Genomic DNA, 71,507 nt, shown 5'->3' on the forward strand with positions numbered 1-71,507 from the left:
TGAGTTTGTATTATTCTTTGTTCAACCGTTTCCAATCCATTTGGTTGATTTCTCCCCTCTGCTCAAAAACTTTAAGAATGCAGTTTCTTGACTAAATTTCAGCTCTTTCGGCCAAATGTAAAACCTCGTTCGATTATTATTATTTGAAAAAGGAAGGGTATTTTCAATTTTTAAAGTATTTATTGCAGTTATTTATTTCCGTATTTATTTTATTTGTATATTTCTTATTGATTGAGGTGCGTGCAAGGCCCAAGGCTTTTTAATAAAGAGTGTTTTAACAAACGTTTGCGCGTGTTTTATCTACTTCGGTCGCATCATGCTTCAAGAGGGTTTTCAGTATTAATATTTTGTTACCTCTATTCAAAATCAGGAGAAGATTAAAGCAATGTTTAAAACACGAGCAGCAATGTTTTATCGCGATTTAAAACCACGAGGCGCAGCCGAGTGGTTTTAGACCCGATAAAACACGTGCTGCGATTTTTTTGAACGGTTTCAAAAACATTCCTGGAAAAGCGTGTCAAGAGAGTTCATAACAATGATGCTTTTGCGAACGTTGGAAATAAGCATACGAGAAAAACGTTTGAAAACGCATACTAGTAAAGGAGGAGGTTTTATCGGGTTTTAAAACCACTGCACGTGATGTTTTATCGACCATTTGATAGGTCAATGGGCTTATGCATTATTAATAAATTTTGAAGTTATCATGATTTCTAGACACAAATTCCCGCGCTTGACACTAGTTGCATGTTTTCCCGCGCTTTGCAAGAGGTGCAAGTTTCCCTTGTTTTGGATACATGGTTTTTACTTGAGCTCCCATTGAGTTATTTATTGCATTCGTCTGTTACAGCGTCCTGTGGAGTCGTTTTAGAGAGGGGTACTATTATCCTTCTCCTGGTTGTAAAATGCCAACCCTTCCCCCAAGGCTTTGTCGGCTTTGCTTTTTAACATAGCGCCGCAGGTCGAGAGAAAGCCCTGGGGAGGGCCAGGTCACGAGGGACAATATACCCCTAAAAATCTTGGAAATGTTTGTCACGTGACGAAATAAATGCAGACGAAAATTAAAATGACCACAAGAAAAACAGCTTTTAAAGCGCGCATACAAAACTAACCGTATCTCGTAAGGTGTATCCGTCCAATTATCGTATTTTTGACCTAGAAGAAAGTAAAACGGTCAGAAATCGGACTAGTCTCGATTTCCGCCGCTCCCTCGGGACCGGCTTTCCTGATCATGGGTTCATTTCTCGAACAGCGGCTGGTAATAGGGGCGGACCATTAGAAACAACGGGAGAGGGGTAAAAATTTTTCAGTGGATGAATTTTTTTTTAGTCCAATTTGTCTCGAGTCTGCATGTATTTTTTTTCCACGTGGAAGCTCTACACTATTTTTTTTGCGACAGAACTTCTTTTAATATTAAAGACATGCAAAGCTCCGTACAGTTTAATTACAGTACCGGTCAAGGTGACAGTCTCTTTGGAGTCTCGATTTTCGAGAAATTCGAGTATCGTGATTATCGAGAAAGAAATGGGCTACTAAAGGTATCGCACCTCATGACTCGAGGGACGTTTTTTCACATGTCAAGGAAACCCGGCTTCGTCGAATTGGTCGATACCATTCTTTACAGTTGAACGCAAAAGCGAAAAGCATGAGAAGTTCGAAGGCAATCTAGTACGTATATTCAGCGTTCTTTTCTCGGTCGGAGATAAAAACGTCTTGTCCAATCGACAAATGGATCGTGCTTCAAAGAGTTCAAAAAGCATACGATAATTTTCACAACAGCAACCCTCCCATTCCCACCCCATACCTGAGAGAAATGCTAACATTCATTCTCAAAGAAAATTCTTTTCAATAGACCGTATTCGTATTCTCGGTATTGAACTGGAACTAGGGTTGCACACGAGGCTTATGCGGGGAAATCTTTTCACATGCAAATAGTTTCTAATATATTCCCCCGCATGAGCCTCCATTGCAAGCTCGATCCAATTCAATACCGAGAATACGAATATGATCTATTCAATAGAAGGAACTACCTCCAAATCCATGATACTGCCATGGGCACAAAAATGGCCGTTGCTTTTGCAAACATTTTTATGACCGACGTTGAAACACAAATTGCTAGCCAAAGCGTCGTAAACCTACTGTTTGGAAACGTTACATTGACAATATCGTTTCTCTGTGGGACACTAGTAAACACGATATAGAACGGTTCATCCGGTAAGCAAATTCATATCATCTAACAATCAAATTTACGGCTGAAATCTCAAATGCCGAGGCTAACTTTCTGGATACAGTTGTATACAAAGGCAATCGATTGCATTATCATTTCAAGCCGACCCTCTTCATACTACATCATCATTTCAACATATGATCAACGTTAATTTTCTCATCGGTTTCCAAGCAACAGCTATTATTACCATGGCAACGGAAGCGCATAGCCTCTCACTTTAAACATTACCGATTATCTCGAAATCTAGTCAGACACTTTATGACGAAACTTTACAGATTTAAACTATTCAATCTAGACAACTTGTAGCGAAATTAGAAAAAAAATCTGTAAGAGCGTTTTCAAGTAAATAATGTTTCAATTTTTACGGGGTGATTTTGTTTATTCCCGCATTTTTCACCAATATCTCTGGCAAAATAAAACTTGAAACTTTGTCTTTTCTGTTAAAAGGTCATTCCTCATAGCAAAACATTCTAAATGTATATTGAGCTTCATGGGTGTCTCCGATTTTAAAATATTTATGTTTCAAAACAGTTAAAATAAAGCGCAGATGAATGAAAATGTTCCTACTTTGCATAAATCGAGATATCTTTAAAATACCCCGACAGATTTTTCTGTTAAATAACATGCGGTTAAAGTAAGAATTCACATCCACGAAGACATCCACGCAAGTTTTAGGCTCAGGAACCGAAATTGGTGTTAGATAAATTTCTTTGTTACCGACTGTGTTTTGATGCACTGCTCTTCACATCTTCACACACCTAACACATTTCACTTCCAAAAAAAAAAAAAATTTTCTTTTCCAGCCTGAGCTACATATTGAAATCTCCAAGCTGTTATAAAGTTCATCCACGGTGCTACATGAGTATGACTTACATTAGGAGTAACAGACAGTCATACATTTATACCCAACTACCTTTTTACCATTTTTATAAACACAACATATAAATTTATTTGACAATGCTGATGATGCTCAGTATTGAGTTATGTCATACTTTTCTTTCAAAACTGAAGCCACCGATTTCGATTGGCAGAAATCTGACAAGGCAGCTATCAACATATAACCGGTGCATTACAATCGCCGATGCACTCATTGTAAGCTATTATAAGCTTGCTTTGGACTCAGCTACCATTTTGTTAGGAATTTAAAAACATTTCTACTCAGCCCAGGGGTCGGGTTCTCATCGGGGACAACGTTTCGTCACTACAGTATTTTGTTTCAATAGGCGTTTCCAGTTATAAACATAATTATACAACAAGGTTTGAGTTTTTTAATCTGACTGAAATGTTATATTAGACAAAGATGTTATAGATTGCACTCCCATTAAATAATAAGCTCTCGAAGCCTGTTTGCACGAGATTCTTAAAAACACCATAAAGAGTTCCTACAAGTCAGTTAAAGATCGTTATTTGCTTCGTTACTATTATGAAAATTACTGTTTTAGTAGCTTTCTGACAGCTTTTCTAAACTCCCTTTTTCGAATAGAGTAAATGATGGGATTCCAAATTATTGTTGTAACATAAAAACAGTGCGTTGATAGAATTGCCTCTGCAGATAGCTCTCCTCCGAAGGCACGGTAACAGGCTAAGGTCCACAATGGAAGGTAACACAACAGAAATACCCCAGTAATGAACATAACATCTACTGCAGCCTTGCCCTCTTTAAGTAACTTGAAAAGTCTCCTTTGAGTTTTTCCAAGCGGTCTTTGTTTTTTTCTTGTATTCACTGGAGGTTCTATTTCACCTTGGGGCTGGCGTTCAGGCTTCTCCGATTTGTGAACAGAACACTTTGAAGGCAATTTTTTGCAGATGGACATGGAGTCGGTTTTCTGTGTTTGTGTTCCTGGCCATGATTGTGTAACCACTTGCTTCAGTATTTGAGTTTCAAGAGATTGGGTAACATTCCGTTTACCTTTGTCTGGGTTCAGTAATTTGTTCTTCACTGGAAATCGCTTTATAGCTTCGACGTTTCCACACGCTTTCTCTCTGTCATCACTGTTAGTTTTCACTTCTGGTTTCTCATTCTGCTCGTTGAAATTGAGTGGTCCACGGTTATTTTCGATGGCGTCGTTTCTCTCTGTGGTCATTTGTTGATGGTCTCTTTGAATGTTTACGTCCATCCGTGTTTTCATTTCAGCTATATACTTCTCGTGGGCATGCTCGACAACTTGCTTTCTCTTCCGATGAAGAAACTGCCTCGAAGAGATATTTTCATCTCTCCTTTTCCTGATCTTCTCTGCACCATCGATATCCAATGAACATTGCTTGTTACATGCCTTTCCCGTGCATCTGCTTCGGCGTTCGGGTGAAACACCATTTCTGCTTTGACGAACGGTCTCTTCCTGGTGCATGGTTGTATTGCTATCTTCAGGCTCTTCATAGAATGCTGCATTTATGTTTCCTTCCATCCCACGAACTTTTTCTCCAAAGGTTCTACGCTCAATCAAATTCTGCAGTTTAGGCTGGTTGGTTGTTCCACGATTTTGGCTGCTTCCTTGGTCATTCGGTTCCTGCTGTACATATTTATCCTCCTGTTGATCACAATCATCGTGCATTTTCTTCTTTGAGACTGGATGAGCTTCAGGTGGGACTGAAATTATTTTCATGCCTCTCTGAAGCCGACGGACAACTTTAAGAACTCTATAGTTTAAGAAAATGATCCCTCCCAGGGGCAAGAGAAATGTGACACCCAAATAAGGTAGCGTCAAGGGTCCATCCCATTTCTGCTCGCACACAAATATCTCAGGGTCGTAAATAGAGCCATTCCATCTGATTAAAGGACCGAGAGACGCAGAAGCTGGTACCAACCACAGCAGCGTTACGCTCACAATCGCTCTTTTCTTTGTGATGTGGCCATCATAGTTTAAAGGATTTTTGAAGATAGCGTTATATCGTTCGTAGGAAACAGCACACAGATGGAACACAGTGCTGATATGAAGCACTCTGATGAGGTAGGCTGAGCCATGACACCACGTATCACCAAAGATCCACCGCTCCAGAGCAAAGACCACGGTGCGATTGCTTGTTACTAACGTCGTGAAGAGGAAATCTGAAAGCGCCAAGCTGGCCAGCAGAAAATATCTTATGTAGTGAAAACTTCGATTAAGACATACCACGAGTAAAACCAAGAGATTTCCAATGAAGCCCATGATAAAGAACAGGCCGTATATCACGGCAATCAGAATCATTATGTAGTTAATTTTTTTTCTACCGAAAACGCGTGAATACTTTATAGGTAACATCTACCGAGTTTTGCTAACGAACGCAACTTAATTTACATTTTGTTTTTATCTTCCCATTCAAAATTCTACTTGGACGGAAATTCATTTCTTGGATTTACTACTGGAGAAGAATGTTTAGAAATTAATTGTTTTTTCTCTTTTTTTCAGTCTACTGATCCGACGGTTCTTTAGCACAATGGATGAGAAATAAAGAGCACCAAATAAAAGGATTGAATCAACGCTTTCGTTAAAAGGTGACAATTTTAAGATAGAGATTTCATCCACAAAAAACAGGAATTGGAACAGGACCCACCTAAGATGTTTCACTTCCGTTTCCCTTTTTTTTCTTTTTTTCCAAAAAAATAACAAACAGTTTCTGCCAGATTTCATTGCCTACTTACCTTATTCAGGTGTTCTGTTGAAATAATCAGTATTACCATGAGTCCGCAAGATAAAAGCCCGGTATTCTTGCCTCCTGGATTTTTGATAGCTTATACAAAACATGTTACATAATTCATCCCACTAAATTTTTCCTCAACCAGCGAAATACGGGACCACTAGAACAACAATTTTTAAAGCGCGCATACGAAAGTAACCGTATTTCGTTAGGTTTATCCCTACAATTATCGTATTTTTGCCCTCAAAGAGAGAAAAATGATCAGAAATTGCTCTGGGCCCGATTTCCGCCGCTCCCTCGGGTCTGAATTAAATGAGCGTGGGCTCATTTCCCAAACAGCGACTGGTAATCGCATCAGACTTCGGAATAACTTCTCACCTTCCGTGTCACTGACGCCTTTTGCGCCAGCTATGGACGTCAACCGGATTAAATGCCACAATTGTTTCATAGCGCCAACGAAAATAAAAGATGTTTTCTATGTAAAAATCAGTGCGCTGTACTGAGTTTGTATTATTCTTTGTTAAACCGCTTATAATCAGTGTGGTTGATTTCTCCTCTCTGCTCAAAACCTTTAAGAATGCAGTTTCTTGACTAAATAGCCCTTTTCACGGTTAACTCTGCTCATCTGAATTACAATGAAATCTAGCATGTATGTGAGGCAATTTCGGGCTATTTTGTAGTTTTAACCCGAAATTGCCTCGCATCCACGCTGGATAACATTGCAATGCAAATGAAAAAATCAACCGTGAAAAGGACTATTTCAGCTCTTTCGGCCAAATGTGAAAACTCGCTCGAGTGTTAAAAGAACTTCAGTTAGCGAATAAACACCCTTCTATGAAAGAAATAAAAACAGTTCTTTGTGGAAACTACAAACGGATGTTTTGTCTGTAAATCTTGTTTCCAGCTGTGTTTTGATTCACTGCTCTTGACATCTTCACACACCTAATATTTCACTGACTTCCAAAAACTGTATTTTCTTTTCCAACTTGTACTACAAATTGAATTCTCCAAGCTGTTATAAAGTTCATCCACGGTGCAACATGAGTATGACTTACGTAAGGAGTAACAGGCAGTCATACAATTATTCTCAACTACCTTTTTGCCATTTTTAAAAGCAGAACATAAATTTATTTGACAATGCCGATGATGATCAGTATTGAGTTAATGTCATACTTGTCTTTCAAAACTGAAGGCACTAATTTCGTTCGCAGAAAGCTGACAAGGCAGCTATCAAAACTGGGTGCATTACCACCGCTGATGCATTCATTGTAGGACCTTAAAAGCTTGATTTGGATTCAGCTATCTTTTCTTTAGGAATTTAAAAGAATTTGTACTCGCCACAGGGGTCGGTTTCCCACGGACAGCAAAGTTTGACCATTCGATAATTTTGTCAACCGGATTAAATGCTACAATTGTTTCATATTTTTCCGTCAACAAAAATAAAAGATGTTTTCTCACGTAAAAATCAGTGCGTTGTACTGAGTTTGTATTATTCTTTGTTAAACCGTTTTTAATCCATGTGGTTGATTTCTCCTCTCTGCTCAAAAACTTTATGAATGCAGTTTCTTGACTAAATTTCAGCTCTTTCGGCCAAATTTGAAAACTGGCTCGGGTGTTAAAAGAACGTGATTAGCGAATAAACATCCTTTTACGAAAGAAATAAAAACAGTTCTTTGTGGAAACTACAAACGGATGTTTTGTCCGTAAATCTTGTTTCCAGCTGTGTTTTGATTCACTGCTCTTCACTTCTTCACACACCCAATATTTCATTTCCAAAAACTGTATATATTTTCTTTTCCAACCTGAGCTACAAATTGAATTCTCAAGGCTGTTATAAAGTTCATCCACGGTGCTACACAAGTATACTTACATAAGGACTAACAGACAGCCATACAATTATGCTGAACTACCTTTTAACTATTTTTATAAGCAGAACATAAATTTATTTGGCAATGACGATGATTCTCAGTATTGAGTTAATGTCATACTTTTCTTTCAAAACTGGAGGCACTGATTTCGGTTGGCAGAAAGCTGGCAACGCAGCTATCAACATAAAACCGGTGCATCACAGCCGCAGATGCACTTATTGTAGGATCCTATAAGCCTGCTTTGGATTCAGCTACCATTTTGTTAGGAATTTAAAAAAAAACCATTTCTACTCAGCGCCTGGGTCGCTTTCCCACGGGAGAAAAAGTTTCTCCAATTAGAATATCTTGTTTCAAGAGGCGTTCCTAGTTATACACAGAATTATATAACAAGGTTTGCGCTTTTTAATCTGACTGAAATGTTATGTTAGACAAAGATGTTATACCATTGCACTCCCAGTAAATAATAAGCCCTTAAAGACAGTTTCTACAAGAATCTTAAACACACCATTAGAGTTCCTAAAAGTCAGTTAAATACCGTTATTTGCTTGATTACTATTATGAAAATTACAGTTTTAGTAGCTTTCTGACAGCTTTTCTAAACTCCTTTTTTCGAATAGAGTAAATGATGGGATTCCAAATCATTGTTGTAACATAAAAACAGTGTGTTGATAGAATGGCCTCTGCAGATGGCTCTCCTCCAAAAGTACGATAACATGCTAAGGTCCACATTGGAAGGTAACACAGCAGAAATACCCCAGTAATGAACATAACATCTACAGCAGCCTTACCCTCTTTAAGTAACTTGGCAAGTCTCCTTTGAGTTTTTCCAAGCGGTCTTTGTTTTTTTCTTGTATTCACTGGAGGTTCTATTTCACCTTGGGGCTGGCGTTCAGGCTTCTCCGATTTGTGAACAGAACACTTTGAAGGCAATTCTTTGCAGATGGACATGGAGTCGGTTTTCTGTGTTTGTGTCACTGGCCATGATTGTGTAACCACTTGCTTCAGTATTTGAGTTTCAAGAGGTTGGGTAACATTCCGTTTACCTTTGGCTGGGTTGAGCAATTGTTTCTTCACTGTAAATCGCTTTGTAGCTTCGACACTTTTACACGCTTTCTTGCTGTCATCATTGGTTTCCACTTCTGGTTTCTCATTCTGCTCGCTGGAATTGAGTGGTCCACGGTTGCTTTCGAAGGCGTTGTTTTTCTGTGTGGTCATTTGTTGATGGTCTCTTGGAGTGTTGACGTCCCTGATCGGTGGTGTCACTTGAGATACATACTTCTCGTGGTCATGATCGACAACTTGCTCAGTTCTCTTTCGATGAAGAAACTGCATCAAAGAGATGTCGTCTCCATTGCTTATTTTCCTGATCTTCTCTGCATCATCCAGTGAACATTGCTTTTTACACGCCTTCTCCGTGCAACTGCATCGGCGTTCGGGTGAAACACCATTTCTGCTCTGACGAACGGTCTCTTCTCGGTGGATGGTTGCATCGATGTCTTCAAGTTCTTCATAGAATGCAGTATTTATGTTTCCTTTCATTCCACCAACTTTTTCTCCAAAGGTTCTACGCTCAATCAAATTCTGCAGTTTAGGCTGGTTGGTTGTTCCACGATTTTGGCTGCTTCCTTGGTCATTCGGTTCCTGCTGTACATATTTATCCTCCTGTTGATCATAGTCATCGTGCATCTTGTTCTCTGAGACTGGATGAACTTGAGGCGGGACTGAAATTATTTTCATGCCTCTCTGAAGCCGACCGACAACTTTAAGAACTCTGAAGTTTAAGAAGACGATCACTCCTAGAGGTAAGAAAAATGTGACACCCAAAAAAGGCAGCGTCGTCTGGCCATCCCATTTCTGCTCGCACACAAACATCTCAGAGTTGTAAACAAAGCCGCCCCAACCGACTAAAGGACCGAGAGACATAGCAGCTGGTATCACCCACAGTAGCGTTACGTTCACGATGGCTCTTTTCTTTGTGATGTGGCCATCATAGTTGAGAGGATTTTTGAAGATAACGTTGTATCGTTCGTAGGAAATAGCACACAGATGGAACACAGTACTGATGTGTAGCACTCTGATGAGGTAGGCTGAGCCATGACACCACGTATCACCAAAGATCCACCGCTCCAGAGCAAAGACCACCGTGCGATTGCTTGTTACTAACGTCGTGAAGAGGAAATCTGAAAGCGCCAAGCTGGCCAGCAGAGAATATCTCATGTAGTGAAAACTTCGATTAAGACATACCACGAGTAAAACCAAGAGATTTCCAATGAAGCCCATGATAAAGAACAGGCCGTATATCACGGCAATCACAATCATCCTGTAGTTACATTTTTTTCTTCCAAAAAAGCGTCAATACTTTATAGGCAACAGCTACCGCGGAGTCTTGGCAACTAACGCATTTTAATTTACAGTTTGTTTTTATCTTTCCATTCAAAATTCAACTTTGACGGAAATTCATTTCTTGTTTTCATTGCAGACAAAGAAACAAAATCAGGGAACTGTTGTTTCGCTTTGTTTTGGCTGGCCATGGGTACCAAACAAAGCCAACAAAAAAACTTCCGATGCCATGAACCGGGAATGAAACAGTTTGCAATCACTGAGCAATTACAACGCAGTTACGATAAAAAAAAACTCACGTCGTGGTGGGTGCTAGGCCCATGATGAAATCTTTATCCAAGAATCTCATCCACAAGTAACAGGAATTGGAATTGGAATTTAAACAGGATCCACCTACGATGTATGATTTCTCATCTTCTCATTGAAAGTTTTTTGTTGTTGTTTCAAAAAAATAATAAACAGTCTTTCTTAGGTGTTTCAAGTTTAACATGCTTTGTGTACATCTGAAAAAGAATCTGACAGTTAAATCAGCTCCAGTAACGACGTTTTCGAACTCATTTTAGAGCAATACACTCTTGTTTTGCAATTTCAGGCTGAAAAGTTCTTAAGATGTTCTTAAGTTATCTGTTATAGTATTTCAATAATTCTATGCGGACGTCACCATAACACCTATTCTTTGGCTCAATTGGACAATGTATAGACTTAATTTTTACATGTATTATTTTATCCTTAGTTATACCGTTCATTTCATCAACATTTGGTCGGAATAAAAGTGTTCTTATCTAACTTACAGTCTGTGTAATGTCTTAGCATGTTCTTAAATTTTAGCTAATCTCAACTTGACTGTATGGCCGATATCGGGAAAGCCTACCAAGCGGCAGGATTCCCAGAGAGAGGGACTGATATTCTTCTGGCATCGTGGTCACAGTCGACACAGAAGCGCCATCGATGACCCTGGCGAGATTGGAGCGATTCGTGTTCTTCAAGGGGCCTTTGTCCCTTTTCAGCTCCAGTCACCGAGGTTTTTACCTTCTTAAAAAAAGATATCCACTAATCGTTCCCTGAAATATAGGACTCTTGCAGTCTACAAATCGACTATTCCACCTGGATATCTACCACTGGGTTAGACAAGGCTCGGAGACCTCGCAGCTGTGTCTCCCTTTACGAAGAGTATCTTTTGCATGAAGCCACCTACTCCCCAGCTTGGCTCAATCTGGGATGTTAAACGTCTGCGTGGTCTCACTCTGATGAAGCTGCTATCCCTTACGTTAGAAGCATTACCGGCTCTGACCTCTTCAGCTCGTTCTCATGAATTGGTGACGTTGGACTTGGGCTTTGTCTCTATTAAGGGTGACTCCTGGGAGTTCACCCTGGCAGAACACACAAAGGTATCAAGGCCTGTTCACCCACCAAGACAGATATCTCCGCCTGCTTATTCGCCAAACCCCAGGATTTGCGTCTTGCGTACATTAAAGTATAATATCGATCCAGGACTGAGACAAGACGGCATTCCACACGCCTTCTAATCTCATTTGTCAGGCCTTTTAAACCCATTACAAGTCAGACCTTATCAAGATGGTTAAGGAACACTCTACGTCTAGCAGGGATAGAGTGCCACTTTACTGGTCACTCCACACGAAGTGCTTTTACTTCCGCCGCTGCAAAAGCAGGTCTTCCATTGGAGACTTTTCTGAAGCAGGCAGATTGGTTTTCTGCAGAGACTTTAAAGCGGTTTTACCTGAGGCCAACCGATAAGGGGGAATTTGCTACAGTAATGCTTAATGCCTTATCAACGAAACAGAACAGTTTAGTTGTTTACTATAGATACCTTGTTACCATCCCTTTTTGCTGTGGTTATAGCTATTATAACGTAGCTTGGGATACTGTTCCACTGTTATTATTCTTGTTTTCTTTTTTACCTGGTGTCATAGTTACCTGAACTAGTTTTTAGGTTAATATTACTTCATGGGAGCATGTTATTTTTTGTTCAATGTTTTTAGGGTTGTCACTTGTGATGAAGCTACAGCCTCTCCTTTGGGGGGATACTACTTAGTTTTCAGGGTGCTTAAAATTTACAGTGTAGCTTTTATTGTTGTTGACGATATTGTTATTTTAAAAGTCTTAGTTTTATGTTCAGTATTGTGAGTACTCACACCTGTAACCCGTAAAGTCTGCACAGGTATTGTGAGTATCAGTCGGTGAAGGAGTGAAAATGAAATTATATTTCCCCGGAAGGATGGTACTTGCCTGACGGGGGAAGACGTAGTTCTTCGAACTCCTGACCAATGGAGACTGATACGAGACATACCGTTCCCCTGCCAGAGTCAGTGCATACTCCTCCCCTCCCTGTTACTGTCATGCGTGACCTTCGCACTACTCTCTCAGAGGAAGCTAGGAACGCCTGGACCTTTCCTAAAATGTAGTACCCAGACCAAGCGCGGCCGCGCTCTGCACAGCTATTGCTCGTATAAGTCTCCGACTGCATCTCTCCGTCAGATAAGTACCTTCTCTCCGGGGAAGTATAATTTCTCTTGGCTTATTTTCCTCGCTAAACATTCATAATCTTTTGGATACTTCTTCGTATTTCCTGCCTTTCTCGTCCTAGGCTCCCGGTTGCTTAACGACAAACAAGTTATGTTGAGGACAGCGATGTGGAACCAGTCCTTTTCGTCGGACAGACGTCGCCGTCCTCCTCTCCCGTCCTGGCGCTTAAGGTCTCACAACGGTGCTTCCGAAACGTAATTTAAAGACAGACCGGGTTTCGCATCCTCTAGTGTGAACAGGGCTATTAAAAAGCGTTCATTTTAGGGACTTCGTGTAGAGTATAGATAAGAGTTCAGTACATTTTTATGTGCGCTTCGGCCTTTTTCGCTCGCTTTACTGTCCCCAGGAAAATGTTGAGACTCAGTCGTGGTATAATTCGAGAGGGTTTAGGGACGTTTTACATTACTGCAAAAGCACTGGATTTAGCAGTCAAAGTTTCAGAGCCACTTTTTTTGTGTTAATGTTGTTGAAGCGCGGTCGAAATGTTGTCCATTTCCTCAGTAAGACAACTCATGAACATTTTAAGCTGATCATGAGCTATACCGAACCACTTCGAGCGTGCCCTCACTAAAACTAAAAGATTTTTATTGAAGTGTGGACAAAAAAAACATCGTTTTTTGTTTAGAGGAATTTAGGACCCATAAGGGCAACGTTTTCTTGCAACTTGTCGCGCAACAACTATCAGCGTTGTAGCTGGGGTTGTCTGTGAGCGTATTACAACTTCGCCGCGCAACAAGGTTTCTTGTTGCAAAACGTGAAGCGACGTTTACATTTTGTAACATGAAAGTTTATTGCGCGTGGAGGTGGCAATGCTCCGTGTAACAAGCCATCGCAACTTACAGCGAAACGTTTATTGCATGACAGTAAGTAAGTAGACGTTGCCCGCATTTCTTAGCCTTATTGGTGCCGGAGTCTTCGGTCACTTATGCCTCGATCGTTTACGTTTGAACACAAGATGTATGAAACTATGTAAACAACTCCTTTTTAGCATAAGAACTTTACTTCACTTCTCTTTAATGATATATTGGCGCAAGCGAAAGGGTTTACCTATCTGTCAGAAGTTAAATATGATGATTCGCAGCGACGATTTTCAACGAAAAAACAACCTAGTTTTGATCTTCAACGACGGCTTTTTATCGCAACAGTGTTACGTGGAAAGTCGATGCCGAGTAACATGAAGGAGCGAACGATTTTTTCAATTATTCCACTACAAGCACGTTGCAGGGTTTTTTTTTTCACAAACTTGCAACGTGCTGGCAGAGAGAAAACTGCCCCGAAATTCCCCCACGCACCCATATATTGCAAGGCATATTAGACTTTCCACATAACATTGCTTAGTTAAAATCATCGTTGCTAGCTGTCGCGTGTATTAAACGTTCACCGAAAATTGACGTAGTCTTGCGCTAAAAGTCGTCGTTTTGAATCGTTGCATGTGACATCACCCTTAGTTTTGCCTCAAGCGAAAGAAATGATACCTTTAGACAATGTCTTAGTTCCTCGAGCGAGATTTAATCAATTTAATGAAAAGATCACAGTAACAAATACAATACAATAATATGTCGATTAAACAGAGCAGCATTATATGTCCATAGTCGAGCGACGAAGTTGGGTCACTTAATAACTAGTAGGCGATCGGCCCATGGTGGTATTCAGGTATATTAGCCAAGGGGAGTTGCGAATGAGGCCAAATTGTTAGATCAATTAAAGACTTTTTAGGCTAATAATAAACCCCCCCAAAAGTCCAACGGCCTAGAAGATAGCAAAACAAAGAGGTCCATTTCCCTCCGCATAAACCCTAAATTTGACCCTTCCAGAATTGTTTCACACAAAAATGAAAGTCCTCCACAAAATTTTAACCCCCCCCCCCCCCTTCCACCCTCTCCGATCCAAAAAATAATAATAATTAATAGATAATCCCAAAGCGACAAAAGGTCTTTGAAGCTCCTCGTAACTGATATACCTGAATCCCTTCCCCTAGGGTAGGATTTATTTAATTATTTTATTTAATCTTTATTTAATCACGGACAATTCATCAGCTACAACTAACTAAATCATTACAAAGATAATTGGAGAGTGCTTCCACTGCTGATGTCTATGAATTTTTCTATTCAGTAAATGCTTTATAAACGCTAACGAAATTTTATCTATTCTCTATTCTCTTGGGATAATGTGCGCATTGCGGCTCTGGAGAGGAACCGTTAAAAGTCTTGAAAACAGAATGTGGAGGCATTTTGCGACAATTGACAAGAAGAAGACAGCTGACAGGTGAGTGCCTTTATAAAATCATGTATAGATACTCGTGAAAATATCTTTGGGACATGAAATATGTTTGGGACCTCTCGTAAGCGGCCACCGTGCGCGCGTTCATACGAGGAACAAACGCAAAAATTCGAGCTGTTTTGAAGACTAATTTTTCTTTTTGCAGTTTCTGTTGGTTTCTTTTTACGAGAAGTTAGAATGGCTTTGTTCAAAGCATCACTTCATGGGAAGGGTGACAGCGTTGGACTTTCTCTCTTTCATCGTCAAACGTACCTCCATAAGAATGTACACAATTACAAAGGTCCCTAACAGCGCAAACCAGACAGCCCATACCGCAACTGGCACCACTGCCAGAAGGAGCCCCAGGCCGATGTTGATGAGGGCCAGGATAAGACCGAGGCGACCAAGGTTTTTGTGGAATATTTCCCAGATAAAGCGACCTTTGGACTTGATACCATTCTCATCGGTAGGGTGAGGACGGCTATAACAAACGTACCATATGTAAGTAACTCACCAGAAAAGGAACCTAAAAGGAAGTAGTCAGTCGAACCACGTTATGTCGATCCCCCAAAGGGCCTCGTAAATCTAGCTCTACTCTAGTGACAGGGTGAACGAATTTAAGTAACGTGGTGTCTGTTAGAATACGACACATTGTTTTAAAAAGCGTTCAAAGGAAGCAACTGGAATAAAAAAAAGACAATAAACTAACCCATTTTAGTATCAACAGTTCGACGGAGCGGTCTGTAAGAGGCAGAACCTTTTCGGGCATCTAGATAGGAGTCGAGAAATTGCTGTATACAGGTTTGTCCTGAACACAATAATTTTTTTTCGAAAATTCACTCAAAAGTTATTAACAAAGGCCATTAGGTCACTTCAGAATTATTTCAGTTGGGGTGTACCGGCCAATTTTCCAAAGCCCCAGTATGATTTCAAACCTAAAAATTTACACTACGATAAAATTTCCTTTCCTAGCTATAGATATTGTTTCAAAATTAGGAGTCAGAAATGCGCCTGCTTCCGCAGGCTAACCTTGAATACGAGATCACGAAAACGAATCCATGTGAGCAGAGATGAAGACATGAAGCCGGGACCTGCAGCAATCTTGGATTAAACCAGGATTAAACTGTACCACTTTAATAGACCTTTCTCACTCGGCGGCCATGTTGATTCTCAGGAGAATAAAAAGCTTTGTTTTTGCACGGCTAGCCTCGCACTGAATTCGCGTGTGGGTGAGGCTAACCGGGCAAAAACAAAGCTTTTTATTCTCCTGAGACTCAACATGGCCGCCGAGTGAGAAAGGTCTATTGCCTTTCCGGGAGTACGACCCCAACTCTTATACTACCGGGCATAGCAACAGAAACTTTCTAATTGATACTTACAACAAAGCATTGAGAGGCTGAGTCAAGCCGATGATCATAATCGCTAGACCCAGTCCACCATGAGCAAACTTGAAATGATCAAATGGCACTGATACTATGGCACAAATGAGGCCTCCAAACGCAAAAATAAGACCTGATACCTGAAATAAATAGCAAAGAACCATTTGTACGTACACGTATTAATCCAGTTTTAGCTTGGTTTTGAATAAGACCAAAGACCTGCTTTTCAAACCATGGGCCCAGTTGTTCGAAAGTCGAACGTTAATCCCCGATTAAAAGTTAACCGAGGATTTTATGTTTTAAAAGCTGATTTAAAGCAAGAGGTAAAGAAAAGTCTAAGTCAAAACTGAAGAGCAAAACTCTTTTGGAAAAATGGATATTGATTACTAATTATATCGGAATCAAACTTCTCTTTAACCCAAGATTAGCTAAATCGGGCTTTGAAAAACTTTTCAGATTTTATAACCAATTGTTTTGTTTTCAGCTTTTTGTACTGCCGTAAGGATCATTCTTGCCGTCTTTAGTTTATTTTCTCAAGTATGTATTTTACTGATCCACTGAGGTCTGTAAAAGATCCAGCATCTCTCATCATTTGGTGATACACTAGCAGGTCAGTTCTTTGACAACTACGCATTTAACAAGGTTAAACTGAATTCACGTTTGCATGACAAACTTTTTTAGCTTTTTCTTCCCCTTTACTTCTTGTTCGAAAACGGTCGTCCCAGTTTTGAAAAAGTTTATGGAAAACGTTATCACTCTTCTCAAACGAAAAAATCAAAATTGTCACGGAAAATGTGCTCGAATTGAAACCAGCGTAAAACTGTTGGTAAAACATTTTCAGCCACGTCTTAATTTTTTTCGACACAAGATCTACATAATATATGTTTTAATCAAGATTTTATTGAATTCTATTTTATTTTACGTTCTTACTGTCGGTGTGATAACGTTAAGGAGTTTGTCAACTTCTGTATACATCCAGAAATAGTAAGGAGAATGTTGACTCTAGACAAACCTGAAGGCCGCGATGCATCTTAAACCACCAAGCATTTGGGACGTGCCTGAAGTAACGCGCAATAAAGGCGCCCGCTTGGAGAAGAATACCCCAGCCGATGAACATGAAGAGACCGTGGAGTCCAACAAGGTTGTAATCCGATGAGCCGCATCCACCGGCAGATGGGTTATCATCGGCATCTGACGCAGTGCCCTCCAAAAGCCAGATGTCATTAAGAAAACCCTCACCACTGTGAAAACAATACAACATGTCTCAGGAATGTACCTACAGATGGTAAGATGCGGGGTTGAAGAGGGTAGCTTGTGGTCAAATCAGTTCAAATAAATGTTCGTCTTTGACAGGGTATTTGATCCTTTCAAGACAACTTGGTCATACACTAACGGTAAATTTCTACGGGAGGAATGTAAAACCAGATTAAAATATCACTTGTCGTTTAGTGCTTGGCACTCATCATAAAGTTTAGAGTTGTAGAACCAACATTGTTGAATCAACAAATTTCCAAATTCCAATTAGATCTGAATTATTGTCAAGCACTAGTCACGAGCCTCTGGCTCGGGAGATGGCGCAAGCACTCCCTGTACGCTTGTTACTCATTTTTAAAGGGAATTTATCAACGACGGCGACGGCAACGAAAACGCTTTTTCCTACTACTTCGCGATTATAATGCCAATTCATTTAACTTGTACAAAATAAGTGGGCGAAGTATCCGGGAGTTAAATTGATAGGAACGGCGTTCAAGTAAGGAAGGAGAATGAAAAATTCACTGTCGTGTGCTCGCGTTCTCCACAAAACCTTGAATTTGATCATTTCACGTCAGTATTGTTTTGCTGATGACGGCAAAGAAATGTACAAAAATATAAAATGTACGTAGTCATTATTAAAGCTATTGTTTGGTGGCGTTCTCGTTGCCTTCGCCGTCGTCGTCGCTGAGTTCGCTAAATAATGAAGTAAATTTCTTTACTTTTAACGCTGATAAGAATCAGAACTACGAACAGTCTTTTTTTTGTAAACCAAATTAAGGCATTAGTTGGGCAACTAATATGTGTTCTCCCACGCGCAAAGAAGCAATAATTGAATCGATATGTTTCCAGTTTTCTTTTTCCTTTATTAAGCAGTTTTCAATGAGTTTTTGACTAATCAAAACGATTATAGACTATATCAGTTACATCATAAAAGAAAATCGGGTTGGCCGTTTTTCCTCAAAGGACTTGGTAGCCTGAATTTCTTACCCCGTCTATCCCCAGAAGAGTGAAATGACTCTGGGAGCGTGCCTTAACGAGGGTGAGGGGGAGGGTGAAGAGGCATTTGAAATAAAAATAAAAAATGCTTATAATGAACACTTACTCTTGACCTTCACCACCAAACACTACAATCCCTTTATCAGTTGTTGTCATCACGTGACCAGCTCGTCTTGCTGGAGATGTACCCTAAACAAATCAAAGGTTTGAAATTTGAATGGAGACACGTGTAATGCATATACAGACAAACTTATAGGAGCATCAATATTTATTGCCGACCACTGATTTAAATCTAAACTAATATTACCTCTACTGTTTTCCTCTGCCATTCATCTTTATCAGGATTAAACACAGCTATCTCATCAGCCTCATATCTTGGGGTCTATAAGAAATTAAACAGACATGCAAAGTTAGAAACCACCATTAAATGTTTAATGGCTATCCATTACGTTCACGTGAGGTAGGTACCATCAGGTGTTCTGAAAAAAAGAACACTAAAATAAGTGCAGAGATAAAAAGCGTTCCAGTAGAAACAATGATTTGGCAAAAGGTCCTTATTTAAACCAGTCTATAGTCGGGTTGCTAGGGATAAAGAAAACCAGTGAATGTCCAGCAAATGACATACTTTGTTCATGCTTAAAAAAGGGGAGGAAGGAAAAGCAAGATTGAAGCGGTGCTGTGGTGGGCAGGAGAGGGTGAGGGCATATCCGGATCAAATTTGACAACAGAACATTTTTTGCTAAAAACAAGTCAATAATTTTGCATATCGTGTTTGATAATTTAAAGAAAAATAATCAGATATTACAATCTTGCCTTTGCCCACAAATAAACTGATTAGTAACAAATGTTGTATTAATAACAATGTGTAAATTTATACCGCTAGCACAGATTTAGTCTTTTCTTGACCACCATACAGCACTGCTCTTCGCTCACTGCCATTCAGAGGAGGAAGCATGGCCATTGCAGGATAAATCCTTGGTGTTGAGCATTCCTCCAAGCGGGTCCATTCTCCTTTGGTGGCATCAAATTTCCAGTTATCCTTGGATGGACATGGTCCACCTGTTGATCCACCTCTAAAAAGCACATCCCATAATAAGAACATAATAATAGGTACAGGGACATCCATGTGCCACGACTGAGAGCCAAATTTGTTAATATGATCCAAACTCGGTCATCGTAATACAAAAGTATTTTTTCAGCTTATTAGTTTGAGGGAAAAGCTGGTCTTTACAACGCAAAGAGAACATAGGGGTAACCTAGGATTTTTTAGAGAAAATTAAGAAACAATAAATTTTAAAAAGCCTTAAAATACCTAACAAGGTATGGCATTGCTTCACCAGCATTAACTCTGAAAAATACAACGTTACCCCCAATTTTCATTTGGATTCCAATAGCCCTTGCTCCTTTTCGCAAAATCTTTAACTGCACAAAAGTACCTTTGTATTCATAGGTACCATCCTTTAAAATCCTGAGTTCCTCGGATTTTTCCGAGATGCACGGAACATATGTGCACTGAAAAAAAGGCACTGTTATGTCCTTGAAACCATTTTATGCCACTCAGTTTTCAAGTTTGATTTGGTGCAAAATTAAGGCGTTAGTGAATTTTAATTCAATCGATTATGCGGACTAGCTAGTGGAAAGAACAAGAGAAGATGATCCTCTCTTGACAGAACAATATTTGCATCAACCTGACCGGCCCTTGTAAAGGTATCATCTCACTGCATTTGTTTCTTCCCTCCCCTCCCCTCCCCCTATCACATCGGATATAGGTTGGATGTGAACCCGGACAACAATATCCGCCATTTTCTCAAATCGGGTTTTTTCGAAAGTAGAATTGAAATACTGCGACTTGTACATCTATTTCGGGCCACAATTCACCAATCAACATCTAAAAATTATTAGCGGTGTTATTCGATGAATTCATTTGTTTGTAATTTGTGGTTTTTCGAGTACAATTTGCATACAAACTCAAGATTGTATTTAAAAATCGTTTCATCGCACTGGTTCGCGTCGCAACTCAAACAACGGTGAAGCCTTCTTGTAAAGAACGGTGAAATGTTGTTTTAATCCTGTACTTAGACTATAAATTCGGTAATGCAATTTATGGCAACAGAACGAGGAGTTTTAGCATTTGTTTACTTCTCGATGTGATTGTTTATTTTGTGGTTTATGGCGATGAAACTCAAATAAATTCTCAAAAAATTCATGGCATGAAGATTTTGCTCAAAATAAGTCATCGCGAGCTCGCTTACAAAGTGAGAAGAGCGCCTTCGAAATCTTTTTCGGTGGAAAGATGCAAATCAATTGCATTTGCTAGAAAAAAAGCGAAAATTCGATTATTGAACGCTAAAATGCTGAGGAGAAAAGCACGAGAATCAGAAAGCAAATACTTTACTTTCTTGGTTATCCTGTTGACCTGTCATCGCTTGAGTTGAAGACATAATCTTTTGATATTGAATGGAGGTTAGAATCTCTGAAGCCAACCCGAGGAACTACAGTTGGTTCAGGTGAGGGTCTCGCCGTCAGTTGCCTCTCATTTAATACCCCTGACCTCGGTCATCTACTGGGTTTAGGTTTTCAAGCAACTCAAACTGTACAGTAGAAAGTAACGCCTTTCGCTTTCAATCGGCGGAAACGTAGAAATTTAAGTGTAGTCCACTGCTGGTTTACAAATAAAGCTCATATTTAATGCACTTACCCTAAACAGCCTCCATACATGACTAACTCGTCTGGTTTGATCATAGTCCCAGCATGCAGGCATCGTGCGTGTGGATAGTTAGGATTGTAGTTGTTTGATCCACTAAATTTCTGTTCCCACTCGCCCGCGTCAATGTCAAACTTGTATGTGTTTGAGTATCGTAAACCAGAGAAACCGTGTGTCACGTAAAATCCATTCTTGCCGCTGCCGTCGTCGAATATTCCTCCCGCAGACCCGTAACGCTTCTCAAATTTAACTGGGGAGTTGTCGTCCAGCCTCTTCCATCTTTGGGTCGAAAAATCGAACTGTAAAATATCATTAAAGAAGGTCCTGGGAGAGCCACTGTATTCACCTGTGGCAATGTAGAAATACTTGCCTGTGGCGCCGTAGACCATGCTGAAGCGTTTCTCTGGTATGGACTGACCTTGGGTATTTACTTTCGTCCAGTTTGCAGAGTTTGGGCGTCCCTGCAGATCGAAAATCCAAGTGTCGTTAAAGTTTTCACCATTTTTGCCCTTGCCGCCAAAAATTACCAGCTGATTTGCGGCGCGGTTGAACCCGATGGACGAATCTCGCCTCGGAGCGGGAAATTGGTTGGAATCGTCCTTCGCCGAAAGTTGTCGCCATTTGAGCTTCGAAGAGGCGACCGGCACAAGCAGCAAGAGAATCAGAGTTTTCAGCATTTTCGACGGAATTCGACAAATGTGATCAGCCGTCAATGACTGTGGGCCGATTTGTACACTTCTGTATTTATAGTGTAGCTGTCAGAGAAGCATACATTACGAGCACGCAAATTAAAGTTTGAAAATTTGCATAATTATCAGCGTCTATCGTCACAGTGACTTGGCAAAAAATATAAAAACAACAAACCCCAAAACCCAAGAATTCCTTGAATGGCTTTTTTCAAACAGTGTAATTTCTCGGTTTTTGGCTCAAGAAAGAATAAATCATGTTATATAACGTAAGGAGAATTCGATTAATGTCTTAGAATATAACCAAAATTCTCAGCATCCGAAGACACAAAGTTCAGCTGCCGGTGCGTGACAGTGCTGTCAATTTCCTGTGCCACATTGCTTTAACATTTACGTACTATTTTTATTTGACATCTAGCTACTGCTAAAACTAGATGATAAATTGCTTGCTCATTAAACATTTAATTTAAGCGCATTTATAACCTCAATGAAATTTCCAATTTCAAATATATCCTCGCCTTCGATCGTTGAGTTGTGCGTGACTTGACGACAAGAACATTGTCTTGGAAACCGGCAAACAAAGCCGTGTTATGATTGCACCGTCACTGAGGGTCAGTTCATTCGTAAATGAAATATTTCTTGTTTGTAAACAATCCACTTTCAAGGATGTTTAGAAAGGAATACGTAGTCACCGTTTAGATTACACTACTGTTCGAAAAAGTGGATTATTTTATCAGACCTTATTGGATGTTGAAGGAGAAACACTTCCAGCGACCAAAATCAGTTCATTTAATTTTAATTTCAATCATACATTGTAGAAAGCAAATGATAGTTCCCTATTGATAAATAATTTAATAACTATAACAAGTCTCGAATCTGATTGGCTGCCATGATTTCAGCGCAGAAGTTATATACTTCGAGATGAAATCAAACATAGACTCACTGAAAAGCACAATCTTGCTTAACAAATCCAGACAAGCAGGAAAATGGAAAATTTACGAAGCTATAATTCGGCAAAAAGCCGGCGCTGTAGTTATTAAATGTATTCTTGTGACAAAGTGTTTAACTAAGCAGCGATGACGGTAACAAGTACGTCAGAAAACAATAGTTTTAATTATCAAATCACTTGCTCTCCACGTGCACTATACACTTTAGAACATTTCTTTGCCGTTTCAACTATAAAAAACAATAAACCTGATGAAGACTGATATTGGCCAGTCGAAATATCGGCGTATACTCGAGCCTTTTCACTTTGTTTGATCAGTCCGTGCAGTAGTCCTTTTGACTTTTATTTCTATTTTTATCGATTTTGACTGATCACGATCCTGTGTGATTCAACGCTGATCTAGATTGATCGTTTACAGTTTTTGCAGTAGTTCTTAAACCTTAATTTACATTACAAAACAATGTTCAACGTCAAATGACCAAATTCAAGGTTTTATTGAGAACGTCACGGAACGGATAATTAATTTTACTTTCTTTTTCTGAACTTTAAAGCCGCCCTTTCGACGTTAGCTCCTGTATAGTTCGGCCACATTACACAAACTAAATGAGTAGAAATTATCGCGAATTTATTCAGAAAACGCGAATGTAATTTTCAAGTTCCGTTATTTAGGGAGTCAACGTCCGGATCGGAAGTCGCAATTGCCCAAACATGGGCTGGTCATGGCTTTCACCATATTAGCTCATATTCTTCTGGGAGGATACGGAAACAGCGGTCAGTTTTTGATCACAGCCTGGGGAGATGGGTTTATAAACAAAGCCGTATCTTTCATCAAAAGGCTTTTGAAAAGGTTTTTTCGGCAATTAAATTCGCTGGCATTCGCCAAGAGTGCCCGTTCCCGCGTTTTTCTACGCTCATCGCTGCGAGTCAACCAATAAGGTTGGGCTATTTTATCACACGACTTTTTACAATTGCGGAAAGCTGAGATACTTAAAGCCTGGGAACAAGGTTGATGCGCCATATCGCCGCGATCGGCAAAAAAGAATGTCCGCATCAATCGGTGGTGGCGAAAATCACTTGCGATCAAATTCACCGCGATCGGCGAATGAAATCGTCTAGTGGATCGTCGGTTTTACGCGACCACGAAGACAACGCCAAAGAATACATCACTCATATGCCTATGAAAGGCCGAATTGGACTTCACTTAGTCCTCTTAAATTAAATACCACTGTTAACGACATGCTGAGTGAAGATGCAATACCGTGGCCTTCAACTCGACATATTTGTCACCCATGGCTATTTCCTCAGCTGATTTCCTCGCCCGTACGGCCTCGCGTAGGTGCCTTTTCCGTCTCTCAGGTGAAACAAAAGCCACCGGCAGAGTCGTTATGAGCTCACATAACATGAACACGTGAGCGAGTCTTTGCTACAATCTTGGACGGAATAGAAAAAAATAAATTACCCCCCCCCCCCCTCCCCATAAGAATCAATGATGAATTCGCGCGCATAGCAAAACGCGCCATTTTTCCATCATTGGAATGGGGGGAGGGGGAGGGGTGCATTTTAATTTTCACCTGTCAACTGTCCAAGATTGTCGTCTTTTTTCATGACCATGCAAACTACTGGTGCAGCCTAAACCTCATCCCCAGGGTCCTCTTTCTTCCTCTTTTTGAGCGAGGGAGGAAGAGAGAGGACGCTGGGAACGAAGTTGGTGCAGCCTCTGTCTTGTTGCACAGCAGTTGCGTCTTGTCGCATGCCGTCGTGCTTCCACCGTGCTGTAGTTACTGTCGAGATACTTTTTGTTTCTTATTTTTTCCTCTTAAAACCCCCTATAAGTGTTTTGTTTCGATTGAATTCGGCTATTTCAACCGCTGAAGCTAAATCGTACTACAATTGTGCAACAGTCGAGCCAGTTTCGCACATGACTTAGTACAACGTTTGAAACAGTCCTTGGTACTCCGCCTCGCGCCAGACCTCCCACTCCGCTCAGCAAAAATCTTAGCTAAACAAGCTCAACGGTTGTCGTTTCTTTATTTATTTTGAACTATTAAGCCAGAAAAATCTTTAATAGTCAAAATATACATACGAGAACAACCTCTGAACAAATAAATGTCCGATGTTTACTGAACGGTAAGTTTATTTGTGAACATTCCCACTTACATTTGTGACTTCACACTAAATAACCAGCCCCACGCAGACATGCATTACAGGTTGAGCTAAATGATGTTGAGGTTCGTGAAAAGGGTGATGTAAAAAGTAATAAAAGCACACAAGATTGACAAGAGCAAATAGTTGACGGAGAAAACGTTTGGCCAGATTGATTTCCTTTCAGTAAATCTAGCATACAAACAAAACGTCTCCAGATTTTGTTGTGTTGATTCGTAGACCGTTGTGCAAATAAAGGAACTTTACCTTTTTTGTTTCCCGTTGGACTTAAATATACGAGCTGAATGTTAACAAACTTTATTTGAAATTTCCTTGCATAAAATATTAAACTTGAGCCGGGTTGAACACTTCATTAGCAAACTCAAAAGTAGAAAAATATTTTAAAGAGAGTTTGACTCTAAAAGAACTGATGAAAGTGAAGCCACATACATGGGGAAACTGCTTTGCGGTAAATGACACCTAGAGTATCTTTGACTATAACAAAGATGCAATAAACTCTTATACTGTTAATCAACCAAAAATGCATCAAGCAAACTTCGAAGCGCTCTTCTTACAAAAAAGTTTGTCGAAATCTAATTTATTTTCACTCTAATCAAAAGATATTTTCTGGGTGGCCAGCGTGTAAGGTAGTGCCGAAAGTGTAACGAATGACTATAACAGTCATCGAAGAAACAAGTCCAGTAAAAAGGATCAAGCCTGTGAAGAGACTCCCAAGTGGGGTACAGGGCGAAAAGAAAAATCGGTGAGCCGGGCGAGCTATGGAGCGAGGTCTTCGAGCTCGCGGATTTTTGTCTTCGCCCTATACCCCACTTGGGAGCCTGTTCACAGGTTTAAAGGATCCAGAACAAATATCAGCCCATTGTTTGTTTGAAAGAATTTCCAGTGTATAAAGAAGGAAAGTACGCGATAGGAAACATTGTATATCTGAAGTGATGATGAAAGATTAAATAGACCTTGAAATACCATCACAGGCTTAGGTGAACAACTTAACCAATTGCGAAAAGAAAGCCTGAAAAAAATCAGTCAGGCTTTTAATGGAATTCGAATTCATGACACCCTGTGATACCGGTACAGTGCTTTACCAGCTAAGAGATCAGAGTTATCAAGCAAACTTTGAGCTAATCATCGTCCCGGAGTACGTAATATCCGAGTGGAGCACAAGAAATTGAACTTGAAATATTTAAAATTAACTTTTTTATGCGCGCCGATGACTAGACTGTAGTGGCCCGTTAAGAAGAACCCAACCCCTTCCTGATATTGTCGAAGATCTTTCTTTTTGTTCACCACTTCTCTTAATGCTTGACGGAAATCCCTCATTTGGCTAGCGTGCGCAAGAGTCGGGTTCAACAGAGGTGGTATGAAATTAAGGACAGCAAGCAAACGAAAAGGAATATATTACTATAAGAATTGATCACACATTGGCATTTAAACAGCACCATTTTGAGAGCAGTTTTAATAAGCGTTGTTTCAGCTTATTTTAGTCCTGACCAAAACAATAGCTCATTTGTAGCAATCAAAGGTAACTAACGAAAAATCAATAAAAAGAGAAAAATGAAAAACGTGAGGCATTCTAAATTAGGACAACCATGTATTTAACAATTTATCTTTGTTGATATTATCCCGTATTTGCGAAATAAACCTGACGCAGCTGGCTTCGAAGTAAAATATTCAAGAGAATGCTATGAAGAACACACAATTCTTTTTAATTGGCTTCTTATTGCAGTTAAATTTTGTCTTTGTATGTCTTCTTCGGGTTGATCAAGTAATGCCCATTGACAACGATAATAGACGGACAACTATTCAGCTGTTCTCTATTTTGGCACTAAACAAATAAATAAATAAATACGTACATACTTATTTTTCATACATGCAAATAGAAATAGCAAGGGTTTAGGGGGTGAGGACTATGATTTGTGCTAATCTCCGTTACCCTTGGGGTAACTATATATGATTTTAGCGGAGCCTTTCGTTTCGTAAATTCAAATTACAAATCTGTCACAAGCATGCGATAACCTTTTTTTTTTAAATATTGTTTCATTTAGTTAAAATAAGACAAGTGAAAAGAAACCAAGAAAACATTTTGTTTTCGATGTTCTCCCAACGTCAATATCTAATGCCGAACTTGACAACGATTTCACACAGAAAAAAGAAAACAGTCGGAGTGTTTTTATAATTATACCCTCCCAGTTTCCTTTCTGCAGCTCTTATGCTCCTGAAGTCAACTGTGTAAAATAGAGAAAAACCTACTCGATAAATTCTTTCACGCCAATTCACCGCCATATTGAATTGGGGCAAACATGTAGCAAACTACAGCGTTTGCTGTAATCCGATTTTCGGACAAGTTCAATTTCATAGAGTTTAAATTAAATCACGTGGTAAGTCTAAGGTTTGGTGCAATATAGGCAATCGCATTTTCAAGTTTGTGAAGTTCGCAGCAAAAATTTGCAGAAATATAAGATTCTTATCGCATTTAAAAGCCCCAGGTTTGACTAGTGAAATCTTTCTTGGTCAAATATCTTCTTAGTTTCATATGGAAATTATCTGTCACCGGATTCCCATACAAACACTGCAATTCACGACAATTCAAAAATGGGACCAATTTGCGTGAATTAGGGTTAATCAAACCAAGTGACTTGGTAGATCTTTTGGATAATAAAAATTTTCTCCAACAGTGCTCGTCTGCCGGAAAACAAAGTTCTTTAAGATACTTCTCTTAGGTTCTCTCCACTTTCCCCTCAAATCAAAGCATTTGAGATTAAGCCAGTTCTCCGAGGGAGTTATAAAGATGACGCAAATCAGTTAACCAGTGATGACAAGATGGAGTTATCTTGCCTACATTGGATTGAACGTCTCCTGTACGTAAGTTGAAAAGAAAGTGCAATTTGCCCCGACTGTTGTTTTGTTGGCATGGGGAAAGCCCTCTTAGGCGTTTGAAATAATTTTTAGTTGTGACTAAAGTGAGGCGTGGTTCTGCACATGCTTATTTGTTAGGAAAGTCGAGGAATAAACGCTATATCTTTTAAAATTTTCATTATTTACGCCACGATGATGATGATCACCAATGTGTAAAATTTTAAATGTTTACTATTTAAAAGTATTGACTTAACTGTCGGAAAATGCAGAGACATTTTTTGTTATTATTACTCTTTTCTAGCGAGCGTTTTAGACCCTTTGTTTTCCTTTTATCGTTTCATTTTATCCGTCAATATGATGTAGTTTGTTCCGATATAATGCATCCTCATTTCAATAAAAGTGTTCGTGTTTTTTGTAAAACAAAATAGAATAGAATAAGGCAGGTGCACACTTAGTCCGAGACTTGCCCTCCAGCAACTTTCCTAGTGAGACAAAACCTTGCAATACGATCCATAATACGATTTGGGTTTGTTGGTTACGAATAATTATTTTGCGCATTAGCATAAGTGGCGACCGATAACGCCTCAATTCCTGCAACAGTTCCAAAAGTAAAAATAATAATAATAATAATTAATTAATTAAACAAATTCTAAGAATTTGTTTCAGACGGTAAGCCTCGCTTTAGTATTAAAGTACGTATCACCTACGTTACACCTTCCACTAAACAATTTACGTTTAACTAAAGGAGTGGGGGTATAGACGTCTCTATGGAATAGTGGGTTCAGCTCATGGCCTTGGGCACACACGCTTTGTATCAAAGCACTTGCCACCCTCAGAGCCCTGTTATCTAAACGTAACTTAGTTTTCCTCCTCTATAACTTTACTAAAAATCCTTCGAAATTTAAAATATTACTTCCAGCAGAGCAACAATTGCTGTAGTTTTGTTGTTATGTTGCGGACATCGTTGAGCCTTTAGTAGTCTTTTAAAAGTCCTTCTCCAAATCCGGCTAAACCTCCGTACTAAACCGTTGGTGATCCACTCTTTTCTGATATTGCCGAGGGTATTTTCTTTTGAAGATCACTTCTCTTAATGCTTGTCGGAAATCCTTCTTGGTTAATGTGCACAAGAGTGGGTTCAATAGAGATGGTATGAAGCCTAGAACTGTAAACAAACGCTGCACCCAGATAAGCTCTCGAGACATCTGTGATGATTCCGTATGATCAACCAACACGGCCAAGAAAAATGGCAGCCAACAACCAGCGAAAATCACAACCATGATCAGTAAAACACTCCGCCCTCGCCATTCATGAAAAGCAGAACGAGATTCTTGTTGTAGAGCGCCGGCCATTTGACGATCACTTTTGGTGACTTTAACTGAAATGTAAAAGATATGTCCATAAATGTAACACATGAGTACCAAAGGAACAGCAAAGAACAGCACGATGCAGGCCTTGGTGTACATAACATCGAAATCCTCTGTTTCGTCGTAATCAGACAAAGATGACTCGTCAAGGCCATACCAAGACAACTGAATAACAGAAGCTGCAAATGAAAATAGCCACACAAACGTAATGGCGCCGGTTGCTCTCCATGTTGTGACAATTGAATCTTGTCTCAAGGTATGGACTATAGCCACATAGCGATCAAAGGCGACGAGAATAACATGGCACACTGATGACATGGCAGTGAAGCGAAAGAAAATTGTCGAAGACACACAAATGTTTATAATGTTGGTCTTTAAACAAAAAAGCAGCAGGGGAAGTCCGACCAAGCTTGTAATCAGGTCTGAGATGGCCAGTGAAGTCAGGAACATGTTTGTGAGCGATCTCAAGGCTCTCTTTCTGCAGATTAAGAATATCACGAGTCCATTTGCCACGACGATAAATAAGCAAATGAAGGATAAAAGCACAATCATTGATGCAGAAAGAACTGGGTCTTCCTGCAGAGATCCAGTTCCATTGCTTGATCGATTGTATGGAGCTCGAGAACTTGAATTACTCGGCATTAGGGATTTATCTGATGGATGAGGCATAACTAGTATCCAACAATTCGTGCTGCAGTTTGGTGGAGAGTGTCGTCCTCAGTTTCAATATTTAAACGCTGAACAATGATTTTTCACCTGTTTCGAAAAAAAAAGTAAAATGGCAATAATTTAATAGTTTGTATGGAAATAAGGTCAACAATTTGGGAAATTTGTCAATAATGGTAATTTCAACAGCCGCAGTTCTTTTAAATTAAAATGGGTGTGCTTAAGATTGAATATATTACGCACTGTATTTGGGCATATCACTAACCTCGTTGTTGATATCACAAAAGCGACAGCGCTCGCATCCAAAACAACCAAACCGGAAAAAACACTAACAAGGGAAGTATTTAAATGTCGCAAATGATATTCTTTTAGCAATCACGTATTCGTAAATGGTGGATTTGAAGTGAAAAAAATATATGAAAAAAAATTTTGGAAGATGACACACTGGTAAAACTAAGTACAGCCGATTTTATTTTCACAGCAAAATATTCGCTTTGGCTTGATAATATAACTTCTTGGAAGACAAAGACCCAGAAGGAAAAGAGAATTCTCAATTCCCTTCAGTCATAGGCTCAGCTTGACTGGCGAATAATACCCAGAGAATCGTGTTTCAAGTACAAATGGATTAACGTTTGCAGTGAAATCCGCCTCGCTGGTTTCTTCCTCATTTTAGGCCAATTTCCGGCTGCGTATTGTTGGTTGTAATGTCATCTGATTTCAAATAGTATCTTAAAAATATATTTACTCTTCTCTTTTTAATGAGAACAATGTTTTTGTTTGTTTGCTTTTTACCATCATTTTAAATCTGCTGTGTATAAGTAATGGCATGGCGGCATGAGGCCGAGCAAAATTAACGATTCATTTTCACGCGCGCGTATTTTCAAAGTTTTCAGTTCCAAACGCGACGAGGGCAATTTGGGGAAACTTTGAAAATAAAACAGAAAATTGATCTTAAATTTTACTCGGCCTCATTGCGGTTACGTGCTTATAACATAGAGGCGGAAATGTTCTTAAAACAATCGAGGCACTTCGTAAAACAGTCAACCCCGGAGTAAAAACACTCAACAATCGTAGGTGAAACAAAACGAGGAAGGTTTATTGTTAAATACATATATGTTATTTACCGGGCGGGAGGTCCGTATGGGAAAAAACTGTGCCCGAGGTCTTGAGTACGGCCCGAGGCCGAAGGCCGAGGGCCGTACTCAAGACCAAGGGCACAGTTTTTTCCCATACGGACCGACCTAGACCGGTAAATAACTTATTTATTTTTTCTGTTTGTTTGCTTTTTTTTCGCTGGGACGTTTGTAAGAGTGTAAGTTTAAGGCTGGAGGAGGAAAGTGGTAACAAAATCCTATGAAACAAATGTAAATAGGGCATCAATTTAAGTGGCATGTTTATAGGAAGTTTAATTTTATTTTCACTCGCAAGTCATCATGTAAAAAAAGAAAAAACCATTTAAGAGTCATTGAAATGACAATCCTCTGTCAAACGTCAAAAGTGGATGAATGTTGACACGCTGCAAATGATGACACGCATGTCCAAAAAGTCTAAAAATATCGATCGAATGATAAAAATTATGAATGAAGACTCAAACACGGCGAAGTTTACTTTTCTTAAAGGTTCGATACATGTTTAAAACGTCCCTGGATTTGTGAAAACTAACTTTCCAAAAGCAAGTTCAAGTTAATCTGAGTCTGAGTCATCTGAGATGATAATGTGGCGTTTTCGCGGCTTTGACCGAGCCGAGCTTTCACCACTGCTGCAAGGCGCTGTATTGAAAGAGAAATTGAACGTGCAGTCTTCAATTTTACTGATGTTCGAACCAGCAAAAAAAAACAGTGAAGGGATCCTCGCCTGAAGAAGCTTGCTTGTCTTCTCTCGGCTTGAATGGGTGCTGCAAGGCTTTGACTGCTTGATTAAGCAGTGCATCGTTTGAAGAGATGGGAGATATTTCGTTTCGCTGCTCAGTAGCAAGGACATCTTGGAGTGCGCTGGTGGTCGTCGGAAGCAGTTTTGTAGGAATCTAAGCTTTTTGAATTCTTATGTCCACTCCGCTGAGCTACATAATAAACAGGAATTTCTGCATCCATCAGCCTTGAAATGCAGGTTTTTCGCACAGAATAGTTGGTTACATTTTCAGGCAGTCCTGCATTCTTCGCAGCCTTCCTCAAAAATTCTCCGATCTTGTTTTTTCCGAGAGGAGCTCGACTGTACCACACCGGATCTGCAGGCTTTCTTTTGTGGTTTATTGTAAGGAAGACAGGAAGAAAGGCGCCTCGGGTCTCTTCATTTCTTCAGGACGATGGCTGGCGAACTTTAGATACAAATGAACTAGCGCTGAATACTTCTCTGGAGCGATGCAAGTGTAGCTGGCTCGTACACTCCGCCATCTTTTTTACGGACGTCCATGAAAAATCTGCACAGCAGAATGTTGAGCTCGTTAGGAGGAATGTTTTCCAAGGTTCTTGTCTCTCCACCTGAGGAACAGTATCTTCGCCAAATGTTCAGATCGTAAGTTGTCTTTTTTTTAATGTTATCAGGGCGAAGTGAGTGAATAAAATCTTGAATTTTGCTTAATTGCCTGTCTTGTTCAACTTCTTCATATTCTAATGCCGTCGTTTCGTTGGGGGTTTCTTCTTCTGGGTAGTAAAATTCACTTTCGCTGTGTACACTCTCGTCTGAATCCATTTTCTTCAGAATTAATATTTTCCTTACATATTTCCACGAGAAGTTGTTTACGTGTAACTATGGCCTTTGCTTGTAAACTTTCGCAACTATTTCAATTTGCCGCGAATAGAGCGGATAAAAATCCGGACCGTGGTCCGTATCGTAAAAAGCTGGACCGGTTACGAGCGCGCGATTAGCCAATCAGATTGGAGGATTTGAGATTCCGGCCCGCGGAGATGCATCAGAAAAAAATAAATGTTATTAAGAGAAAAATACAATTTTAATTCATGAGCAAACCTCATAGTCTCTTGAGCAAACTGACGACGATTAAATCAAATGTTAGGCATTAATTCATTCATTCACCTGCAGCGCTGTGAACCTTGTACCGCTTGAAAATCACTCCATGCACATCGATAAAAATAGCAAACGGTGCGTCCAAAGAAGGAACTTGCATAGTAATTTTTTCCTCTGAATTTGACTTGCTCCTTTCCCCCATTGGTTTTTTAACCAAACAAAAAATTCACCTTTATGCATTTCCTTGCAAGTTGTAGCACTTGATTTCCGTGCAATTTTTTGCACAAACAACCCCGCTTGAAAGTCAAACTCAGAAAAACTCGTGTTGGGCACAAAATAAATAAACCATTTGTAATTTGCATATTGTTAGCCAATTTATTTATTTATTTATTTATTTATTTATTTATTTATTTACTTTTAATGACCCCTCATAAGAATCTTCATTTTTGAAGGAGGTGGGGTTTCTTGGAAGAAGAAGAAAGTAGAAATGGCATGCTCAAGTAATCAGGAGCGAGTATTTATCCCGCTCGACCAATCAGCATTCCGTAATTTTACCCTCTATTGTTATATATGTACAAGCAGTTTCGTTCATCCGTTGTTTTCTCACGCTTACCAACTAACATCTATGGACAATAACAAGTGACGCCCGCTAAAAATTTGCCGAGTTCAGCTGCGGTCGATCAAACCTCCTGCGCTGGTTAAACTATATAGTGGCTGCCTATTACGTTTTCAATAGATTTCATCAATCCTCGGAAAACAGACGATATTTCCCCGATTTTTACTCGACTGCCTCTCAGAACTCATGGGTATTTGTCGAATTCATATTAGAGAGACAGACAATCGTCATTAGAAGACGCGAAGTCTGTCTCCTATGAAGCCGGTGAAACACGAGTTTCCCTTCTCAATTTTCTGTCTGAAATGACAAGAATATGGGACGAAAAACCTCTCTTACACGAAGAGACCCTCTTCGATTCACGTTCGATGGGTAAATCAAGAAACGTTTTAAATTTTAGACTTTACCCTTTTTCAACAGACTTTTTTTAATTGAGATTTTGATACAAATTTCCTTATTTTAATCAACCGTCTCTCCAGTATTCAAGACAACAACGTACAGGGCGCAGAGGAGTCCAGTTTTACTGCGATTCTAGGTAAATTCCGCTGGAAAAGGTAGTAGGATTTAAAAGTATGAACGCGACTGGACAAAGCATCTTGAGACTTATTATAATTTTGCGCCCGTCGCAAATATTAGAGACCTTTAGATTCCAGTATGAGTACGAGTGCGAGTTTTTCCAGTAGACCAAGAACTCACGAGAGGGTGAACCAGTTTCATCAGTTTGGCAGAGAAACGAGATAGCCGTCGCTATTGTACTACGAGTTTTTAAGAGAACAGCATAGTGGCGAAAACAAGTCCTGGAAACACAGGTCATCTCGTTTTCTGGAATCATAAAAGGGCTTAGCTATCGCCATTCAAAACAACTACGTCAAGTGCATCGTTCAAAAAGAGTAAAATGAAGCTTTCTGGGTTAAATTTCTTCTTAGGTCTTGTTCAGATTAGGTGCGTCTGCAAGGGCCCTGTGCCTGGGCATTAAAAAGCACGTAAAAATATTGCGGGGCCGTAGCCAGGATGAAACATAGTTAAAATTTAAGAAAGCGATCTCTGGCTAAAATGATTAAAAACTACGAGCTTTCGACTGCCCCAACTGCAGCAAGAAAGCGATGAGAAAAAATTTTAAACAAAAAACGTGAATTGCCAAATAATAAAAATGTAAATAATTATGAATGTTTGTTAAAAAGAATGTTGTATTGTCCAGGTAACGGGCAAGAATTGTTATCTGCGTTGGGTGTCACTTTGGTATGCCACGCTTCTAATGTTTTTCTGGTTCCGAAGGTGCCTTTGTCAATCGTTGACGCGTTTTCAAAATCAATGACATGGTTGTTGGACCAGGCGTGATTAGCAATTCTAGAACCTTTGGCCGCAGTTTTGGTGTTTCTCAAATGTTCTTTTTCTCGGGTATTGAAAGCTCTGCCGGTTTCCCCAATATAACACCACGAACAATTTGTACAGGGAATTTTATACACGACGTTGGTCTGCGATTCCATGGAAGATCGAAATTTCCGAGCTGGGAACTGTTGTTGTAGTGTGGTAAAATGTTTGTTTACAACTGTGACATCGTGTTTTTTGAGGATGCGTGCTAAAGGTTCAGTTACTAGTACCCGTGCCCAAAACCGAGGCACGGGCAACTAGTTTGAACGTGGACTTCGTACTTTACTAAGGGCCTCTACATATGAGCCCGGTAGGCGGGATGAATTTTGTCTTCTGTTCATATGGAAAATTTAATCCCCGTTACCGAGATGAAAAATATCAAAAAAGGTCCCCAAAATACCCGTGGAACCACGTTTCGACTTGTCAGCGACCTTACAAGCCATGTGCAGTTGAAAATGTTTCGTCACGGACAGTCCCGGTATCCGGGCTGGAGTGTTCATATGGGAAAAATTTCCAGCTCAGTTACCGAGATCTCGGTAACCGGGGCAGCCGGCCTTCTCCTATGAACACGTCGAAATTTTTGTAAAGAAATGAGTGGCGAGGCGAGATCTCGGAAACCGAGCTAGCCCAATTGGCCGGGCTCATATGAAGAGGCCCTAAAAACTTCAAGTCAAATCTCGTATTCATAGTCATACTCGTACTAGAATCTAAAGGTCTGTAATATCCTCGAGACAGAAGCTGACAATGAATTAGTCGGCTATGGCGAAACGATCGTCGCCGAACGAGACAATAAGGACCACAGTCGTTGGTGCATGCGTCTTTTGCCCTACGGATAACAGGGAACGGCAACGAGAACGCCACGGAGCAAAAGGTTAATGAGCAAAACAATTGATCTACACTTGCCTTCACATTTTGGTCCATTTCTATACCGTCTCAGCAAAACAAGAACGCGAAAAGACAAAATTCAAAGTTTTGTGGAGAAGGTGAGCATACTACGTAAGGTGAATGTTTCGTTCTCTTGTTCAACTTGAACGCTGCTGTTAGCAATTTAGTTCCTGGACATGGTTAGCTCACATTTAACAAGTAAGCGAGTTAGAGCAATTGACAAGTAGCTCAAATAACATTAATTTATATTTTCAAGTGACGTTTTCGTTGGCGATGTGTCGTCGCCGGCTTAAGTTCCCTAATAATGTTTCAACTTGAAATAACAGGAATGTCTGGCAGACGCGTGACAAGATGTTATGACGCTTTGTTAGGTGACGTTTTCGATCAACAAATTCAATTTGCACCTGCATTGGCTCGGTGAATTTTGACTCCTCTGCACCCGCGCAAAAACAACACTGGGTGACCGCTCCTTCGCTTCTGTTGCTAAGCCTCAACCTCGTTCCCAAGCTAGGGAAAAGGCCCTGAGAACGAGGTTGCTAAGCCTATCCTGTGGTGATCGGTCCGAGAACTGTCAAGAAAAAAACTCAAGACTTTCATACTCAAATTATTAATTCTTCAAAATTGATACTCGGCTTAGATTACATTCTTTTAATCAGGTCGCTTTTAACTCATTACAATTTTTTGATTTCAATAATTATGAATTAGGTTTTGTTGGTTTTGTTTTGTTTTGTTTTTTTTTGTTGTTGTTGTTGTTGTTTTTGTTTTTGTTTTGTTTTTTCCCTTGGTGTTCTCGTTATTCTATTCCCATGTAATAGCTGTCATGCGTATACGATAATATCCACATAAACATACTCTACTTAATATTAAATTATTATGATCATCGTCATTATCAGAAGTGTATGATTCGTTTCTGTTATTATTGATTATTTTTCAATTTCGTTTTAGAAAACGAAGCTTCTAAAATGGTAACGTAAGACGTAGTATGAATCCAGTGAGAGATAATTTCATGCCTCAAATTTATCCTCATTTATCTTTCAAGGACATGCAAAAAACGACGAAGTCGTAATTTAAGGCAATTTTACGGTCCCCAAATCCTATTAAGATGGTACTGATATATTTTGTCAGACAGATTGATGTTGGAGACGAGTTTGTCGGGCGTTTTCTAATACGAATTAAGCAGTGCCCTGTAGATATTTAGGCCATAATTATAACACTCTAATCTATGTTATCTGATATATTATTCTTCATTTTCGGTTCCTCACCTGTTATTTATTTCAAACATTATTACGTAATATGGAGGCCAACCTAGAAAATCAGATGGTTAACTTGACCTCCATCCTCAATCAATCCCTTCTTCAAAATTATTCAAAGCGCGCACTTTACCAGATTTTGCTTCACAAGAATGTAGCAAATAATTTTTCTAATTAGCCATGAGGAAATAAAGGTTGTGGTTGTTGTTGTTGTTGTTGTTGTTGTTAAAATGCAGTGAAAAAAATTGAAGTTAAACTCATTGAGTTTTCACCGTCCTCTTTTTAGTGTAGATTATGATTATGATTATGATTATAGTAATCATCATCATTATCTCTATCGTGTTCGTTGTCGTTATTACTATATTTATTTACTGCTACTGTTACCGTTATCGTTAAGGTTTATGTTGTAAGTAAACGGTTATGAGAAGAACGTAGAAAATGAATGGAAGAATCTTGCTGACGTTATTGTTCACATTTTTCATATATGATATATGAAACCATATTCTACGAAGCAAAGGTCATCATAAACGTGAATATCAGTATGATAAGTTGAATACTCCAGAGAAATAAGCTTTTCAAAAGCTGTAAAATTTACAAAGAATGTATGACTGGGTGGCAGCTACCCAGCCATTCGTTAATGTTGCAAAATCTGGATACTTTTAAAGATTAGCATTTCTCAAAAATTGTTTAACAAAACATTACCAAATTTTCGGTAAGAAGTAAGTTTACCGACGGAGCTCTTTCAATTTGTAGACTGCATTGATTTTTTGTTCATGCTAGTATATGCTAATTAGGCTGAACATGTAAGCTAAGATCCTCCTATAGAATATGACAAATCTTTCTTACAGGGATCTTTTGTCCACTTCCAAGAGTAAAAAACACTTGGAATCTCCTTTAATAGCGTTGGTTTAGAACGTGCGCAAACATCGTAACAATGTCAAACACAAGATACCAAAACTGGGCACTTCATAGCAAAGAAATAATTTTTTTTATCGATTTATCAGGTACTAGCCTATAGAAATTATTACGTCGATTAAATATTCAGATGGAACAACAAATCCACTGTTAGTCATTTGAAATCATTATTCTATGGGTACTTTTGCTAGGTAGTTCATAACTCGTATGAAATCTTGAATGATATATATCCGATTGCATTTCTAATTTCGTCATCCTTTCAACTGAACATAAAATTTTAGAATATTAATTGCTGGCCCTATTGCATGCTATTCAATATCACAAAATTCATCACAGGTTAACAATAAAAGTGACAAAAGCCTAAGTAATGCAACACTGGCCTTCTTGTAAAATACATTCGATACTGAAATTTATTTTCAGCGTAGTTCTCTTTTGATGTTATCCTCAGCAAAGAATATTATTTTGTGTTTGGTCTGTATTTATTTTGTATCACTATTTCAGATGTCTTTGTATATTGCACTTATACCAGCGGAAGTGTACCTTTGCCGAATTGACTTACCTCGGTCAGATATTACTTCTTTTTGCTTAATGATGTCTGATGCTATCAAACTAATATAAAACGCCAACGGGTCAAATGATCTACTATCTTTTCGGAAAAAAATTATTAATGTCAAAAAAAATTAAAACGTGTTGATATGAGGTGCTAGACTCTTTCAATACACACAGCCAAATAAGGCAAACGTAATTTGAAATGAGTTTGCCCGCAAACAGTCTCCGTTTATTCCGCCTCTCAAGATTAATCTCACGTTGATTCCATATATACATATAGAAACACAATCGGAACTAATGAAATTTTTAAAATTATTCCACCACTAGCCGCTTGACCCAAAACAACACAAATGATGCAAGAAAAAAAATCAGCCATAAGAAAAATATTAATTCAAAACATTGTTACGAATACAGAAACTATGAATCACGTATTTCAGGTATTTCCAGACAGGCATTGCATTAAGACTCCTTATTTGTTTATTTATGTTCCTTTCTTCATTTCATTGGGTATGACGGATTTTAAAAAGGAAAAGTTTGTAACGTTTCAAATTAAAAAAGGCACTGTTCCAGTTATAAATAATTTTCTTATAGTATTATTGACGATGATCAATTCTACAATCCAACTTAACATTTACCTGAATGATTGGCTCACTTCTTGGTTGAAAAAATGTTTTGCATTTTGGCCCTTGCTTTCAGTAAAGAAGCGACAAGAATACCTTGAATGAAACAATCAAAGACGCCGGTGGTAAAAGGCTTTTTTCTTTCCTGCCTGATTAACACTTTTCAATAAATCCGTCTAGCACGTTTGCGCATGTTATTTGATGTTGGGTTGCGTATTTATTCAAGCTGAAAATCGATGCCGGAGGCAATGTGTCAGTTCTACAAGAGAGCTTTGCCGCGGAGGCAATTTGTCAGTTCTACAAGAGAGCTTTGCCGCATTCAAAGTTTTCGCTGCCATCAATTTAAAAAGCACGTATTTGCATCATCAGTGAACTCTTTTCTTTTTCAAGGTTTGCCAAACTGAAATTAAAAATGTCATCTGATAAATTTGACCAAATTCCCTTCTGCAGAACCGGCTAAACGAATAGTACCACCAAAATGTGTCTATCACCAGGGTGTTAATTTGGTAAACTCAACTTGTCCCTTGAAATGAATTTTCGTTTAAAAGACTTTGAATCAAGGTGGGGAAAAGATTAAGAGCTTTAAGTATATAAAGGCACACTGAGCTTATTTGCCCTGCGGTGGCAATGTTGGTTTAATCTGGGGAATGGTTGAACAGAGCCAATGAAGTTCAAAATATATATGCCGAAATAACTAGACCTCGGTGGTAGTCGATCGCTGGGAATATGCTTTTTCCTCATATTGTCGGTTATTAGTTTTTCTGTTCACCACTTGTTTTAATGCTTGGCGGAAATCCCTCTTGACCAGCGTGCACAAGAGTGGGTTCAACAGGGGTGGTACGAAGTAAAGGACAGCAAGCAAACGCTGCACCCAAACTGGAGAATAAGACTGTGATGATTCCATATGATCACCCAACATGGCCAAGAAAAATGGCAGCCAGCACCCAGCGAAAATCACCACCATGATCAATATAACACTCCGCCCTCGCCATTCATGAAAAGCAGAACGAGATTCCTTTTGCAGAGCGTTGGTCATGTGTCGATCACTTTTGGTGACCTTAAATGAAATGTAAAAAATATGTCCATAAATGTAGCACATGAGTACCAAAGGGACAGCAAAGAACAGCACGATGCAGGCTTTGGTGTACATAACATCGAAATCCTCTGTTTCGTCGTAGTCAGACAAGGATGACTCGTCAAGGCCATACCAAGACAACTGAATAACAGAAGCTGCAAATGAAAATAGCCACACAAACGTAATGGCGCCGATTGCTCGCCATTTTGTGACGATGGAATCGTGCCTTAAGGGATGGACTATAGCGACATAACGATCAAAAGCGATGAGAAGAACGTGGCAAACTGACGAAATGGCGACGAACCGAAAGAAAATCGTTGAAGACACGCAGATGTTTAGAATGTTCATCTTCAAACAGAAAAAAAGAAAAGGAAGTCCCACAGAGCCTGATATCAAATCTGAAAACGCCAACGAGGTAAGGAACATGTTTGTGAGCGATCTCAGCGCTCTCTTTTTGCAGATTAAGAAGATCACCATGCCATTTACTATGATAATAAGAAAGCAAATGAAGGCTAAAAGCACAGTTATTGATGCAGAAAGAAGTGCTGGATCTTCTTGAACATTTTCAGTTTCATTACTTGATCCATTGTTTCCAGAACTTGAGTTACTCGCTCTGAATAGTGCATCTGACGGATGAGACATATTTATCGATAATCTCAGCTAAAATTTGCTGGAGAGTACCGCTCTTGAAGTCCTCACAAAGAGCGGTTGCGACTTTCACCTGTTTTGTATAAAAGTGAAAATAAGAATAAATTGCCGATCTTTCGAGGATACAAGTTTCATAATGATATGGCTCAGTTGGCTTAGAGATTTTGCTTGAAGAACCGCCCTTTGATATACTGACAAACTGAATACATTTTAATAAGAAATAATTATTCTTTTGTGTGTTATTTGGACTTACAATAAACATGCTACCCATATCATTATTGAAAAAGCTAGATAAGACAATTTTTAATTAGTATTGTTGTTTTTGTAGCATGTTTTGCAGATGTTTCTAGCCCCCGCAAACGACGGCATAGACGCTCACAAGAGAAGGAAATCCCCAACCACGGATAAAAAATACAAACATAACAAAAAAAGGGTGTTTTACTGAGAAATAATATTCTTTAGGCAATTTATGACTTATTATAGATGTTAGTTCAGACAAACGTTTCAAACTTCGTGGAGCTTTTAGTCGCTTTTTAATACCACTCCTTCAAAGCCTGTTTATTAATCCTTTTGTTTTTGCTAGATACCTGATACTCACTGGATATGCCATATCAATTCTTGGGGAAATTCAAATTTGTTTTCTCTTTTCACCATTGTTTTAAGATCTAATTCTGCCGCAGCATTAATTCTGTTTTCAGAATGTAGACGAGATCTAGACAAGATCCTTTCTCGCGTTTCAGAGTATTAATTTCATCCGGGTTGGTAGTACAAAACCAAGAGTCTTATTAAAACTGAAGACATCTATTTATTTATTTAATTTTTTTTTTTTTATTAGATCCATTAATTTAGAGAAAGAAAAAAGAAAACCAAATCTAAATTTATTTTATTTTTGTTTTGTTTTGATTAGTTTTTGTTGGTTCCCATGAAGTGTGATTGATGAAAGGGCGAGACAACCAAAATAATTCTTAGTGTAATAAGGTAAATTTTCAAAAACAATGTTATGTTTTGAAAATCTCGAGCTATAACCAAGCGCCAATATGGCACTTTTCTTTACTAATACGAAAAAGCTTGATTCTTTCATTTGCATGGTTCAGGTCATATCATATTCAGAGTGAGTCTGAATTTTAGTCTGCCACTTTCAATGTAAGAGCCGGAAGCATTTGACTGAAATCTACAAAGTATTTTTCAGGTGAGTCTGTTTATTATACTGTAAACAGGGTAGAAAATTGTGGACAAGTCAAAATTTGTCTAAAGTACAATTGATCAATAACTGATGTAGTGTGAGTGAGGAACGGCCCTTTTGACTATCGCGTGAAACGGTGTTACAGCATCATGAAATGCGTTCTGAAGTTAGGAAAATGTACCACAGTGATCACATACAGTGTCATTGCCTTGCGCGAAAGCAGTCTTTAAGAAGGAGTCTAAAAATTTGACAGTGTGCTTTCAATGCCTTGCTTATCGTCTTCAGGCCAAAAAGAAATATCATTTCAATCACTAACAGAACATCATTCATAAATTTACAAAAATATCTCATTTTGAGCTCAAGAGTAATTTGAGTAATTTCTGCTCTCAAATGCTTCCAACTGATGGATACGATTCTGTTTCATAAACAGTGCCAGAAGACAAAGACAACTAAAAATGCTTTCAAGCAAGATTCACACTTAAGGCCCCCCTATAACCTCAGTAGTTAAAACAAGTTCTGCATCCTGTTAAACATTCCATAGGAACTCACGAACTGCCATTTGAATAAGTAACAAGTTAGCCTTTCTTCCACAATGTCTAACAATAAAACGATAAACTCAAAAACGGAAAAGCAAATGTATTATTAAGAGGCAAAAATAAGAGATCTATTTAACGACCAGTGAATGTAACGAACGAATGCTGCCGGATTCATTGTCATTAAAGGAACACAAAAAGGCTCCAAATTTCACTCAAAACTACACGAATAATCACAGTCTACTAGGATTTTGTTCTTTTGTAAAATATGGAAAACGTTACCTTTCTTTGTCAAAATCAACCTGTCATTCAACTAACTTTTACAAGGCTATGTGAAGCGTCCTTTAGAACATTTCCTTCCTTCAGAAGAACATCAATTGCGCGGCGAGGGTTTAGTTTATTACCTTCATGTCGCCTGCATAAACGACATAAATAATATTTTCGAGCTAGATTTTGCATTCAGCTGTCGCATCTCTATGAAGTCTATCACATTAAATTCCAGTGTTTTGCGCTAATTTTTCTCTTTTGACGTGCTCTCAAGTAATCAAAGGACAGAAATGGCTGGTTGTAAATTATTAGACGATGTATGCACTGAGGGTAATTACTTTGGTGGGGAAGGCTTGAAGACAGGCCGGGCGAAAACTTTTAAATGCAAAGAATCCAGGATGGACTACATCTAAGAAATGTAGCAAATGTAAAATTATTGGATCGCCAAAATTGGCCAGTCTTGAAAAATTAAAGAAATGTTTCTGTTTGTTTAGTCTGTTTGTTTGTTTGTTTGTTTGTTTGTTTGTTTGTTTGTTTGTTTGTTTGTTTGTTTGTTTCAAGTTTACTCTCGCCTTTTCGGCGAAGTCACGAAGTTTGAATTACCTGCCGAATCAGCCGCTTCTTATCGTCAGGGCATTACATGAAATCAAGTTTCAGTCATACCCAGTGTATTCATCAGCAAGTTTGCTACAAGACAGTAAACTCAATTAAAAAAGGCCCTCAAACGTATTTCAAGTTTCGTTCGACTCGATTTAAGAGGTCGAATTTAACAGCTGCCTTTAGTCAAAATTCTTACTAGCGGCTGTAGGACTGGGAAAATCCAAAACAGAATTAAAGTATTAAAATGTAGTCAAATTCAGTTAGGCACTAAAAGCAGAAGGACAAAGTTTAAAATCAAGTTGTGCTACTTGCCGTGCAGTACAACATAGCTCTGAGAGCTTGCCGCGTGCACGAAACTATCTTAGTACTACCACCGGCGGTTTTTAAGTCTTGCCAAAGTCAAATTTAATCTGTCTTTTACATTGGACACGGGCCGGTAGCATGTCACGTCTAAAACCAGCCATACTCAGCTCGCTCATATTTCATAATTTTTTTGCGTTTCCAGTCTCGTGAAAAATACAATTAAGTGTAGAACTGAAATCAGCCTCTCAGGACAAGTCATTTTGGAAAAAGACAAGGGCCACTATATAATTCATGGCAAATTTTACGTAAAACAATGTGTATGAAACTAATTTCCTTGAAAACCGATTCACGTCCGGTCTTCCGGTAGAATATATTGCTGTTCAAATCTAAAGACTGTAGACACGAAACAATCGGTACGCCTTTAGGTTTCAATATGGTATTTATCAAACAGCAGTCGACTTTAAGTCTAAGTTTCTCCTGGCGAAAGGTTTGCACCGTTTTCTTCTGGTTCTTATTGTGGAGATTTTAATATTTATACATGCTTAAGATAATAAGGGTTTTGACGTAGAAGGCAAGCCTCAGAAATTATGACTGTGTTTAAATTATTGCAATGGGAAAACTGTCGCTGTCGACGGCCAATTCAGTAAATTTCAACTTATTCACCTATCTACACTGGCAAATCTCTTGTATTTCTTTGCGGTTCAGCCGGTGCGACTGAAGAACCGTAAAAATGTGCTCTGTTTCTTGAGGGGAAAGTAACAATCAACTTACCTCGGTAGGAGTTATGTACGTGCTTCGAGTAATACTCTCGGATAACTCAGTTTCAGAAACAGTGGCTTTTTCCAACCATGCAGCTGTTTGCAGCTTTGCTAATTATTAGTTTTGGAATAGTTCAAATTAATTATCGCCTTTTCTTTTGAATGAAAATGATAGTTAACTTTAACACTTTTAATCTCCTTTACTTTGAAATAGGATAAACTGAATAAATAATTAAAACAAAATCATAAAGCCGAGGCAACCAAAACATTTCTGGTTTGCTGAATTTTGGACATTTTATTACGGACTAATCACGCTTAGTCTTCAATTTGAGAAAAAACATATTTCACATCTACATTTCCGACGTTGAATTGAAAGCAGCCAGAAACACAGCTTTAATGGAAGTTTTACAAACGGTGTTAAGTTTTTACTTAAATGAACGGAAGGAAATGCTATCGACTATTCTTCTCCACAAACGTGTTTTGTTATTGAGATAAGTCTACCAATAAATTGAAACAATTTCCAATTTCCAGGATGCCAGTTGGGTGTTTTAAAATCGTTGTTATTAAACATTTCCGACAGCTAAAGGCTTCAGACGGATTTAATTTGTTGGGCCTTAATTGATGTAGTTAGTCAACGATTGTCCGCAAGAGAAGCAGCCAATCAAATTGTAGTCTGCTAGAAATCCTGTTGATTAGCCTCATTTAGAGCGGACGATTTTGTGGTCTTTACTCACTAAACACCTTTATACCTTTAACGAGCGTCAATTTAATTTTGGCCAACCTTTTCGTAAAGATATTTCAATATTTTTTCGCAATCATCGAGGAAAGCACGTTTCCAACGCTAAACTCTCTTTTTATATAAGATTGTCTACTTTTGGCGCTGAAGCAGAACGTTCTTATTTTATTTACATTTTTTTTTTTTAGTTTTTATTTTTATTTATTTATTTATTTTTTTATTTCTTGCAATTTGAGCCTGAAAGGCGTTCTTAATTAATGTTCTTTTGAATTATTTCAATAAATCAATGTGTACATGACCAGGAACCCATCAAAGAGAATAATTCGCCGTAATGTGGTTTCAAGTTTCTATTGTGAGGTACTCTCATGACAACGGACGTGGCTTAGAAACGGCCGCCATATACGTCTCTGCAGGCTATATGGTTGTCACTCAAACAAGAATAACCGTTGTTCAGCGATCAGAAAAATTTACGCTGATGACAAGGCATGACCAGCCACAATGCACCATACAGTATTTAGGTCCTGTCACCCAAACAGAAAATTCCATTTTCTGATGCTGAACATTCAAAATGACGTCGCTGGTAACGTGTTTGGAATACGACACTGGAGCCCGCTAGATATGCCACAGTGCATTTTTAATCACATTAGAATAAACAAATCAGTATAATCAAAGACCGGGAATATGGAGCATGACGCTCCCAATCGCCAGTTCCTGTCAAGCTCGGGAAGTATACAATGCAGATAGACTGCTTATGTCCAGAATCAGCAATACCGGTATTTTCATAGTAGCAATAGTACAGAAGCTCTTCTACACAAAATTGAAGACGACACACCCGATAGCTTGTTCTAATCAGATGAAACACCCAGAAAAGAATATGTGCGCAAAGGAGCGACTGGCGTCACAGATGCCTACGTAGAACCCCCTCATGATACCACTCATGATACCACTTACATTAGCATGAACACGTTTATATTACGGAAGCTCTACTACGGGAGAGCGAAGGCGAAACGCCCATTCGCTTGCTGTTATCAGGCGAAACAAACAGATAAGAACATGTACAAGGAAAACAACACCAGAGCCAACTGATAACGTCATAATTAGCAACCTCGTTCCCAGGGTCCCTGAGAGACACCGGGAACGAGGTTGCGTCATTGGCATCAGACATCAAAATGATCAAATATAACAGAAGCTCCTTACGCCAAAACGAGGGTGAAACATTCGATCGCTTGTTCTTATAAGGTGAAGCACCCGGATAAGAACACGCGAAAAAGGAGCAACCGCTCTAAATGTCCAAACTCAGTTATACAAATTATGGTACGTGTACTGTGTTAAAATGAAGGAAAATGATAAAACTACAGAAGCCTGGCCTTCGACACAAACTGACGCAGTCGCCGTAGTACTTGCAACTGGCTTCTACTGCAAATTGATTCTTCGAAAAGAGCTTGCTGGCTGCTAAGGGGTAAGTATCCTTACCCGTACATATTAGCTCCTAAAGAAACGCTACACGATAATGATTCATGATGAACTTATAAACTCAGTTATCGAAATACCTATCAAATCGCGGGCTACGCCGGACTCCATGTCGCATAGACAGGAATAGGGAATTTTAGCAACGCGACGGCGACAGCAACCAGAACGTCAAAAAAGCAACAGGTTTTGTAACACAAACAACAACTCGATACGTGTAATACACTTTTTGGTACATTTCTTTGCCGTCACTGCACGAATAGGACGTGAAATTTCCTGATGGTACGTTCTGTGGAGGACGTAAACACACAACGGATAATTTTTCTTTCCCCGTCTAAACTTGGATGCGGTCGCCAAAAATTCATCTCCAGAAAATTTCACCTACATTTGACATTTAAAGCAAGATGAAATAATTGCGACGATTGCTTAATTTCCCTAATGTCTAGCCAGGAACCAAAATCAATTGACATGGCTGAATGTAAATGATTCGTTCTTAATGACCGGACAACACTGGGTGAAATATTCTGGCCTGCTACGGTGCTACCATCGACCATACCTGTGCAGGAGGCGTGTCACGCATGAACCTAGTAGCTACAGTAGGTAGCACTACTGTTTGGAAGGTCACAGGTTCGATTCCCTTCAGGGACTTAGAATTTTTTCGATGTTCCATGTTCGTGACATGATCAGCATTACTGTTATAAAAGAATAATAATTGTAGTTCTCAGTGTGCATTTCGACAAGCCTCGATGCGTTTACTGAATGCATCTAAACTACAATTAAAAAAAGCAAGTGATTACTACAGCTTTTAAACCATTCATGTCTCTTCTTTCACGACACGGCTTTAATTTTATCTTCTTTTCTCCGTTCTTTATTCAGACCATCCTCATAGAAATGCTTCCCTTCCGATCCCATCAACCTCTTTGTCGTCACACCATGGGCTGGTCGAATGGTTGGGAGTTTATTCGTAGCACGAATTAAGTTCGAGTCACGAGTCAAGTTGCACTCAAGACTGCCTTCAACTTTTTTAATGTTTTCTTAGTTTGCATTGGTTTCTTGTATCAGAAAGGACACCAGTGATGATTAAATACGATTCAGTATCAAAAGTTCCACTTCATTTGTTCGCAGTACGTTCAATTTTCGTCTGAGCTATTTGCTGTTTCCGGCGCGTTTCTTATCTAGCCGTTACTTTTAGAAGCTTTCCTGAGAAAAAGTAGGTAAAGAGGACTGCCAAAAATTAAACGTTCTCCGTCCTCGGAAAAAAGGCAGCAGCCTCAGCGCTTTCTTCTACCGCAAAAACAATTGCTAGTCTAGGCCGGTCAGTCGCAAGTAAGTAAGTAAGTAAGCAAGTAATGAAATAAATAAACAAACAAATAAATAAATAGGAGAAGCAGAATGATTTGACAAAGATATCAAAGAGACAAAGAGGGCCAGATTTCAAGGACTCAATATGGACTTATGGAATTGCAGATACATTAACTGAATTTTATACTTAAGTAATCATTAAAAGACTTTAACCTTAGCAATAATTGTGGAGATGTCTCGATATTAATCTTTATCTTCCAAAATCCGGTCAAGATACGGTAGGTTTCTTTTAAAAGATTTCTTAGGCACATCTCGAAGATCCCATTCCAGAGCTTTCTACTGATTGTAGCAAAAGCAGTTGTGAAAAGATGTATGCTTGCACATACATTAACGAATTAGAGGCGAAATTTTCACAAAATATAATAAAGGGAATTTCTGCAGGCTTTTTTAGCAACTGGTTAACGGTTTCGTTTATTAAATTCTCAGCCTCGGATACTGATGCATTTCTGGCGTTCTGATTGGTTCACTAAAACCCGGTTATCAGCCCATATACCGTAGTTTGACCTTATATGGAAAACGATTACCCCAGGTGTTGCTAAGCTAATTTTTTTTTTCCGCGGGAAGCGAAAGTTTCTTCGGAAAATGGAGAAAAAAGGAAATGAAAGAAATACCAGACAATGCCATCTCGATATAACTACAATAAAAGCCACAAAGTTCGGTATGACACTATTCAATGGTACGTCTCTCTGAAGTTTCCTTTAAAATCAGAAAAATTACACGATTTTACGAATTAGATCACATAACAGCAACAACAATAACCGGTTACCTTCAAAGTTTTCAGGATGGCTTGCAAATCCTGGAGGTAAGAGGTTAGGACCGATGGAAGAAATTTCTCAAGAAGAGCTTAATGCCTGCCTTTACGTTTCTACGCATTTACGAGGACTCCAGTTACAAACGTTCATCTATAAAATCCGTACGAGCGGCGGCGATAATGTTCGTTTCCGTCGCTCGGCACCACTCAGCAAAACATTTGCACAACTGTGCAGAGCTCTTACGCTTCTCGATAAGCTTGAAGTTTAAAAACGTACACTGAATGCTTGTCTCAGGGAGGTTGTACTTCATACACTTGGACGTGCCTTCACGCCTCGTTGGCTATTTACCATCTCATATCCAACGCGCGCTCATGGAATAATTGTTAAAATAAAATATATCTGCGATGTCTTCCACGTCTTTAAATTTTCAACAGTAATTCATATGCGATATTTCATATATTTATCTCTCATTACTAATAGTACATTTATTCCAATTTATTCATCCTCTATGCATAATAACCAGCTGCCGTTTGGCTAAAAGGCTTATTTGGTAGAGAGCTACACCAGTATCCTAGAGCTCATAGGTTTGAATCCCGTTGAAGCCCGATTTTTTCCAGGTATTCTTTTCGCATTTGTTTAAGTTGGTTACATAGCTGTGACAGTCTTCCACGTGCACATCTTGACTGAAATCTTTCTTCCGCAGTTCACATATGAAATTTCATATATTCATTCACGTTTTAACAGATAATAAATTGTGTTGTAGTAGACCACTATCTTGTTTTGCTCGCGAAAGTTATTGTTTTAAACTATGACGGCAACCGAGGCAAGATGGCGGTCAAGCAACGCGAAACCTGACCTGACAGACTTTTACATATTGCTCCTGTTATTATATTTTGTGAAAAGTGATTCGGTTTCTTATACCTCAATCGTGTGTAGGAAAGCATGGAATTCTTCCAAAACTAATGCATGGTAAGGAGTAGCCTATGGGCTATTTGTTTTTAGAACTCCGCTTATACGGTTCGCACTTGTCACTTGTTCTCTGGCAGTAACATTCATCATTGAGATAAGCCATGTTAAGTCAAATGGAACTGCTAGGTTTTATTCGCCACTGGCAAGGCTAAAAAGATGTGACTCGTGACTTGAAATCATGAATTAAACTTGCCTCAGGCGCCGACGAAGGAGCATTGACAAATTAAGTATTAAGACGTGATCAAGGCCCGCTTGAAATTCAGATTTAATAAATCTGAATTTCAGGCGGACCTTGATCACGTCTTTACCGCGTAACTGCCATTTTGCAATGAGCCCGGCGGTATCACTGCAGTGCCGAAACGAGGTATAAAAACTCATTTTAGACATAATCTAATTTCTCACCTGATACCGCAATTCCGGGTATCTTCTGCGCGCCAACACCCAACTAAATTGAACATAATAATATCACATTAAAACATGTATGTAGTTGTTTGTAAATACAGTAGAAACCGCAACTCGGGGCTTACCCGATAACCATTTTTTTATCTCCTCTATGTCGGTCGACTAAAAAGTCCAAGGATTTATTGTATCCTGTCTTCACATCACAACCGTACACAAACTCTGCATATACATATTATAAAATTTCCAATATCGCACCTTTTGTTATTATTGATTGCAAACACGAGTTGCCGTTAAGAAAAAAAAAAGGATATTCAAGAATTGAGTTCAGGGTGAAAACCTAAATTTAATCTGTGAGCAAATCTGAATTCAAGTCAAACATCGAGAAATGATGCGTTATTAAAGAACGCATATTACCCTCAAAATCCTACCTTTCGTGACTATGCGTCGCAAAAAAATCAGTAAGTTCAAAAGATATACCGCTCTTCGTGGACTGAGACACTGATGCCGGAAATTACCTTGACAGGTCTGTACAAACTAACAGCACTCCTCTAATTTTTAATCTATCCTTCTTAATACATGTGTACTTTTTTTGGGAAAAATTGAAATCGTGCCCTTCTAACAAAATTACTAAAATAATGTAATTTTGTAGTGCAACGTGCAGGTGATTTGAGAAACAGATAAATGTGTTCACGGACGTCCTTCGAGAAGTCGTGATATCCTGCAACTTCTGTTTGGTGAGGGTTTGGCGTCACCTGGAGATAACATGTCAAACGTTCCGAGTGACTACCTGTTCAATATTTCAAATTTTCCGCGCGACTTTTAGAAATCTAATTTTTGAATGTAAATAACAAATATAGAATACGTGATACACCTTGCATTTTAGTATTGAGTATTATGTACACCAAACAAAAAATATCATCGGATTGTCCTTAAACGATCAAAGTTCACCCACTAGTTCAGTTATGATTTCATAAGTCTCCGTATTGTGAGTGACTATGAAAATTGTGGGGAAAATTCGAGGTAAGAGTAAGTACTTAAAAAACACCACTTTAAAAAACAAGGTGATAACATCTACTTACGAAGTTTACAGTTTATTTGTTAGCCTTAGAAGCTCATTCCATATCCTGTATTTTTAATTGAAAACAATTGTTTCAATCCAAGTCTTAATAACAGTTTTTTGACAAGAGTGCCGGTCAAACTTCATTAAACATCACGTTTTCTGAAAAACCACTTCAACATTTCATTTTGTGTACAGTTATATTACTGTTAAGGATTCAAAATAGCAATTTAGAGTTCAAATTCTTGTATTGAAGGAAAAATAGCACTGTTGCCACGTAATGGGAAACGTTCAGTGCTTTTAGGGGAAACACTGACATAACATTTTCACGACAGGTTGTCATTTAATTTTGACGTATTCCTTCCTTTGCAAAGTAGGGTGTTTTTTTTTTTTCATGCAAATTCGACCGTCTTCCGCAGACGTTATCATTTTATCACTGAAGTACTCTTTGTGCCGTATTATAAACGATCTCACGACGTGTGAATTAATCTGTTTTCGTGAAAACAGACCAACAAAAAAGTGAGATCAGTGCGAATTTGAAGAGCATTTAAAATGCAGGGATTATCAAAAGCCTTCTCCAGTGCACCTAACACAAGTCTTGGGCTGAACAATGGTTCAAACAATGAAACGTATCCTGAACAATTACGTTTTCTTTCGCCGCCATTCATCGTCCTCTTTGCCTTCATTTGTCTTCTCATCATCGCATCAAATGGCCTCATAATCTACTTGATCTGCAAAAAGAAAATATTGCGATCGATAGCCAATATGTTTCTCACTTCTCTGGCTTTTTCAGATCTGATTTATGGATTAGTGGGATTTCCCCTTTTTGCCATCTGTTGTTTGAGAGGATCTATTTACATCTGTGTGTCTTCGGTGATTTTTATTCGATTCACCGGCATTTCCTCAGTTTGCCATGTTCTTCTCATCGCTTTTGATCGTTATATCGTCATAGTTCATCCCTTGAAATACCCTTTACTTGTCACAAAAAAGCGCGCGATCATCGCCACCATTTTTGTGTGGATATTTTCATTTGTAGCTTCTTCTATCCAGTTGTCTTGGTATGGCCTTGACAAAACGTCCTTAACCAGATTTGACGATGAAACAGAGAACATAGATATAAAGTACAGCGAAACCTGCATTGCGCTGTTCGTTGCTGTTCCGCTGGTACTAATGTGTTTCATTTACGGACATATCTTTTACATTTCATTTAAACACACCCGAAGCGATCGTCAATTGAGCAACGCCCTTCGACAGGCACCTCGTTCCCTCCGACGTGAATGGCGAGGCAGCAGTGTTTCGCTGATCTTGTTTGTGATATTTGCTGGCTGTTGGCCGCCGTTTTTCTTGGCCATGTTAAGTGATCACATGGAATCCTCACAGTTGTCACATATGCCGCTTTGGCTGGAGCGTTTTCTAGTGTTGCTTCGTTTTATACCACCGCTTTCAAATCCACTACTCTGCACGTTGTCCAAGCACGATTTCCGCTGTGTCTTGAAAGCGGAAGTCTTTCAAAGGGCTGTAAAGAAGCTGAACTTCAAGTGTAGAGGGCAGACAATCTATCTTTAAATGGTAGTCGAAACCTTAACAGATGATTGAAGCGACTGTGCGCGTTACAGACGCTTTACTTAACGTATTGTTAAACCGTATCTAGCCACAAAACAGTTTTTGTTAGAAGTGCAATGGTCTGATACCCCCCATCAAGAATGGAAAATTGACAGTCAAAGTTCGACGTTTCAAGCGACCAAAAACGTAACAAACTGCTGATGCAATGAGCTGCCTGGCTTTTGAAGGGCTGGCGTTTACCTATAAACTACATTGAGCCTGCCAACATGGACGATTTTAGGACGCACTTTTGGAAAAATGATAAGAAGAAGAAGAAGAAGAAGAAGAAGAAGGTGGAGGAGGAGGAGGAACAGGTGGAGGAGGAGGAGAAAGCCGTGGAGCAAAACGAGAAGGATTATAAGAAGTCAGAAATGAAGGGGGACACCTTTTCGTAAACCTCTTTCTAAGAACTGGAATACGACTCTCAAAAGCCAGAAAGTATGACTACCCTTTTTTATTTCTGTCTACCACTATGCCTGATTTAGTTTTCTTTACGTTTCTTCGTTTACAGTTCTGACTTTTTTATTCTGAAGTGGAGAGGAGCGTAAACAAATTACTAAACCGTTTGCATGAATGTATGCAAAATAGCCAGATATAATGATTAGCGATAATCAAAGAACGGAAGCATTTTAAATGAATTCATTAGCTGATTCTAAGCCATTCTTTGCTGAAAATGTATTACTAGTTTATTTAAAGCAATGTCCTTGTAGCAAGTCAAAAATGTATATATAGCCGTAAGTCTGGAAGGTCGTGTAGTGCCTTTGATAAAAAAAATAATGTTGCTCGTATATTGTCCTTCTGCATCCAACAGAACTATTGGGGATACCAGTCGAAAGTTGGCTAAACGTTCATTCTTGATAGTATAGCAATCGAATTACAAACATAGGCCACTGAGCTAATGAGATAAATTATTTGCCTTTTTCATCTTTTCTTATGTTATACTACAAGACAAGAAAAGAGAGCAAGGTTCTGTGGGATTTTTTATGAATAAATTCATCAAAATTAGCTATGCCTCGCCCGTTCAGTGAAGATCTACGATGGCGAGCTGTTTGGTTGAAAGAAATGTTAGGATATCAAGTGGACGAGGGGCCCCCATTCATGAGCTGCTTTGATGGTCACCAAAAACTATCGAACGTTATGTCTCAAAAGTTTTAAATTTCGGAGAAGTTAAAGCAAACACGATTGGAAGATCAATAAATAGTGTGGCCACGCACCCGCACGTGGAATTTAAAACACGCAGCCAAACGTTTACCCATATTATCTTTCGGTCTTCTCTTTAAGCTTGAAGCTTTGATCTGACAACGTAAATTAAAATAACTGTATAACATAACAGGAAAAGAGGAACCGACACTTTGGCAACACTGTTAACTCTTCGTCTCTTTAAACAGTACAGTGTTTCCGTCAGGGGCTATTGACCAATAGCTACATACATATGACAATTTATTGACTTTCCCCAAGGAGGGTTTTCAAAGGCACTAAATGGATAAAATACACTATCAAAAATATTTTATCAGTAAAATCGTAAAATCTGTAAACTAATCCTATTAAACTGTGAAATAAAATTTACAACTGTCAACTGTAAAAACAACAAAATCTTTAAGAATACAGACGTTCTTTTAATTTAGTAATTTAGGGAACTGGTCACCAACACGGCTGTCTCGTGAACATTACCGACACAGCTGAGTTGACACAGAAATATTCAGCTAGCAAGAGTCTCATTGCTAGATAAACAAGAAAAGTTAGGTTTGAATCTCACTGTCATTTTTTACTGCTGTATAGAGGGATGGCTATGCAATAAAGTCACCATCTTTTGAGGTTGAGGAAGGGGGGTGTGGGCAGAGACCACCATCTATTTTGGGGTTTGGTGGGTCCTGTTCGAGTATAGTAGTTTTGACCTCTTCCCTTACTTCTAAGGTAACGCTTGAAAACAGAAACGAATCAGATAGTTTTGAAAGTTAATGAGAGGCCCAGAAATATTCATATATTTACTGTCCCCCACGAATGAATACTATCACTTCACGTGATCAGTTTAAAGCAATCAGCTATAGGTCGTCATAGAAAGTGAGCAGTGAAAATGTGCTTGGCTCGAGCAGCTTTAAACCCAAAATACTAAATGTCACAGAAATTTCGCGAGTGTAAAGCTGTAAGATTTTCAATGAAGCAAGCAAACTGCACATTGAAACTTATTGAGAGATATTTCTATCAATATTTCAAGAATTTTTTGCAAGTTATCTGAAGCAGCCCACTCAAAATCTACCGGCAGCCGACGATCGATTTTGCCGTCCTCGGACAATGATCTAGGAGTATGATTTGAGGCTTGCTTCCCCTGATAAAATGATGTGGAAGTATTTAGATGACGTCTCAATTTCAGAGAATTTGAATAGAGATACCTTATCTACCTTGCAGCCGATGCTTGACTCAGTCAGGCTTTGGGCTTCTAAAAACTGGATGAAACTCAATGCCAAAAAAAATGTAAAGAACTTCAGGTTTGTTTCTTCAGAGAGAAATTCCGGCTACCTGCTTTGACAATTGATGGTCAAGCGTTGGAAATAGTCTCCTCACATAAGGTGCTTGGGCTAATTATTCAGAGTGATTTGAAATGGAGTGAACTATCACCTTATTGGTTGCTTAAAGGCATCAAAGCGCTTACATATACCTCCGGGTGCTGCGGCGGTGTCCCTGCCACTGATCTCTTTCCCGCTTGTGTTGCCCTGTTACGCTCTAGTTTGGAATACTGCTGAGTATGGTATTAAACCTTAACCAACTATCTATCAGATCAACTCAAAAAAGTTCAAAAACGAGCCCTGCGTATTATCTATCCTGGGCATTCATATAGCGAGGCCCCGGGGAGTGACTCTCATATGAAAGGGGTGGGGATGCTCGTCGTCTCGCTTAGGGGTGTAAATTTCGAATTTGGTCTCACTTAGGGTGTTCTGGGCAAAACGCCATTATATTTAGCCGTGAAGATCTCGTTTAGGGTTGCACGCGAAAAGTTACTGTATTTTTTATTTGTCTGTGTTCAAAAATGGTCTCTTTTAGGCAGTCAAAAAAGTTTGGGCCACGCCCAGATTGGTCTCCTTTAGGGGTTTAATTCAAAATTTCGACGAGCATCCCCGCCCCTTTCAAATGAGGGTCCCCCCACTACCGGGAGCGAGGCCTTACAGTTGGCAGTCTTCCCAAGATTAGACACCCGGCGTGAGGACCTTTGTGCGAAAACTTTGGAGAAAATTAATAAGGGTGGCCCTCTTTCACAACGTCTGACACAGACCAAGGCATGCGCGCACGAACATTTTACTAGAAACTCAAACAGTGGGAGTCTGTACAAGTGCAGAACCGAGCGTTTTACGAGTAGTTATTTCCCAGTGCCAAAGTTCACCTTTAATGTTTACAATTTGATAACATTATGTACTGTTAGTAAAAATTAATTACCTCTTGTAAAGTTTGCCTTCTTAAATTTTGTAACCCGGTCCCTGGCACTGACTGTTTTATTCTCAATCTGTAAACTTTTCTTATTTCGTCTTCATTTGTAAACACATTGTAATTAACTTTTTATCCGATAATGTGTGAATTTGAATAGACACAATTTATAAATCCGCAAGCTTTAATACCGTAATGTCTCACGTAAGTTGATTTGGTACAGCCTAGAGTTCCAAAATTGACATTGCGCAGATTTCGCATAGCACGCAGCGTCACCGATATGCTGACTGAATCGAGCAGCGCCTCCTTACATCCGACTAACCACACTATTCAAGATCACGCGTAGTATCCTACGTCTAATTCACCGGAAGATGCATCCATTCTGAAAGCTTTATTCTCTTGTATTTTCGAGAACAATTACCCAGTGGAATAATCTACGTCCAATAATTTTCAGTGAGCGCTACTTCTTAGACTTATTTATTTATTTATTCAGTTAAACTGTCTTAAACCATAACCCTGTAGTGTGTGTAGCTGTGTTAACATGCAGTTTTCATTCCGTTCATAGCAACACGGACGATTCTGAGTGAAAATCAATTGAAGATTCCTGAATAAAGCGTTACAGGATTTCGCTTAAGGTATCAGTATAACCCATTTCACCACACGCGCGCGATCCGCTCTAGATAGCGCCCGTTGTTTTAACAAAAAAAAACCCATAAACCGTACATTTTTTGAAAGCTTAATAACTAAGCGGGATTCTGACTAAATATTTTTTAAAGGCTTAACATTCAATGTGTTTCGAGAACGCGGATCTTTTTACAAAACTGCATGTCTTCATAAATGAAGTTCCACGCCCGCTAAAATTAGACGGGACAAAACGATTAACATAGCATTCGTTTCTTCACACGTTGACCACCAAAACCGCGTCTCAGATTTTTGACACGTGCGTTTGTTATTTTTTACAAGGGGTTAAAGTTAAGAAAGAGAAAAAACTAGGACTGTCTACAAAAACAAGGCATAACTTTTTAACAAGAGGACAAATTAAAATTCGCAGATACACTTTTGCTCGGAAACTATTTGACAACAATCTCTCCAAATTTCAGCCAGATTGGTCCAGGGGCTGCTGACTTAGAACTCAAAACACACGTACAATTCGCTTACATTTTACTTTCGAAAAACAGGGAAAATAGAAATGTTCGCTGCCTTCCAGTGTAATGAGATTATTTCCGGAATTATAACACCCAGGGCCATACCGCAGAGGAATCAACTTTCTCTAACAATGGGACTATGATGGGTAACAAGAAACAGGCGTAAACTTCCCGGCCTCGACGGAGAAAAATAACTCAGCCCGATCCACCACTCTTCGCACATCCGAAGGAACAATTCTGAGGTAAGTAAATACGAGATTATGCTTTGATTGAACTCATATGCCATTAAACAGTCGATGCAGCAATTGAAATACGCTGGTGACTTGTCTTTTTAAATTACGTCCAGGTCAATAAAGATGCCAAAGGCTCGATCGAAGAAAGCGAACCAGAGTCGCAAACGCACGAGCGGACATCGACAAAGGAAACACCAAGGTTGAAAACGATGCAAGTTCAACGACTGATGTCGACACGAAGGACAAAATGCTTGAATAAATGGCATAAGCTGGGTAACAAAAAGTCTGCGTTGCACTTTTGATCCTAATTTTTTTACATCAGAACCAAAATTGTCGATTGCAAACCCTACCACGACGATATTTTTATACATCGACAGCCTCTAATTCAGTTATTCACGTCCTTTTAGTTACGATGGGAGTCATTTGGCCTCTTCGCTGGAAATCAGCATGGAGGATAAGGTTAAACGCGGTAAACCTCCAAGAAGAAATGGTTATCTGCACTATTGTAACTGGGCACACGCGCCATTGGTATGTATTTTTTTCCTTGGTAATTCCGCGTGACAGGACTTTGTCAACGCTCAACTAAGTAATTAATATGCAAAAAATCGTCTTCGTGTTATAATTCTTATAACTCTGAGAAGGAATAATATTTTTTCGTGGGGTTTTCTTTGAACGAAAGATCATCTTGAGATCTTTCAGACCGTTTTAAAACCTCTTACATGCAAAATGTTGGTGAAATGGGTTATACTGATAAACATCAACTAATCATAGGGTTAAAAATACAGTCTAGTTCGCAAACCCTCTCCAGCAGCAACAACAAACTGAAAATTTGTGTAAATCTGTCTGAACGATAAATTTCAAGCTAGTGGTTATTGTTTCAGGGAATCTTAATAGCTAAGGGAACTGAAAATGGAAGGAAGTGATGGACTGAAAAGTACCAAACTTGTAATTAAATTCGTTGCAAATTCACGATCAATTAGCGGTTAAATAACAATCCGTCATGCATAGTACAACTTTACAATAAAAATCGAATGACTACTCGCCTTTTTCAGAATAAGCAAAGCTTTTAAGCTCGCCCTTTTGTATCTCCGTCCACTTAAAAACCATTAATGGTTAAGGCAAGGCGTCCGTAGTGCCATCTTTGGGCAATAAATGAAACAGTTTTGCTAGCTGAACGTGGGTTCACCTGCCAAGTCGCTAGCTCTAAAACTGGGAGCGGTCCGTGCGTGGATTTGGGATGGGGAATTCCATACACCGCTGGATCCCACGCCGTAAACCAATCAGGTTCAAGGATTTAGGATTCGCGAACGCTGAGATGCTTTAGAAAAAAAAATGGATCACTACTTTCAACTTGTCAGAAGGCGTATTCATTAAGCGAATTGTCTTAAAAATGAACATAGGGGACGTTTCCGTCTAAATATCGTAAATAAATCAGTGATACAGCAGGACTTTTTAAACATTATTATTCTATGTACCATTCTTAAAAGAGCGGAACTACAACAATTATATGGCAACTTGTCTGAGCATATTTTTAAATATTGTTTATTCGTTATACATTCAAAGCACTTTGCCGCCTTCAAGTGCGTAATGATTTTATATGTAAGAGTATTGTTAAACAGCACAGCTAGGCTAGTCTCTTGCGGTGCTCACAGCCGTGTTATTTTAATATATATTTATATAGATTTTTTTTTTAATTCAGGGGAAAAGTAACGACAAAAATCACTGGTTTGTTAATAGGTTTAGCCGGGGTCCATTTGCCTTTACTGAAGGGCCAAAACATTTTGAGGCACTGCTATTAACAACACTTTTCAAAAGAAGCCGTAGGTTTTAATTCACAATATTTAGCAAACAAGGAGAGGGGTTAGTTCTCCTTCGCCTTTCTCTGTATAATAGAAAGAATCAGCAGCGTGTTATACGCGTCGGAGTGTAAACGCCAAGCTATACCGTGTTCCCTTTGACATGTAGTATGAAGCCATGTCTTCCTTAACTTAACATTAACTCTCTAAAAGCAAAACCCTGAGAAAAATCAGCTTCCTGACCGTTATCGGCTATTTTTGGTTCCTTTTCCTTGAGAAGTTTTTCCGTCACTCAATAGTATGTACTCCTTTTTCCTGAAAAAAAAAAATCGCAGCCTAAGCTTTCTCTTACTTACTTTCTCTACCCATTTGTGATATTGAGTTAGTCATGTTTTTTTTTTTGTTGTTGTTGTTTAATTTTGAAACGACAAACGTGTAAAGTGGCGGGAAAATGATGATCACGTGACTATTTCTGTCGTCCGCGTTTGTTGTAAACGCAATTATCCATCAACGTTACATTGCTCCGAACACGTGTTAAGTGGAAGATGCCAGGAAGGTTCATATGTTTCACCATGAACTGTGTAATCAATAATTAGACGCCAAACTTGAAGTATAGCTGGCGAACGACAAAGCCACGAGCCAATCATGAAAGTCGACACAAACCGAGTGCAGTCCGTCTTATTGCTCAGGATAAAACGATGACCGATCTAATCAACAACGAAATTCCGTGAAAGTGGTTTATCTTTTGCTGATTGTTTTGCGAGTTTGGAAATTTTCATCTCGCAGCCAATCAGATTGCGAGTCAGCCTTACAGTTTGTCACTGGATTGTGTTCAAATGTTATTAGTTGTAACAAATTTAAATAGGCAACGATCGGCGATAGTGCGGGAAACTGTGTAGAAAGTACATGCTTCTCAACGTTTGCACATACCATGTGGTTTTTTTGAAAGGAGCACCTGCCTCTGCCCTCGATTTGGATCATTTTTATTCGGGTTGGATTCAGTTTATTTATAGGCCGCCACGTAAGTATCATGAAAGAAAATGTGGTATTTAACGTTCAACCTCCGAGTAGCGACGGTCAGTGTTCTTAGGAAGGAAAAACAACGACACCGTCGATAAATGAATACAATCCATAAATGTTCCCAAGATAAAGCACCTTCCACAATAAGAAATTTCGCTCAATGTAAAAATCACAAATTTGCTCGCTTTGCCTAAAGTAAATAGTACCGTGACTAAACACGGGCTAGGATCTTTTCGGTATTTCGCCGCATGAACTTGGAATGTGTTACCGGAAGCAACAAGAGCCATGGTTGGCACAAGACAATTTTTAAAAATTAAAAGGATCGTCACAAAGGATTTAAAAATTTAAGAGTTTTAGAATTTTTGGTTTAAAGATTAAAGTTCAATTCGTGTGCAGATATGTAATTTAGTTAGTATTTTACTATACTTTTATATTTTACTTTACTTTAAGCTAAGTGGAATTTCACTTAAAATAAAATTACTTACGTATTTACTTACTTACTTCACGTACTTACCGTCATGCCAGACTAAACTTTTAAAAAAGCCAAACATATGACTGCCTCCGCTAAGTTTCGACTAAGTTATAGCCGCACATCCATTCATGATATATTTTTCCTTATTCAGTGCGTTTAAATTAAAAGTTTCTCTCTCGTTCGTAATTCTTTTAATCCACAGCATGTGTTGAGGCAGGTAATTGCTTTAAAAATTAATTTCTTACTGGTGATTAAAAAAAGACTTTCAGTTGAAAACAAAAAGAAAACAAATTCGTTACCGAAACTAAACGTGAAGATCTTTTTTGTAAAATTTAGCCCCCGGGATTTTACTCCTAACAGCCGGTGAAGGTTGTACCCCAACAGGAATTCTGTTCAATGAACCAGTGCTATTTTGAGCGTTGTTTGTTTTATCTGTGGCTGTTATATCATTAGCCGCCGTGGAAACTGTCCTCTCACGTGTTCCTGAAACTGACGCCAGGGAATGGAAGTTAACATGGATCGGACACCGCTGCTGTTGAAAGAAGCTGCTCCAGGCACGACGAAAATCTTGTTTACAAAAGGCGCATAGAACGGCGTTTGTCAACGGAGGGAGAAATCGCAGGTACAGGATTACGCACAGGCTCCATCCTGGACGGATGACAAAAAATTTCTCCGAGATATGATCTTGAAGCATAAGGAGAAAAAAAGGAAGCCAACACCCAATGAAGATAAGCATCATGGTCAATAAAATGAATGTCCCCCGCAGGTCATGCGCAATGGAAGCCACTGGCTGGTCGAGATTCCTCTTACGTCGGCGCACAGCGAGAATGTGTCGGAGAGAAATTGTTAAAATATGGCTGTACATGAACAGCATTGACAGTAAGGGAAAAAACAAGAATACCACAATCACAAAAAGGAAATAAACTTTGTCCATGTACATTCCTCCTTCTTTAAGTTTCACAAAGTTGTTGTTCGCTTCGTACCAGGCCATTTGAATAAAGGACGAAACGAGCGCCAGGGACCAGATCAGCGTGATGAAAACAGCAGCTCGCAGTTTCGTGAAAAGTGTTTGGTACTTCATGGAATAGACAATCAAAGTGTAACGGTCACAGGCTATGAGAAAGAGATGAAACACCGAGGAGATGGCGGTGAACCGTGTGATCAGCGCGGAGAAGACGCAGCCCAAGACAGATCTTTTTATGGAACAAACAAGAAATAAGGGGATTCCAATTACACCGAAAAGCAGATCCGAAACGGCCAGAGAAACCAAGAATCTGTTACTGACCGTCCTTAAAGGTTCTTTAAAAAGCATCAAAACAATTTCGACACCGTTTGCGGCGAGAATAAACAGCAAAAACAAAATTAAAGGGGAGTGAACCGGCCAGTAGAAGCCACGGCTGCACAAAGAACTCGTCGACCGCTGCTGAAAGCTGCAATTTTCCGTTTCATTCGTGTTATCCGCCACACTTCCGTTACACAAGACCATCTTTCTAGAGAAGTATAACTCTCTTGTCGTTTGAACGTTGCTTCGTGTTCTAATCGCAACGCTTATTCCTTTACAGCCACAACTTAATGTCCTGCGGCGTTCATTTATAATTGATTATACCATAGCAGTTGTACTTGCAAATGTCAACTTGTATTTAAGTAGCGAGAATGCTAATTAGCTCTAAACTTTACAAACACCAACCTTATTCAGAAGAGTTTTTCTGTTTGTTTTGTACCACTTTTAGTAAACGCTATTGTATCAAATATCCAATCGAGTTTATACCTTACGGTAAGGTGATAATAGCAAAATTCGTCGCAAAAGCCAACAGCGAGCAATTTGAATATACCTGCTAAGCCGGAAAAATCAGGTGTTAGATCGAACTCAATTCCCACCAAAATCAAAAACCGAAAGATAGGGGTTGTCGATCCTGCTTTCTTTCAAACAACTCAATTTTAGTTGTAAGACGATTTTTTTACTGTGTGGTGATTATGAAGTATCACCTTGAAAAAGCTTGAAAAAAGAAAAGCATACAAACTTTCTGTGACGTATATAAATCGCTACTGAAATAGCTTTTAATACATGTCCTGAATTTATTAGTTTTGTTTGAAAAAAAAGCTTTATACCCTTAGTGAATCCAGCTGAGATTCTGAAAGCCTTGCAAAGGAGTCAGCATACGTGCTTTAAAGAGGGTTTCATCGATCTTGTTTTGGTTTGTCGTTCGCGGAAATAAAACCCTCCTACTCTCATGTTCGCGGCGAGTCGTTTGAAGTGTGACCAATTAATTTAACTTTGCAATTTCACCGGATATTTTCAAAATCGCAGCAAACACCCTTATCTCGGTGTTAGAAACCCCAAAAAGCATTGGGAAACAACAATCAACGAAATGCCATATTACCAACATTTTTTCCGTTGTAAAGAGATGTTCTGCGAGAAGCGACGAAAGCTTAGATTCAGTTTCCAATATTTTCTAGTCGTTTGTCAATATTCATATAGTTTTGCTTTTTATTTTTCTGAACGTTTCCGGGCTTCCTGTCATAAGTGTTAAGGCAAATAAAACGAAGACAAGTATTATCGAAGTGACAAAGCTTTTATAAGTTTATCGTTTTTTTGCTTGAAAATTCGCGCCGTTATTGCCATAAGTGTGAATGTTTTTATTTTTCAATTAAAAATCCATCCGCTTTTCAGCCTCAATGTCTCCTAACATATTTTTCAAACTGATTCGGGAGCTTTTCATTCCGGCAAGATCAGTATCTCTTGTACACGCAGCTTGAAAAGTGCGGGACTTCACAAAAGTAATTGAACTAGGGAATTCATACATACATAAAATTTATTAATTCAAAGATTCCCTAATAAGGTTTTCGGTGTAAGATGCTACATGTAACTGCCACGACCGATAGAAATACAAAGAAGGTGTTACTGTATATTTTGTGAGCTAAAAAGATAGATTCTGTCAATTTCAACGCAAAAAAAATTAGAACGAACATGTGAGGCATGTTGACTGGTTTCAACCAATAAGTAGAAATTAAATGCATTATAAGATAAAAACTTTGCGTGCAACCATACCAAAAAAGCCGTCAAAATTCATTTCAAAATACAAAGGATGAAACGTGAAACGAAGCAACCTCTTTATTGAAAATTCTTTGTACAATCTTTTGTTAATTTTAACCCTAAACCGCGGCAACACAAATTTTAAATTATATAATTTTTTTGGTTATCGATATGAATTTGTTTTCACTCTTTCCCCCCTAAGGTGAAACCTTCGAATGTGTAATTTGCTTTCAAACTTCTTTGTCTCTGTGTGACAAGTCGTAGGGAAGCTATTGAACAGTACTGTGGTGTTGTTTATGATGCTGCACAAGGAGGTCCTAGTTTTTTGAATGTGTGGATAGAATCCTTAAGTGGAAAAATTCGAATGAGGACTCTTGAGCAGTACTCCACTATGGTACTGTTAATGTGTTATGTTCAGGTTGTATTTGTGGCCTTTCTTTTTTTTTTTTTTTACAACATCATTAGAGTTTTAGCAGGCTTGAGAGCGAGAAACTTAAAAACACCTGGCACAGCACGAGCTACGATCAGGCTACACGTCGAGCAATATATGTTTCTGTCAGTAGTGGGTGGAAAGTAACGTCCTCTATATCGCAATGGTTCTCGAACACTTTCACGCCACGTCCATTACGTACCTTTTATTCTAAGCATCAACTGACAAAGACGCCGGCATCCAAACCTCATTTACGCCGACGCTGTGGTCCCGCTAGCACCTACAGAAATTGATTTTATTCTTCCTACGAACGCAATAATCACACAACTTTTATCATTTCTCACGTGCACCCATCCTTACCGTAAACAACCTTGAATTTATTATATATTTTTTCTTTTTCTTTTTTTTTTTTTTTTTTTTTTGGTTACTTTGAGTTCTCTATAGACTCTTCGGTAGCGTGCATTTTCGTTACAATGTATAAACATTGGAAAAGAAGATTTGTAACAGGGTAAGTTGGAGAAACGTTTCATATCGAGATTAAGGCTATATCCACACTGGTGTCCTTTTTTTTTTCATGATTTTTCGGGCTTTGAACTCCGGAAGGTACTTGAGTAGGTTATGAGTGGGTATGTGTCTCCAAGGCTTTCAAATTTTGGACCGCGTTTTAGAAGGGTTTTGCGTTCAAAATGATATCCCTTTCTGCAGTTGAATAGGCCATTTTCTTCATAAACAAGTCGCTCTAGAACTTTGCGAAATCTGAAATCCTCGTTTTAAGAATTCAAAATCATTGTTTGGTTTGTTCTACCGATACATCTAAAATACTATAGTTAATTTTGCTCTATATCAAGTCATAGTGAATTGTTAAAATCGCAGCTGTTCATTTTGAAGCTTCTGTGCTTTTGCAGTATTGGCCCCGTTCTAGAAAACGCCTCGAATATGGATGTCTCACTCTAGAAAAGGAGTCACAAAATCACGGCCCTGCAGAGTGGCACGTGGAGGGCTTGTAAGGGAGTAAACTAACACACCCCAAACCCCCCCCCCCCCCCCCCCGCCCAATTAAACGCTAAAAAGATTTTAAAAAACGCAAACACTTATGAAACCGGACTGTTTGGAAAACTGATTTAAAAAAATAAGGCTATTTTCCTTTGATGTACATATATGTTATAGAACCCTATTGGAAAAATATTCGTCGAGCTCTTTTTTTGTTTATATGGCGAGGTCCATAAACTTGCTCGCTTGTGGTTGTTGAGCGACTGACAACTAACGTCATTCTTCGTTGATGCTGAATGAAATGGCAACTGATTTGTATGAATCCAAGCTTTTCAGATTTCGATATCTACGTCACTTCAGATTTCGTTGGTCCACATAATTTTTAGGAACATCTGAATCCAGCAATCGTGAAATGCAGGTCTTTCGAACAGAGCTAGTGATTGGTAACTCGTCCTGGCAAACCAGCATTTCGGGCCGGCAGCCTTGGTGAGTAGCTTCCTGATTTCATTCTTTCCAAGCGGATTTTTCTTGTACCACACTGCATCAGTAACCTCTCTTTGATGTTTTACGGCCAAGTAGAATGGTGCCTCTGGTTGATTCATCTCGATGGGCCTGTGACTTCTGAACAGCTTATAATATTTGACTGGACATCGTTCGTTGTCAGTAGCTTGCATTGAGCAGTAGGATAAAATGCTCCGTGGCCGTTTGCTTTGTCCTGCCCCTAGCGCGTCTTCGAGCCTCTCTCAGCTTTCCAGACCAGCATTTCATTGCCTGTGTCTGGATCAGTTTCAAAACCAAAATTTAAGGCCAGGAGCCACCAAACTGTGCAACCGGGTTGTAGTCGCCAAATTCTCCTTCGCCAAAGAGCTTGTCTTCTTCAACAGCGGTGACTTCTCGGCTTGCTTTTGGACGATTGCCCTTTGCTCTCTCCACGACAACCCGTTTTCTTTTTGCACTGAGGACTCCTCGGAATAGCTTGAATTCGTCACCTTGTATGAGATTGTCTTGTAACCCGTGGATACTTCGTTGAAGGCAAGTTAGAGTTCCAGGTTCGTTTTCGTCGCCATTTTTCTTTCTTCCATCTTTAAAGAAAGCGCAGAACAGCAGATTAAGTTCGACCCAGGGTATTGCCTCAAGCTTTCTGAACTCTTTCCGCTGGTGGCAAAATTTTTCCCATATTTTTTTTAAGGTCACATTTGGTTTTCGCTGTAGTGCTTCTGGCCTGCTGTTGCTCAATGAAGTTGCTATACTCAGAGGCAGTTTTCTTCAGGGGCACCCAACCGATCGTTTCGGTAAATTATCTGTTCGGAAGGCCCTTAATCCCCTACAATTTTCTAAAAAAAAATTTCGCCTCGAACTTTCGTGATCTGGGAAATTTAAGGCCTAGTGTTTTCGGATTGATAAAAATGTTGTTTCGGATACCAAAAAAAGGACAGCTAAGATTTTCGGAAAGGAAATAAGACCTAAGTTTTTTGGCAAATGGACAAAAATGCCCTAGTAATTTCGAAAAGACTCAAGTTCCCCTAGAATGACCGAGCAGCTAAAAATATTATAGCGCAGCTTTAAATGAATCTACAGAGCTTTAAAGGCACTCCAGATAGCCTAAAATAGCGTTTCAAAGGATCTGAGAGAAGACTCCCATTGGGTGCCCCTGTTTCTTTGCTTTCTTCGTCGAGTTTGTTGTTTTCAGAGTTTGCTTTCGTTCCTTCGTCAGTGCTCTCGGAGTAAAACTCCGACATCACGATTTAAACCGACAGTTCCTGCTATATAAAGTTTTAAAAATACAGTTTTTGCTTTGTGTTGTCAAGCTGAACACTAACCACTAAACACTTAACGCTAGCGGTCTATCTTAGCTGTCCGTATGGGAAAATTCGGACCTTTTCATCGCGGACTAGTTCAGCTATATAATAAAGTGACATAACCAACTCCAACTTCCAACTTATCATTACTGAACAGTTTATCTTATCGAGAGCTATTAAATGAATCATGTCGTCCATATTGTCAGCCGCCTTTTAAACCATAGCAATCAAAGAATATTCTTTATCTCGGTTAACTAAAATTTTACTTTGTTTTTTACCTAGGGTTCACTTACACTTTCGTATTTCGTATTTTTCTCCCCACTCTCCTTTTTCTTTTTCTTTCTGTTTTATTTTTTAATATATTTATATTTTTTTTTTTGTTATGCCGGTATATTGAGAATTATTAAAATATACATGTATATCTTAGTGATATCTGAACTGATTTTCCAAAAAGTGGCTACACGTTTCCAGCTCGAAGGCAGCCAAGAACTTCAACGCCTTGCGCTGGGTTGATCTTGAGAAGGGGGGCGTCACCTGATACACCAGCGCACTGGCTAGGGACTGGCCGTTATGACCGATGGCATTAGAGGGGTCAGGAGTCTAAAGTGGGAGTGGGGAGGGGTGGAGAATAAAATGGCTGGTTATGTTGTCCCGACTGAATTTTTTCACCCTTTCTCTAGTCAAAGTTACTTCTTTTTGAGGTCCTTAAACAACATGTCGGGGTTTTTTTTAGGGTCAAAGAGTAATCTCAGGCCGCCTCTCACAGTCCAGTGTATTCTGGGATAGCAGAAGCAGCAGTCCAGCCAGCGGTGAGTATCAGGGAAGGGGCAACTGCTAGATGTGGGTCTTTTCACTTTGTGGCCACCTTTTGGAAAATCATCTGAGATACATGTGGTTAATTATGGAGAGCAACGTGAAATTAGCAAGCTTGGAGAAATACTTACCCCTGATAGCATTTGAAAGGAAACCCACCTTTCCCCCGTATATCTAGGAGAGAAACTGACTGATGACTGAGAAGTGTTTGAAAACTTAACTCGGAACTGAGAATCAATCCTTCTGTCAGGTTTCTCTTCCCATTCCTCAAAAGACATTTATACATGTGGGCGAGGAGAGGAAGAGAGAAGGCGATGGTGGAGAGGAAGCTAAAAGCACATATGCCTGCTTATGTCGTGTGCTGTACATGACCCAATCGACAAACGCCTAACAACTTTTAAGGACCTTCCTCTCTAAAATAGGTATTCTATGACTGAACGCCCCTATATCGACAGATTACAGCGCCTACAAAATACTTTAGATCTGCCCGAATAATCACACATTACATGCGCTCTTCTGAGGTAATTGCATTGGGTATTTGCACTAGCCGACTCTCTCTAACAAACGCTCCTACCACAAGGCTAAACTTGTTTTTCTCTGTCTTCATTCGTTAGTTCCAAACTACCTTTTATCATATTTTAATAACATTCATGACTACACAACAAGGCAGCGTCTTAGGGTATCTCTACCGAAGGTTAAACTTAATTATGGGAGAGGGACTTTTCCCTTTAGTGGCGCGACAATTTTTAACGAACTCCCGTTAAACAATGCAAATGCCGAAAGCATACAGACTTTCTGCCGCTGAGCAAGACAATTTTTCTTATCATGACTTTTCAGTGATGTTTTCTTGTAATTTTATTACATTTTAGGCTTCTTAAATGATGTCATTTTAATTCTTTATGTGAATAATGCAGGACTTCTATGGATCCTATGGAGCAGGGATGGCGCAGTGGTTAGAGCACTCGCCTCCCACCAATGTGGCCCGGGTTCGATTCCCGGTCTCGGCGTCATGTGTGGGTTGAGTTTGTTGTTGGTTCTTGTCCCTGTTCCGAGGGTTTTTCTCCGGGTACTCCGGTTTTCCTCCCTCCACAAAAACCAACATTTCCAAATTCCAATTCGACCTGGAAACAGTGGAGAGAAGAGCCACTCCGTGGATTCCACTGAAATTCCTATTCCTATTCTATTTATTTATATCAGCCTTTGAGCTGAATGTCAGGTGCCACCCTGTTGAAATAAAGGTTTTACTTACTTACTATCTAAAAACTCTCTAAAAGCCGGTCCCCAGGTAAACAAAGGCGATGGCATACGTATACTGGTGGCCGCTGTTCACCTAATGGATAAGTTTGTTTGGTTTTATTATATGCCATCAATTTATGGCGTTGGAACATGTACGGTCAAGTTGAAAAGTTTCCTTTTTGACCATTCGTTGTATACCTTCCGTTACGCTATGCTGCCTGGTGTCGCCTACCTTTTTTTTTTTTTTTTGGAACAAAGAATGAAGATATGTTACACAGTAGCAAAAAAAAAAAAACACCCGAAGGACGTTTATGAAGGAAACTTCATAAACTCCTTTTGGTAATGGTAAAATATTAATATACCGCGCATATCACATAGTCTCATGGCGGTTTAAGATTCTTCTGTGGGGTGAGGTCGGACGTTAGCTTGTAAAGACGACCCCCTCCCCACCCCCTTATCAGTCCATATATTGATCTCACCCACCCACCCAACCAACACATGAATATCATGAAAGACAGATGAAATCAGAGATAGAGATACACCACCACACCGGGGAATACGGCCCCTACTCTTTTCGAACAGTGTGTGGGTTCTTTATCACTGATTAATAAGAACAACTGCTGTGAGACGCGACGGTTTATCCTCTGTATCCGAGAAGACTAGAAAGTCTATTTGACCGCTTGCAGATGTCATTACAAAGACAGCACTTTCGCCGCAGGTTGTTCCGGCCGGGGTGTAAACCTGCGACCTCCACGCCTTGGAAACGGTGCGTGCAAAAATGTTATCTTGGACGTTATTTTGTATCTCGGAATTTCCTAATCAGTGCTAAAGCTTTTTGACCTTGTACAATTTGTTTACTGTATTCTATTATCAGAAAATGTTGCATAACAATGATCACCAGATTTCAGAGTCACTGGAAACAGGCCAAACACGCCACTCTGGACCGACCTCCCTCAAAAGAACTGTCGTGCTAATGAAAGAAAACAGATAAACGGGATACAAATCAGTTAAATCCTTTATTTTTAACCAATACATTGAAAATATAAGCTAAAACAATCAAGAATTGCTTCATGCCTAGGCGTGCGTATATCGAGTTATGGATGCACGAGGGAAGTTTGGAGAGCACAAGAGAAGCGTTAAAATTGCTCGAGGCGTAGCCAATAGCAACTCTAACTTCTTGAGTGCTCTCCAAACTCCCAAGTGCATCCATAACTCAATATACGCACAGATAAAAGCATAAACCAATTCTCTTATAACATAGTGACAACAAAGCATCGGAAAGTGGTACGCGGAAAACAGATTTTATGTGTGATTGATTACAAAATTCTCTCAATGCGCTGTACCGAAATTCAAAGGTTCTTATCAGCTGTTTACAAACACGCCACAATGGTATGGTCGGAACGAGAAAGTTTCATCTAAAATTGTCAATGAAAATTTGCTTCTTTGAATTAGCTTGTACAACCTAAAACTAAGCGACGGAAACCCGAGTTTGTCAGCAAGTTGCACATATCATTTTATGGACGCACGGCCGTGCGTATGTTGATAAATGTACCATGTTGACGCCAATAGGAACTGTGATTAGATACGGAAGCACGCGCACTATGTTGTAGCTATCATTGTCCACGCCAGGTAGTTTCTCAATGATGTCTTTTTGTTTTACTTCCGTAATTCCGCAAGTTTGTGCTCCATTTCCAATTCTTCTGTGTAAAGCATTGACAGCAACTCCACTTCATCCAGCTGATTACGTAAGCTTTCGTTTAGATTCCACGCACATGTCATGCTCACTGAAAGAAAAAAAAGCAATAAGATAGGTTAGCCATCTAATCACAGGTTTCAAATATTTCAGTTTATCTGTTATAAAATGAAGAGTAATCATGCAAACCAAAGAACCCGACAAATAAAGGTATATGTTTCTTCTGTCGTGAGCCCCATCATGGCAGATGTTGCTTTCGTGAAGGATTTGTCTTGGAAAGAAAGAAAAGGAAAGACATTTTACCAAAATAAAGGGCAATATACAACAGCAGCAGATCCTGAGATAAACTCTGCAAGGGTTGGCGGCGGCAGAGAGGGAGAGATTAATTTTAAGAACAAAAACGTTTTGCATTGGTACTCTGTTGTTTACTCGGCGAAAACAAAACATGACCAGGTCTTTAAGTTTATAAATGAGTTTTCGTTAGAAATTGTGCCGACTTTTCAGTTTTTTCGACACTCAAATAAGGCTGTTGAATAGCACAAGAAAAGATAACACCATTTTAATATTGTGTATCAATCTATATTTTAAAATAATTGGCAATGTTCCCCGAAGGAAAGGCCACCATGGGCTAAAATCTTACTGATTCTAAAGACAACTCTTTGCTCGCACTCATCGTTTTTCTCTGATTTT

The 71,507-nt window shown here is 39.2% G+C and overlaps 5 protein-coding genes and 1 long non-coding RNA gene across 8 annotated transcripts in view; 1 reads left to right on the top strand and 5 right to left on the bottom strand.

The window, feature by feature from the left end:
• Positions 1–14,385: 14,385 nt before the first annotated feature.
• Positions 14,386–21,954, bottom strand: LOC146484956 (uncharacterized). The gene is made up of 7 exons (XM_085103834.1): positions 21,178–21,954; positions 19,357–19,552; positions 18,787–18,861; positions 18,586–18,668; positions 17,242–17,470; positions 16,230–16,369; positions 14,386–15,331 (listed from the first exon to the last, which is right to left on the bottom strand). Exons 1-7 carry the CDS (start codon positions 21,858–21,860, stop codon positions 15,067–15,069), a joined length of 1,671 nt encoding a protein of 556 aa, XP_084959960.1. The 5' UTR covers positions 21,861–21,954; the 3' UTR covers positions 14,386–15,066.
• Positions 21,955–25,888: 3,934 nt separating this feature from the next.
• On the bottom strand, positions 25,889–50,612 carry LOC146484957 (beta-2 adrenergic receptor-like). 2 transcript variants are annotated; one of them, XM_085103836.1, is made up of 3 exons: positions 50,206–50,612; positions 50,081–50,123; positions 25,889–29,951 (listed from the first exon to the last, which is right to left on the bottom strand). In XM_085103836.1, the coding sequence occupies exon 3, from the start codon at positions 29,862–29,864 to the stop codon at positions 28,839–28,841; it is 1,026 nt and encodes a 341-aa protein (XP_084959962.1). In that variant the 5' UTR covers positions 29,865–29,951; positions 50,081–50,123; positions 50,206–50,612; the 3' UTR covers positions 25,889–28,838. The 2 variants fall into 2 exon arrangements, with proteins under 2 accessions (XP_084959962.1, XP_084959961.1); XM_085103835.1 differs by lacking the exons at positions 50,081–50,123; positions 50,206–50,612 and adding an exon at positions 36,096–36,170.
• Positions 39,715–44,475, bottom strand: LOC146484958 (histamine H2 receptor-like). The gene is made up of 2 exons (XM_085103837.1): positions 44,406–44,475; positions 39,715–40,821 (listed from the first exon to the last, which is right to left on the bottom strand). Exon 2 carries the CDS (start codon positions 40,740–40,742, stop codon positions 39,720–39,722), a length of 1,023 nt encoding a protein of 340 aa, XP_084959963.1. The 5' UTR covers positions 40,743–40,821; positions 44,406–44,475; the 3' UTR covers positions 39,715–39,719.
• A 690-nt stretch (positions 50,613–51,302) lies between the features above and the next one.
• On the top strand, positions 51,303–52,703 carry LOC146484959 (histamine H2 receptor-like). The gene has a single exon (XM_085103730.1). The coding sequence runs from the start codon at positions 51,690–51,692 to the stop codon at positions 52,701–52,703; it is 1,014 nt and encodes a 337-aa protein (XP_084959856.1). The 5' UTR covers positions 51,303–51,689.
• A 5,492-nt stretch (positions 52,704–58,195) lies between these two features.
• On the bottom strand, positions 58,196–63,609 carry LOC146484960 (histamine H2 receptor-like). Of its 2 annotated transcripts, none has more exons than XR_014863477.1 (2): positions 60,865–63,609; positions 58,196–59,645 (listed from the first exon to the last, which is right to left on the bottom strand). XR_014863477.1 is itself a non-coding variant. In XM_085103838.1 (2 exons), the coding sequence occupies exon 1, from the start codon at positions 62,306–62,308 to the stop codon at positions 61,127–61,129; it is 1,182 nt and encodes a 393-aa protein (XP_084959964.1). In that variant the 5' UTR covers positions 62,309–63,609; the 3' UTR covers positions 58,196–59,645; positions 61,122–61,126. The 2 variants fall into 2 exon arrangements, 1 of the variants encoding a protein (XP_084959964.1); XM_085103838.1 differs by having other exon boundaries at positions 61,122–63,609.
• Positions 63,610–69,761: 6,152 nt separating this feature from the next.
• LOC146484961 (uncharacterized) overlaps positions 69,762–71,507 on the bottom strand; it is a 7,478-nt gene continuing 5,732 nt past the window's right edge. The window contains exon 3 of the long non-coding RNA XR_014863478.1: positions 69,762–70,908. This is a non-coding gene — a long non-coding RNA (uncharacterized LOC146484961). The remainder of the gene's footprint in view (positions 70,909–71,507) is intronic.

Source organism: Pavona decussata, unplaced genomic scaffold, assembly GCF_977016875.1.
Source record: "Pavona decussata unplaced genomic scaffold, jaPavDecu1.1 SCAFFOLD_28, whole genome shotgun sequence".
NCBI lineage: Eukaryota > Metazoa > Cnidaria > Anthozoa > Scleractinia > Agariciidae > Pavona > Pavona decussata.

Bases quoted from the DNA above. Each gene is read 5' to 3' on its own strand.
- LOC146484957 (XM_085103836.1), bottom strand. From the start codon at position 29,864: ATGCCTCATCCATCAGATAAATCCCTAATGCCGAGTAATTCAAGTTCT.
- LOC146484960 (XM_085103838.1), bottom strand. From the start codon at position 62,308: ATGGTCTTGTGTAACGGAAGTGTGGCGGATAACACGAATGAAACGGAA.
- LOC146484959 (XM_085103730.1), top strand. From the start codon at position 51,690: ATGCAGGGATTATCAAAAGCCTTCTCCAGTGCACCTAACACAAGTCTT.
- LOC146484958 (XM_085103837.1), bottom strand. From the start codon at position 40,742: ATGTCTCATCCGTCAGATGCACTATTCAGAGCGAGTAACTCAAGTTCT.
- LOC146484956 (XM_085103834.1), bottom strand. From the start codon at position 21,860: ATGCTGAAAACTCTGATTCTCTTGCTGCTTGTGCCGGTCGCCTCTTCG. The intron at 19,553-21,177 runs GTAAGTGCATTA...TGTGCTTTTTAG, and splicing joins ATGTATGGAGGCTGTTTAGG to AGGTGGATCAACAGGTGGAC. The intron at 18,669-18,786 runs GTAATATTAGTT...TGATTTGTTTAG, and splicing joins GGCAGAGGAAAACAGTAGAG to GGTACATCTCCAGCAAGACG.